A 72,089-nucleotide genomic window follows, 5' to 3' on the forward strand; every position below is an offset into this window, starting at 1 on the left:
TGCGGATCGGTACGGAGACATCTGTACTTATCTTCGAGAGCCTACAGGAGTGTTAGGAGCACTTCCCTTCTTGATTACTCATCGTGCAATTTGATTCCTTTGAGGCTTATGCCTTCATTTCTTTCCCATTCACTTTTATGCGATGTGAAGTGCTGGTTGTAAATCAGGAATTGAGGAATTGTAAATGGTACTACAAATGTGGTGCGGGATGTTTCTCCCTACATAGTTGATTGGGCTATTGTCGTCACCTTGTGGAAGGATATTCTGTCATTTCAGCTCAATAGCTATACTTCTGAGAGCTTTGGGGCTATGCACAGGTTGCTATGATGCTCATGAGTTGTTATCGCATAGTATATATGTGATGGTAGGATGCTTGCCTATGTCTCGGGGTAGTGAATGGCTTGAAAGGAGGTTTACTCAGTGTATAATTCAGAGGTTCGGTATTTTACTTCCAACAAAGGAAAGGCAATCGAACTAAGAATGTTCAGACTTGGGTTGATGGAGTAGTGGGATTCGATATTTTCGAGTGTGGTAAAATAGTCGCCTGTGATGTGGCGTCATTGTCCTTGATTAGTTATGATGTGTTAAGTTCGCCGGTGTTATGGTTTCCTTCAATTCGCCTTGGGGTAGAGTATTATAAATGGTGCCGAGAAAGCGGTTGTCAGAGGTCGTAGTGTGCAGTGGTTCAGGATCGAATCGACATTCCCAGTATTTATGGCTAGAGAAAGATGATTTCCGGAAGGGTTTGAAGTTGGTAGCAATCAATCGGTTCAAGTGCTACAGAGGTAGGTTTTGATTTAAGGCAACTACTGGGCAGCGAAGGATGAGGAAGGACATGTGGGAGGTGTCTTGTGGTGGTTGCGTTCCTAGAAGGACAAGTGTGAGAAACAGAAGTCGAGTAGTTGCTTAAAGGAGAGGGTTTGACAAAAGTAGAAGAGTGGAAGAGTAGCATGTGGGTTCTGTGATTGGATAGCTACACGCCTTGAGGAAAGTTTAGAGTGATTTGGGATTCATGGTGGTCAGTGACTAAAGCTGCGGACTTAATTTGAAATATTGGCTATTATGCGGCGGGAGATTTTATACAACATAAATGAGTTGCATGATATGAAGAAGGATACCACATGACTTTGGATTGGAATGTATTGTCGCACCTTTAGTTGACGTCCATGAGGAGTGAACGGACTGGTGCAGCTGGTGAATGAGCTCGGACTCAGAATGATCTATTGATTTCGTAGTAATTATAACCAGTGCAGCGATGTTGGAATATGTCGGCATGTAATTTTCACTTGTGGGTTATCTTCTGTGAGAATGTTAGCGGTCGCGTGGTGTTGGCTAAGCTTCTGCGAAGAATTCTACTAGCTACCCGGGAAGAGATTTAATAGGTAAATGTGACTAGTGGTTCGGAGTGTTTATTAAAGGTTAATAGAATAATTTCGAGGATTTTGGCGGGTTGATGGTGCTAGATCATGTCGATGAAGGAAGAATCTTGGTGGGTTTCAGGTTTATACAATTGTAGCTTCAAGCTAAGTGGGAGAGTCCCACCACCCACAGTTGGATTGCATGGTTGTCTGTTTGTAAGATTTCTGGTTATCGGCATATTGATGGGTTATTACAACTAAGGAAATAGAACATCAGTGGTAATTCGAGCAAGCGATTTTGGGAAGACTCGAGATTTATGCTTCGTGCAGAGGCTAGTTACAAGGAAGATGATTCGTCCAGGTTCTTCTTTGAGAGGGTGCTCATATGCTAGCAGAGACTTGGAGTTGATTATATTCGGGACCAAGTCAGAGTGGGTGACTCCCAATAACGGTCCTAGTAGATTCAAAAGTTAAGGTGTGATATCTAAGGATTTCGAGTCCATAGTATGGTTGAATTGGCATGATGATGGCAATGATCAGCTCCTTCAGCATGTTGAGTTGTGCATGTGATTTGTGGCAGTACGTGCGAGGTTTGATGGTCGCCGTAATTGATTTTATTTGGGGGCATTCGAGCGTTATGGCATGTTATGTGTAGATGGATCCCGGAAGGATTATAGTGGTTTAAACCATTACTCGAGGTTTGTATTTTCTATGGTCATGGGAATTTGGCTGCGTGTTGCAATGGTTCTCTTGAAATGAGCTAAGTAAAATATTTCTATATGATAAAGTGTTTACCCTATTAGTGATTCCGGAGTTATGATGAAATATTTGGTGCTCTTGCGCATTGGCACGATTAAGTGCGGTGATTAGCATGGGATTTAGAAGTTGAGGATCAAGGTCGCGATTCGGTGTTGACAAGAATGTCACGAGCTCAGACGAGCGAGAAATGACTCAAATGGTTAGAGTCAGCTGGCATTATTTTTGGCGTCACCTGAGATCGGTGCCTAGTGTGAAGAGGCTTTGCATACTAAATGCGGATTCTTGAATTGCTTTACAACGTTGGTGTGGCCGGTAGTATGAATGTATAGACTTGTTACCTGGTACGGAAGGTCATGGAAGCATATCCCACGGGAAGATTGTATAAGTGTGACGTGTAGTTACTTGATTGATTGAAGAATGGAAACCAAGTATGAAGATTGTGGTAATATCGCTAATTGGGAATTCATGCCTGGAGGACACTCGGTTCGTCTGGTGGTGGACTGTGGAATCTTGTTCTGGTTATGATGGTTGTTCTTATGTGTTATGGGAAAAAGGTGTTATTATGGACCCTTGAACGGTTATTAGACTAGTATGCTGCGATCTGAATCGTCTTGAGGTCCGTGGGTGGATCTAGATATGAATGTGGGATCTATGTCGGTTCGGAGGTGTTCATTTCAGCATAACGCTCCTTGTAGAGGAGTATTCGGATGTTGGATGTTAATTCATCGCCGGATATTTCATGTAATACTATATTGTGTCATGTGAGTTGTGAAATGGCTTGATGATTTCATATGTGTTGAGGTTCCGCGTAAACGATGGGGTCATGTGAGCAGAATGGCTCTCGAGAGTTATATCATATATCGCACCTTAGTTGTGCTTGAGTTTTGTAGTGTATGGCGCTATCTGTCTCCCCGTGGATGGTATTATGCACTTGGCGTGGTTGTGGCCGATATTCGGGTATTTCACAAGTATGAGCATTTTAGCTCGGTAACTAATTCCTTACAGGTTATTTGTGTGTGAATCAGGTGGCATGCTGCCACGGGTGTGTTGTTTGGATCGGGTTACACGCCGCAACAGTGTGATGTTGAGTACAGTTCCCTATATCCATTTTTGTGTGTTTTGTTTCTCATTTTCGGAGGAAGGTTCATAACACTTTTTCGGTTATTTAATTAGTTACATGGGTTGAGTAGTTCTTTTCAAAGTTTGTTTTCCTCATGTATCACATTCAAGTTTGTAGCTTATTAGCACATTGTGGCATCACATGAGATTTTTGGCAGAGTCTGAGGTGGTTTATTGCCTGGGCAGCTTATATTGGGAGAGACAGGATTATTGGACCTAGGGTCAGTGTGATCAGATCGGTATGAGGGCTAGTTAAAGAGTAAATATCGGTATTCAGTCCAGAATGAGGTAATGGTTCTTCTCAAGGGAAGAAACTCAATGAATGGTTGACTCGGTAGTTGGTTGTAAATTTCTACGCATCGTTTCCGCTACGGCAGCATTACAAGAGTTGGAGCAGGACATGTGTGTGGCATGAGGTGTGTTGTGGACATCAGGTTCGTGGAATTTCGGCTATTGTTATCAAAGTATGTTATTATGGTCATGTGAATTATGCGGTGCCTGGTGTGAATTCAGCAAAGGTAGGCAGTCATGTTTTGGTACGTCGTGTGGTGATTGATACGGTTTGTATGTTGGAAACATGCCTGATAGAAGATTCTGTATGTTGGAATTTGGCTCTAAGGCTAATTGGACTAAACAAAAGGAGTAACTCTCAACTGAGTTGTGGTAGCACAGGTAGGTGCACGAGGTGATAAACAGTGATTTCGGACAACTCCAGCACAGTTCTTAGCACGTTGAGGACAAACGTATGTTTAAGTGGGAGAGTTAGCATTTTGGAAGAATTTCGGCATCTATTGTGGAAGTTAGCATTTTGGAAGAATTTTCATAAATTTAAGTTGAAGTATATTTTATTATTATCGATGTCCGTTTGGAATTCCGAGTCTGAGAATAGCTCTGTATGGTGATTCCAGAATTAGGAGCGCGTCCGGAATGGATTTGGAGGTCCGTAGGTCATTTTGGAGTCGTTTGGCGAAAGTCAGAAATTTAAAGGTTTTTGAGAAGTTTGACCGAAAGTGGACTTTTTGATATCAGGGTCGGATTCCGATTCTGGGAGTTGGAGTAGGCCCGTAATGTCAAATATGACTTGTGTGCAAAATTTGAGGTCAATCGGACGTGATTTGATAGGTTTCGGCATCGAATGTAGAAGTTTGAAATTTTAAAGTTCACTAAGCTTAGAATGGGGTGTGATTCATGAATTCGACGTTGTTTGGTGATTTGAAGGCTCGACTAAGTTCGTAATGTGTTTTGGGACGTGTTGGTATAATTAATTAAGGTCCCGAGGGCCCCGGGTGGATTCCAGGTGGTTAACGGATCGAGTTTGGACTTGGAAGAAAAGATGAGGAAGCTGATATCTGGTGTGATCACACCTGCGCAAAAAAGGGCCGCATATGCGAGGCCGCAGGTGCGAGCCAGTGGTCGCAGGTGCGGTTTGGGCGAAGCTGGGCAGTGACCGCAGGTGCGAAGGGTTGTCCGCACCTGCGAGGTCGCAGATGTGGAGGTGCGTCGCGGGTGCGTGAATGAGAGAAGAATCTGGGAGCGCAGGTGCGAGGGTATGTTCGCACCTGCGAAGGCACATATGTGGAAGGAAAGGCGCAGGTGCGGAGTCGACCTAGGCAGAGGGAATGTGCTGGTGCGAGGTTTTGGCCGCACCTGCGAGACCGCAGATGAGACGAAGAGTCCACAGGTGCGGAAGTCGGGGCTGGTCAGTGTCTCCTTTAAAGCGAGGGTTTGGCTCTATCTCATTTCATTTTCGCCCATGGGAGCCGATTTTGGAGCACATTGGAGTGCCATCTTCAACAATCATAATAGGGTAACTGTTTTCCTCACAATTTTGAGTTAAATACATGAGTTTATAAGGAATTGAACATGGAAATTAGTATGCCTACGTCCGTACGTAGCTACTAGCTATGCCTATGTCCGGGTAGGATTAGGCTCACATCATGCCTTGTTGATATTGTTATTGATTTATGTTTATTGTTTGAGAGGGAGAGGGATTGAGTCTGCTTATTAAATGTTTGAAAGGAGTTGAAATTGAAGAACTTAAGATTGAAAAGGTTTCATTTGAACTTCGTAATTTCGAAAAGAATTGAGGAATAATATAATAGCTGAAGAAATCTATGTGTAACCGCGTCGCATGTATGTTTTGCGAGCGGTGTAATTTCCTTACAAAGCTACAAGCTGAATTTCCCTTATTTTGAAAAGAATCCATAGAGAGATATAATTTTAAATGTTAAATTTATATTTGACCGCGTCGTAAGTATGATCCGCGAGCAGGGTGATTCTTAAATTTATGTTTGACCGCGTCGCATGTATGATTCGCCAGCGGAGTATTTCCCACTACTCTCATGGGAGCGGGCCGTTCTCCTCGGCAGATTAAATAGATGCATCTATGGTTCGAGCCATTCGACCCTCTAGCAGTGCATAGTTTAAATATTTGTTAGATCAGGTCGTACGACCTCGACATGATTTGGGCATGCTCTTATTGCTTGCCTTGAAATTTATAAATAATGATATTGCCTCCCTGGTCTGAGATAAATTGATAAATGATGAAATGTGAATTTGGAAACCCCTTATTAATAAAGGAATTGTTTACTTGATTCATGATTTTCTTGAGTTTACTGCCGTTTTTAATAAATCTATGACTAATTATATTATTGATGGCCACAGTAAGTGTCAAAGTTGACCCCTTGTCACTACTTCTTCGAGGTTAGACGGGATACTTACTGGGTACGCGTTGATTTACGTACTCATACTACTTGCTGCATGTTTTGTGCAGGTACATATATTACTAGCGGCCTTGTGGGCGCAGAGGCACGGTTATTACGGGAACTTAGGTGAGTTACATCTTATGTACGACCCGCAGCCAGCAGAGTTTCCTTCAGAGTATTGTACTTTCCTTCCTGTCCAAATTTGTATTCTGGACAGTTATTGTATTTTATTTTAAACTCCTAGTAAATGCTCATGCACTTGTGACACCAGGTTCTGGGATGATTATGGGATGTTCAGTATTGAAATTGGAAAATATTATTATTATTCGATAAATTCATCTTTTACTAGATAAATTGAAGTAAATTTACGATTTCAAAAATATTAAAATGAAAATTTAATTAACTATTTAGTGTTGGCTTGCCTGACAGTGGTGTCCGGCGCTATCACGACCTTTAACGGATTTTGGGTCGTGACAAATGGGCTGAGTGCCCGGCAACAAGTCAATACCAAAATCGATATCTCTGTCGGGCGGCATGCCCGGAAGATTTGCTAGAAATATATCTGGAAAGTCTCTCACTACCATAACTGACTCAACGGTATGAGTATCAGCACTAACATCCCGCACAAAGGCTAGATAAGCATTGCACCCCTTCTCAATCATCCGCTGATCTTTTAGAAATGATATAACCCTTATAGGCACATAATCTAATGCACCCCTCCACTCTAACCACGGTACTGGCATAGCCAACATCACAGTCTAGGCGTGACAATCAAGAATAGCATGATAAGGCGACAACTAGTCCATGCACAAGATAACATCAAAGTCTACCATACTAAGTAACAACAGATCAACTCTGGTCTCAAAACCACCAAGAACAACTAAACATGACTGATATACACGGTCAACAACAATAGAATCTCCCACATATGTAGACACATAAACAGGAGAACTCAAGGAATCATGCGATATACCTAAATATGGATCAAAGTAAGATAATACATAGGAATAAGTGGAGCATAGATCAAATAAGACTAATGCATCTCTATGACAGACTAGAACAATACATGTAATGACTGAGTCTGAAGCAACTGCCTCTGTCCTAGCAGGAAGAGCATAATATTTGGCCTGGCCTCAGCCTCTAGAGCCACCTCTACCTGCTCGACCTCTACCTCTAGCTGGCTGAGCGGGTGGAGCGGAAACTGGGGCAGCAATAATGGCCTGAGAAGTCTGCAGACCCGACTGAATCCGAGTAGCCTGAGTAGTCTAGGAAGGTGCACCCCTACTAAGTCTGGGTAATCTATGACCATGTGGCGGGTATCACCACACTCAAAACAAGCTCTCAGAGGACGCGGTGGCTGGGTCTCGGGCTTGGTCAGCTGGACTGACTACCAAAGGCACCCCGTGCAGGAGGTGCACAAGAAAGTGGCTGAGCAAAGTGTACAACCTGGGACCTCGATACAACTGGAGAATTACTAGTAGCTGGAAGTGCTGAATGAACTGGGCGGCTCACATATCCCCTACCGTGACGTGCTGAATCTACAGCGTGTCCACCACTAAATCCCCATGTGCCACGAGGCCTCTTGGCCTCCCTATCTTCTCTATCACAGTCTCGCGTACCATCCAACCTCTGTGCAATATCGACCACCTGCTGATACGGAGTGTCTGGCTCCAACTCCCTGGCCATGCTGTATCTAATACTCTAGTTGAGCCCCTTGATAAATCGACGGACTCGCTCCCTGACTGTGGCAACCAAGGTAGGTGCATGCCTGGACAAATCATTGAATCGAACAGCATACTCTGACACTGACATAGTACTCTGGCACAGTCACTCGAACTCCGCGCTCCAAGAATCCCAAAGGGTCAGAGAAACAACTCTCTCAAGAAAAACTCTAAAAATAGATCTCATGTAAGTGAAGCTGCCTCGACTAGGCTACCTACCTCGTGTGCCTGCCACCACTGATATGCCGCTCCCTTCAGCTGGAATATAGTAAAGGCAACCCCACTCGTCTCCATAATGCCCATAGTACGGAGAATGCGGTGACACTCCTCAAGTAACCCATGCACATCCTCTGAAGCCGAACCACTGAAAGTAGGAGGTGGTACTTCTTGAACCTCTCGAGCCTAAGTTGCTCCTCCTCAGATGTTGATGCCCTAACCATGAGCTGAACTGGAGCAATAGGTTGTACTGGTATGATCTCTGGAACCTGATCAACCTGGACCCACTGCTTTGGGGTACGGGTCACGGGAGTCTATGATCCTCCCCCGCCCTGAGATATGGCTGGTGCAAGTGGGATTAACCCTGAGGGTCTCCTGAAGTACTGGGGTGGCAATAGGCGCCTCAGGCGTCTGACCCCCGACTGGAGCTACTGGTGGCTCCTCTATCGTAGCTCGGGCAGGTGCTCTGGTTTCACCCCATGCCCATCCTCGGCCTCTGCCCTGGCCCCGACCTCTCGCGGCTCTAGCAGGGGGCGTAAGTGTTTGATCGTCGGATACTACGGTGCATTTCCTCACTATCTGTGAGAGAATAGAAAGACAAAGATTTAGTTTTCAAAATCAACCAATTTACGCGATCAAGAATCAAAGAAGTGAAGTTTTCTTAACAGTTCCATAGCCTCTCGAAGATAAGTACAAACGTCTCCGTACCGATATGCAAGACTCTACTAAACCTACTTATAACTCGTAACACCTATGAACCTAGAACTCTGATACCAACTTATCACGAACCCAAATTCCCTCCGAAAGATGTCGTGATGGCACCTAGTCTCTATGACTAGGTAAGCCTAACAAATAGCAACCACTGAATAGATATATAAATGCAAGATATTGAAAGCGTCTAAGTAATAGATAATACCGTCTGTAAATAGGATCCCACAATTTCACACCCCAAACCTGATGGAACTGAATCATAAGCTATATAGAATGCTACTAGAGTGCTACTACATCACTGTATGAAAAGGAAATACAACAGTAATAAAAAAAAGGGAAGGTGACTCCGAGGCCTGTGGACGCCGAGCAGGCATACCTTGAAGTCTCCAGTAAAAGCAGCTAGCAAGACTCTCTATCTACCGACACGAGCAGGCATACCTGGATCTTCACAAAAAGATGTGCAGAAGCATAGTATGAGTACACCACAACGGTACCCAACAAGTATCAAGCCTAACCTCAGTAGAGTAGTGACGAGGCCAGGCCGAGACACCTACTAGGATATGAAATAGATAGTATAAAATAAAATACGGATATAAAATGGGAAGTAAGAAAGCAACCAATACAAAACAAGATGATAGCATGATCTAAAAGCGGAAAAACTCAACAGTAGAAATAGCATGAAAGAAACAACTAAAGTGATACAAAGATCATGTACGGGCTACAACTACTAGAATGATAACAAATGGAGCAACAAGAAATATTCCTTCCACTACACTTTGCAAAATTAAATAACATCAAGAAACACAACAAGGTACCGTCTCGTGTATAATGAAATCAAACCAAGGTACCACCTCGTATAATCAAGAATAATAACTGAGGTACTGCCTCGTATTCACATTTCTCAATTTTAATCACAATCCTTCCTTATGCCGCCGCGTGAGCCTTACATTTGAAATTAGATTTTGAAAATAGTTTTTCCGAAATAGCTATACGCACTTTAGCACACCTTATGATGCCGCATGGCTTCACGTAGTTTCCCTACAAGAAACACGCATATAAGTCCCATCTTATACCGCCGCATGCACATCAACCCAAGCCTTACACCGCCGCATGCGCATCAACATCATATCACAATAACAACATCACACCACAAGTGCCCACATATCACCACTTACCAACAACAACAATAGCCCATGGCTCCAACACAACGTATGCGATAATATCAACAACAATAATGGATGGAAATGCTCAATCGGATAGATATTTCAACAATAACCAACATCGCCTCAACGTATTAACAACTTTCACAACCTCAACATCAAATAACTCAACAATGGAAAAACAATGTGTAACCACAATATTACATAAGACTAACTCACGATAAAATAAAACAAATCTTCAACAATGAGCATCAAATAACGGAAGTCAACAAATTAAAGGGCAACGTAAACAATTAATTCAACAATGATAATTAACAATGAAGAGCTAACATGTGACAATAAAGGGGCAACAAGTTCAACTAATTCATGGGAGCAATTTAGCAAGTAAGATGTAGGACAATTACTAAACAATTCAACTAAAGCATTTAAGGTTAGTGTAATACAATTAAGGATGATTTAACTATGAGAATCTAGAACATAATATGGCATTTTAATTAAAGCACGGAAATAGTCTATGTAGCCTAAACCGGTCAAATACTAGGTACAACCTGTGTACCCACTCGTCACCTTGCATACACGGATTTCACTTAGCACAATTGAATCAAACAATACCAATCCTAAGGGATAGTTCCCCCACACGAAGTTAGGCAAGACACTTACCTCAATTAGGTCAACTCAATAATCAAAAATAGCATTTCCCTTACAATGCGCCTCCACACGGCTCGAATCTAACCAAAATCGACTCAATAACATCAAACAATGCTAGGGAATTCAATTGCAATATTTAAAATTAAAATTTTTGCACTTTTTCCAAAAGTCAACAAAAGCCCATTCGGGGCCCGCCCGATTAAAACCTGGGTCCAATAGTTAGATTTTGTCTACCCATGACCCCACGAGTTCATATATGTGATTAGTTTCAAAATCCGAGTCCAAATCGACTCTCAAAACTCAATTTCTTATTTTTCAAAAACTTGACAAAGTTTCATAAATTTCTACTTTGATTCTCATGATTTTGATGTTAAAATCTAAGATAAGTTGATGGAATGTGATTAGAAATAGATTAGGATACCCAAGGTTTGTAGGTGAAATCCTCTCTCCAAGTCGTCTCCTACCAAGTCTAGGGTTCAAAAATGAGAGAATGAACTCAAAAATCTCGACCCTCGGCTATTTGTCCAGTCGCAGATGTCGCATTGGCGACCTATGGTTCGCAATTGCGAACCCCACAAATGCGAAGAATCTCTCGCAAATGCAAAGACCTTCCCATATCTGCTATCATCGCAATTGCGATAAATAGTTAGCAATTGCGAACTTTGGACTTTGGCAATTGCGACAAAATGGATCGCAAATGCGAACTGACCCCTTCTCAGTCTTTTTCGCAAATGCAAACAATGTGTTCGCAAATGCGAACACAACAGGCTTGGCCTGACTTCGCAAATGCGAGATCAGAGGCCTGCAAAAAAAAAAATAACCCATCAAACTTCAATCCTACCAACACTCCGCTAAGCGTCCGAAACTCACCATAGCTCTCGGGGCTCCAAACCAAACATTCACACAAGTCTAAAAACATCATACAAACTCGCTCGCGTGATCAAAACAAAAAAATAACATCTAAAACTAGGAATTGAACTCTAAAACGCATGATTTTCAAAGAGAATCTTAATAACTTCTAAAATTACAACTACGCGTCCGATACGTATCAATTCAACTCCGAATGATGCCAAATTTGTAGACAAATTCTAATTGCCATAAAGGACCTATTCTGAATCCCAAAATCAATTTCCGAGCTCAATAGCTAAAAGTCAACCTACAGTCAAAATTTTCAACTTAAAATTGACAAATTTCGGCAAATCGACACAAATCAACCTACGGACTTCAAAAATTAATTCCAGGTATACGCCCAAGTCTGAAATCACGCTACAAAGCTATCGGAGTCATAAAAACACAGCTCCGGGATCATTTTCACAAATTTCAAAGTTTGGTCAACATTTTCAAATTAAAGCTTCTAAGTCTAGAATCAAGGGTCCAAATCAACCCAAAAGCCTCCCGGAACGAAACTGATCAAGCTCGGAAGTCATAAAAGCATAAACTCACATATGTAAAGCAATAAAATGGTAGTAACAGGCGCAATTACATAAAACAACTGATCGGTTCATTACAACCGCCCCCAACATATAATTCACATAGCATATAGTCTCGATTCTACCTTACTTCCTCAAATCAAGGTTAATCAAGATACTTACCTCCTTCGAGAATACAATCAACAATCCAACACGTCTTTTCATTTAGAACAAGCCTCCAAATTAATTGAATCTAGACAAATATCGATTAAACAATTTAAAAAAAGCTTTACAAACTACCCATGAATGAAAAAGGTTCAATCTTTAACATAATTAAAAGTCAACAAAAAGTCAACCCATGCTCACGTGGTCGAAATTGAAATTAGGATCAAATCTCGATCACTCATTCACCCCCAAGCCCGAATATGTGATTTGTTTTAAAATCCGACCTCAATTGAGGTATAAATCTCAATTTTATAAAATTCCTAAATTCCACCCAAAACCCCTAATTTCTACCTTGAAATTCTTAAATTTGACGATGAAATTCATGAAAAAAGTAATGGAAATTGATTAAAAACAAGTTAAAGTTTCTAATCAATGAATTTGGGAAGAAATTGCTCTTCAAAAATCGGCTCTATGGAGTCTAGGGTTAAAAAATAGCGTAAAATGAGCTAAGTCCCGAAATCCTAACATTTTACTCAGTTGTAGATGTCGCAATTGCAAACTCTTGTTTATAATTGCGACGTTCGCAAAGTAGTGCCTCAGTTATCGCAAAAGCGACTAATCCATCGCATTTGCAAAGGTCCCTATCTTTGCAAATGCAAACCAAACTTCGCAAAAATGAAGTTGTACCCAGCCTTCTGAAGCGACACTCAGATCGCAAATGCGACACACATATTGCATTTGCGACTTCCCTCCAGTCTGCAGACGCAATATTTTCTTCGCAAAAGCGAAGCCTCGCAATTGCTATGTTAGGCTTGCAATTGCGAGACTTGCGAGTTCACAACACCAGATGTTCTTAGCAGTCCAAAAATATCCCAAAACACATCTAAAACTCATCCGAGTCTCTCGTGCTCCAATATGAACATTCACACAAATGTAATAATATCATACAATTTTGCTCGCTAGCTTAAATCATCAAAATAACATCAAAATTCATGAATCAATCATTAAAACTCAAGATTTTCAACTTCAAAACTCAATTTTTGAACTTTTCACATAATGCGTCGAAATGGACTCGGGTCACCCAGGACCCCAACCAAACATGTTTACAAGTTTAAAAATATCATACAAACCTAACGGAATTGTCAAAACACTTATCCGAGATCGTTTACCAAAAATATGACCGCGGTCAATTCTAGCCATTTTTACAGTTGGAAATTACATTTTCTTTAAAATTTCACATATCATATTTTCAGAAATTGACACGGACTACACATACAAGTAATATATCATTAAATTGAGATATGAGAAGTCTCGAAATACAGAAAAGTGAGATAGTACTCAAAATGACCTATCGGGTCATTACATTCTCTACCTCTAAAAGAAACGTCTGTCCTCGAACGGACATTGAAATGAACATGGACTAGTAAAAAGGTGTGATTATCTACTCCTTATATCAGACTCGGAATCCCATATAGCCTCCTCAATCGGCTGACCTCTCCAATGCACTTAGATCTCAACTTTCAAACCTGCCAGTCTATAATAGCCACTGGCTCTTCCTCATAGGTGAAATTCTCAACAAGCTACACAGTGTTGAAGTCCAAAACATACGACCTATCTTCATGGTGCTTCCCAATCACGGAGAGATGAAATATCAGATGTACCCCTACTAGGCTACGAGGAAATGCAAGTCCGCAAGCAACCTCACCGGCCAACTCTCTCCAAGATCTAGAATGGGACAATAAATCTCGGGCTCAACTTGTCCTTCTTCCCAAATCGCACCATGTCCTTCATAGGCGAAACTCGGAGAAGAACATTCTCACCCTCCATATAAGCCACATTTCGAACCTTCTGGTCTGCATAACTCTTTTGCCTGCACTGAGCTATACAAACCCGCTCCTGAATCACTTTAACCTTCTCCAAAGAATCACAAACCAAATCTGTGCCCAATAATCTAGCCTCACCGGGCTTAAACCAACCAATCGGAAAACAACACTGCCTCCCATATAAGGCCTCGTACGGAACCATCTAGATGCTCAACTGATAGTTGTTATTGTAGACGAAATCTGGTAGAGGTAGAAACTGGTACCATTGACCGCAGAAATTCGTAGAACATGCCTGCAACATGTCTTCCAAAATCTGAAAAGTACGCTCAAACTATTTGTCCGTGTGAGGATGAAATGCGGTACTCAGCTCGACCCGCATGCCTAACTCATGCTGCACAACTCTCCAAAAGTGTGAAGTTAACTGCGTGCCCGGATCTGAAATAATAGAAATGGGCACACCGTGCAGGCGAATAATCTCACGGGTTTAAATCTAAGCCAACTGCTCTAAAGAATAGGATGTCATCACCGGAATGAAATGTGCAGACTTAGTCAACCGGTCCATAATAACCCAAACAACATCATACTTTCTCAAGGTCCATGGTAAGCCTACCACAAAGTCCATAGTGATGCGCTCCTACTTTCACTCCGATATAAACAATCTCTAAGTCAACCCACCCGGTTTTTTATGTTCATACTTCACCTGCTGATAATTTAAGCACCAAGAGACGTGCCCAACTCATGCTGCACAGCTCTCCAAAAGTGTGAAGTTAACTGCGTGCCCGGATCTGAAATAATAGAAATGGGCACACCGTGCAGGCGAATAATCTCACGGGTTTAAATCTAAGCCAACTGCTCTAAAGAATAGGATGTCATCACCGGAATGAAATGTGCAGACTTAGTCAACCGGTCCATAATAACCCAAACAGCATCATACTTCCTCAAGGTCCATGGTAAGCCTACCACAAAGTCCATAGTGATGCGCTCCTACTTCCACTCCAGTATAAACAATCTCTAAGTCAACCCACCCGGTTTTTTATGTTCATACTTCACCTGCTGATAATTCAAGAACCAAGAGACATGTCCAACAATGTCTTTCTTCATCTTCCGCCACCAATAGTGTTGCTTCAAGTCACGGTACATCTTCATGACACATGGGTGAATGAAATACCGTAAACTTTGAGCCTCCTCAAGGATCAACTCCCTCAACCCATTAACGTTAGGAACAAAAATCCGGTATTGAAGCCGCATAACTCCACCATCCCCAATCTCAACCTCATTGGTACCACCCCGCTGCACCTTGTCCTTCAACACCAATAAGTGAGGAACATCAAACTAGCGAGCCTTGATATGCTCCAACAATGATGACTGTGACACAACACAAGCAAGAACCTTGATAGGCTCCTAAACATTCAACACCACGAATCGATTGGCCAAAGCCTGAACATCCATGGCTAATGGCCTCTCCACTACCGCTAAAAATGCCAAACTGCCCATGCTCTCCGCCTTCCTACTCAAGGCATCAACCACCATATTGACCTTCCCCAAATGATATAATATGGTGATATATTAGTTCTTTAGTAACTCTAACCATCTCCGCTGCCTCAAATTAAGGTCCTTCTATTTGAATAGATGTTGGAGACTCCGATGATCGGTATAGACCTCACATGGAACACTGCATAGATAGTGCCACCAAAACTTGAGCGCGTGAACAATGGCTGCCAACTCCAAATTATGAACAAGGTAATTCTTCTCATGAAGCTTCAACTGACGAGACACATAGGCAATCAACCTATCGTCCTGCATAAGTCCAATACGCGATGCGCCACAATATAAATCCCAAACCTGTGGGCAATACCAATACTAGGTTATAGTTAAGGCAGTCTTTAGCTTCTAAAATCTCCCCACACTCGTCGGACCATCTGAAAAGAGCACCCTTTTGGGTCAGCTTAGTCAATGGGGCTAAGATAGATGAAAACCCCTCCACGAATCGGCGATAATAACCCAACAAACCCAAGAAGCTCTGAATCTCTGTAGCTGAAGTAGGTCTAGCCCAATTCTAAACTGCCTCAATCATCTTAAGATCCACCTTAATAACCTCGGAAGACACAACATGACCTAAAAAAGCAGCCGAGTCTAACCAAAACTCACACTTCGAAAACTTGACATATAATTGACGATCCTTTAAAGTCTAAAGTACAATCCATAGGTACTGCTCATGCTCCTTTCTACTGCGAGAATAAACCAGAATATCAACAAAGAAGACAATCACGAAGGAATCCAAATAAGGCTTGAACACTCGGTTCATCAAATCCATGAAGGCTACTGGAGCATTAGTGTCACGACCCAAACTAACCTCTGTCGTGATGGCACCTATCGTGGAACTAGGCAAGCCGACTCATTTCCAAAACAATCGATATTTTCATTTCAAAGATAATTTCAAGGTTATTTAACATAAAACCTCCATTTTTAAGAGTTCAAATCAAAGAAAAATAGAAGTGCAGAAAAGAAAAGCCCGACATCGGGGTGTCACTAGTCATGAGCATCTTCTACAATCTGTCTAACAATATCAAGGCTAACTCAGCCTGAAAAATAGCTAAATACAACTAGAGGAAGATAAGAGGGAGAAAGGCAGGGGCTGCGATCGCCAAACAGCTACCTTGCTATCTCCAAGAAAAATCTGCAACCAGAACACTCAATAACCGCTACCGTATCCAGCTACACCTGAATCTGCACACAAGGTGCAGGGAGTAACGTGAGTACGCCAACTCAGTAAGAAATAACAATAAATTAAGACTGAGCAGTAGTGACGAGAAATAAAGCATATAACGTTCATATCAGGAAATCTCAGTAAAATACCACATGTTTTTAAAATCAGGACTTGAATCAAACATCTCGTTTAAACCTAGTTCCAGTAAAAAAAAATCATTTAAAGATATTTTTCCAATAGTTTTTCCAACAAAAGCTCAATGCAAAGGTGAGCAAAAATGATGAAATCATAAACAACCCCTCGGGCAAAACATCACTCATATACAGCCCCTCGGGCAAACCTCACAGTCCCTCGTGCCACTCGGGCATACCTCATAATCACTCTTGCCACTCGGGCATACCTCACAATCACTCATGTCTCCCAGTCACTCAGCACTCGGCACTCGCACTCAGTAGGTACCTGCGCTCACTGGGGGTGTGTACAGACTCCGGAGGGGCTCCTTCAGTCCAAGCGCTATAATCTGCACGAATAACTCACGTGCGATAATAATAAAGTATGCTACAGGCGGGCAGCCCCGATCCACACTTATCCTCATAAATCAGGCCCTCGGCCTCACTCAGTCATAAAGTATGATGCAGGCGGGCAGCCCCGATCCACACTCATCCTCACAAATCAGGCCACTCGGGCATTTCAGTAAAACAGGGCATTCGGCCCAAAATATTTATATGCATCAAAATAGAGTCATAAAACTGAGTTATGCGGTAAACAAATATAAACATAACTGAGTATAGATTTTCAATCGAAAACAGTGAGAGGATGGTAAGAAACAGCCCCTAAGGGTCCAAACAGCATTGGCACAAGGCCCAAACATGGCATTCCGCCCAATTTACAGAAAATCTTTCTAAAACATATAAGTATCAATGGTTTCAACAAAGTATGCAACTTTACAGTTGCTATGGGGCAGGCCAAGTCACAAATCCCCAACAGTGCATGCCCACACGCCCGTCACCTAGCATGTGCGTCACTAAAAATAGTAAAATGATACAAAATTCGGGGTTTCATACCCTCAGGACTAGATTTACAATCGTTACTTACCTCAAACCGATCAAATCTCTAACCCGCAATGATCTTGCCTCTGGACTCGACCTCTAAATGCTCCAAATCTATTCAGTATAATACCATCAATATACGTTAATGGAATGAATTCCACAAGAAAAGCTTCAAAATTAGACCAAACCCGAAATTGGCTCAAAAATTGCCTGTGGGGCCCATGTATCGGAACCCGACAAAAGTTACAAAATCCGAAAGCCCATTCAACCACGAGTCTACCCATACCAATTTTACCAAATTCCGACCTCAACTCGACCCTCAAATCTACAAATCTTATTTCTAAATTTCTAAGCTCCAATCTCCGATTTACACCTCAAAATCATGTAATCTAGTCGGATTATTCGATGATAATTCAATATTATGGAGTAGAAATGATCGCAAGGGACTTACCTCAAGTTTTCCTTGAAAATATATCAAAAATCGCCTCTCCTCATGCCCCAATTTGTCAAAAATGGCAAATGGGACGAAGTCCCTGTTTTTATAATTCTGCCCAGACATCCTCGGTTCTGCCTCGATCTTGGCCTTCTATCGAGGTCCTCGATCCTGCCCCTCGATCCTGGTTCTCGATCCTGGCCCTCGATTATGTCTTCGACCCGGCCTACGACCGTGACCCTCGACCCTGGGCTCGATCATGCCTTGGATCGTGGCCCTCGACTCCGGGATCGATCATGGCTTCGATCGTGGCCCTCGATCCTGAGCTCGATCTGTACTTCGATCGTGGCCCACGACCCTGAGCTCGATATGGGCTCGATTTCTGGGCAAAAGCAATTTCCAACATAAGGAAATTGCAGCAGCTGTTCTAGTTCAATTGTTTTGATCCGTTAACCATCCGAAACTCACCCGAGGCCCTCGGGACCTCAACCAAATATACCAAAAAGTCCTAAAACATCATACGAACTTAGTCGAATCCTCAAATCACCTCAAACAACACTAAAACCATGAATTACACCCCAATTCAAGCCTAATGAACTTCGAAATTTCTAATTTCTACAAATAACTCCGGAACCTAGCAAATCACGTCCGATTGACCTCAAATTTTGCACGCAAGTCCTAAATGACATAACAGAGGTATTCCAATTTTCAGAATCAGATTCCGACCCCGATATCAAAAAGTCAACCCCCGGTCAAACTTCCCAAAAATAAAACTTTCGGCATTTCAAGCCTAATTCCTCTACGGACTTCCAAATAATATTCCGGACACGCTCCTAAGCCCAAAATTACCATACGGAGTTATTGGAATCATCAAAATTCAAATCCGAGGTCGTTTACACATAAGTCCATATCCGGTCCACTTTTCTAACTTAAATATTTTAATTATGAGACTAAGTGTCTCATTTCACTCCGAGTTCCTTCCGGACTTGAACCAACTAACCTGATATAATATAATATAGCTGAATAACACAAAAAGAAGTAGGAATGGGAAAAACGGGGTTATAACTCTCGAAACGACTGGCCGGGTCGTTACAATTAGTCAAGCTGAACGATATCACCAAGAACTAGTAATGAACATAATGAGTCCTAAAAGTTGTCTTAGGGACATCCGGTGCCCTAATCTTCACCTGATGGTATCCAAATCTCAAATCAATCATGAAAAACACCTTGGAACCCTGAATCTAGTCAAATAAATCATCAATCCTAGGCAACGAATACTTGTTCTTAATATTGGCCTTGTTCAATTACTGATAATCTATGCACATCATCATCGATCCGTCCTTTTTCTTAATAAAAACACTGGCGCACCCATGGCGAGACACTGGTTTAATGAATCCATTGTCAAGCAAATCTTGCAACTGGTCCTTCAATCTTTTCAACTCAACTGGAGCCATACAGTACGGTGGAATAAAAATAGGCCAAGTGCTCGAAACCAAATCAATGCAAAAGTCGATATCCCTATCGGGTAGCATACCCGGCATATCTTTAGGAAACACCTCAGGAAACTCACTCACAACTGGTACAGAATCCATTGAAGGAACTTCTGCACTAGAATCATGTATATAAGCCAAATACGCCAAACACCCCTTTCTCGTCCATACGCCGGGCCTTCAATTATGAAACCACCCTGCTATTGAAGTGACCGTGGGTCCCTCTCCACTTTAATCTAGGAAACCCTAACATGGCTAAAGTCACAGTCTTGGTATGACAATCCAAGATAGCATGATACGGGGACAACCAATCCATACCAAGAATGACCTCGAAATCTACCATGTTTGGTAATAAAGGATCGACTACAGTATCAAACCATTAATAGTGACAACACAAGACCGATATACCCGATGCACTACTATAGAATCTCCAAGCGGTGTATGTACAAAAATAGGATCTTTAAGAGAATCATGAGGAATACTCAAATGCAAAGCAAAATATGAAGATACATAGAAATATGTAGAACCCGGATCAAACAACATAGAAGAATCTCTATGACAGATTGAGATAATACCTGTAATAATTGTATCAAACGACTATGCCTCAAGTCTAGCTGGAAATGCATAACAACATGGTCGAGCCCCACCAACCTATCCTCCACCTCCGGGACGACCTCTCACTGACTAACATCCACCTCTAACTTACTGGCCCCCACCTCAGGCTGCCTGATGCCCTCCCCCCCTCTAGCTAGTTGTGCGGGTGGTGGAGTCACCGGTACCAGAATCATGGCACGAGTACCCTATTGTGTCATACTTCTCTGAAACCTGGGGAAAAACTTCGTGATATGCCTTAGATCCCCACATGTATAACATGCCCTCGACTAACATGACTGTTGATCCTTGAACTGTCCTTATCGACCTGAATAACCACCCTAGTAACTCTGTATTGGAGGAGCACTCACCGGAGCTGAAGATGCATTGTATGCTAGTTTCTCAGAACGAGGTCCGTAAGCATTGTGGTTGCCTGAAGTACCCTGGGAGACCTGTAGAGGTGGCTGAACTGGCCTAATAGGATGGCCTCTACCAAAAGAACCCCTGCCTCTAGACGAGGCACCACTGAATCCTCCAAAATGATGGGGCCTCTTGTGAGAAGGGGATAAAACTTGGTGAACATGTCCAACATCTTTAGCTCGTCGGCTGACATATCGGATCTCTCCCCGGGATGTGTAAAAATAACGGGCTAAACTGCCTCAACTAGTAGAACTGCTAGGTTCTAATAATCGTGAGCATCTACTCTATCGTGTGAGTAGCGTGAGTCTGGGCTCCTCCCTCGGCCTAAGAAACGGCTGGTGCCACATGAAACACACGGCCTGAGCCATACTCTCCATCAAGCCAACCATGAAAACTAAGGCGTCCTGAAACACTAGGGTAGCCCTGAACCTCTCTAGGACCTGAGTTGGTCCTACTAACTCTATTGGTATAGGGATATCATCATCCGGCTCTATCCGAAGCTTGACAATGGGTGTCGCTGTGCTTGCTCTAGGTTGAGCTCTACCTCTACCTCTGGCTCTACCTTGGCCCGGCCCCTACCCCTGGTAGTGGCTGCAATCTGGGGCTCTGGCTCTTAATTCGTTGCGGATGATGTATGTGTCTTCACCATCTGTGAGAGAATAAGAGAATAGAGATTCAGAACTCATGGTAGAACTAAGTCGCACGATAAAGAAAGAAAGAGTGTGAAGTTTCATAAAGCCTTATAGCCTCTAGAAGATAAGTACAGATATCTCGTTACCGATCCTCAAGACTCTACTAAGCTTACTCATAATTCGTGAGACCTATGCAACCTAGTACTCTGATACCTACTTGTCACGGCCCAAAATTCCAACCAATCAGGGTAATGATGGCGTCTAACCCCACTTTGTAGGCAAGACAACACACAACTGATAAATATGAAGAACTGTGATACATGACTGATAATAGAATAATAACATAACGTAAAACCAACTTTGAGATAAACATAATAAGTTATATAACCAATATCTAATGCAAACCATCCCAAGATGTGGAGTCATAAGTACATGAGCTTTTAGATTATACTAAATATAATATTTTGAAGAAATTGTCTGGGAAATGGAAATAGTACAATAGAAATAGGAAAGTGACTCTAAGTCATGCGAACAGAATGCAGCTCTACCTTGAATCACCGTCTGGTATCCGCTACGTACCTCTCGGGATTTCCGCTGGTACCAATATCTAAATCTGCACAAGAAGTTCAGAAGTGTAGTATGAGTACAACCGAGCAAATGTACTCAGTAAGTGTCGAGCCTAACCCGGATGAGGTAGTGACGAAGCTAAGATAAGACACTTACAATAAGCCTGTGTAGTTAAATATATTAAGAAGTAACGAAATAACAAGTAAAGTATCAAGTATAAAGGCGGGATAACAACAAGTTGAGGGATAATAAGTACATAAGTAAAGGGCTGAAAGCGAAAACATAAAGTAAAATGACAATAACTCTGAACAACCTTTCAAAAGCAAATAACGAAGCCATAAAGTCAAGACCATGTTTAAATGTCAAAGAAAAGAGAAATGAATAAAAAACATTGCACAACATCACCCCCCGTGCTTTTACAATCATTCTCTGGTTATAGTATAAAACCAAGTGCAAGGCATAACCCTTCGTACTTTTACTCTCATCCTTACATAATAATATAAAAGCAAGTGCACGGCATCATCCTTCGTGCTTTTGCTCTCATCTTCACATAATAATATAGAGTAATTGCACGACATCACCCTTCGTGTTTTATCCTCACGTTCACTCAAACAATAATATCAATATATAAATAAAGCACGACAACACCCTTTGTGCATTTTACCCTTCCTCACCCAGCAATCACAACAACACAATACCAAGCAAGGTGGGAAGCAAATTCAACATCAACAAAAGTATTTGAACACAACTCGTAATATGAGAATCTTTCAATAATTAGTGCCAACAACAAATCAACAAATTCCACGATCTCAACACCCAATATCACAATAATCTCAACATAAGAAATAACATGAAAACGAGTAATCAAAGAAATAAATAATCTATCTAAAGCATTGAAGACATAATACATAAAATAACATCGTACAAGTAAGGCTATTTCTACCCGCATGCTTATCCCATGGCCAACGCATATACACTCGCCACCTTACATATATGCCGCCCCCAACACATAATTCACATAGCATATATACTCGATTCTACCTTACTTCCCTCAAACCAAGGTTAATCAAGATACTTAACTCTTTTCGGAATAAAATAAAATAATCCAATATGCAAGGGAAATCATGATTTTTTATGCTTGTGTGTGTTGTGAGTCTTTAAATAGAGAAGAAATATTAGATGAAGGGCATCATGAGGGGTAAGATTTACAGTGTTTTATGAGTTATGGAGCATACCATTAAGCGACTTCATTGTATTGGTGGTTTAAACTTGGGTTCATCTAGTGCTAGCACATTATCTCTACAGTTGCAACAAGAGTTGGCAATTATAAAGTCACAAATACAAGCATTGTAAGATGTCTTTTTTCCTACTCCTCCGCAGGTATAACAGTTGACTATCTTTAGTTATCTTAATTTGTATTTGGTCTCTTTTGGGTTATTGTCTTATGTCTATATGACAATATTTCTTTGCATTTGCGCAATTTGGTCATGAAGAATAAGTTGTTCGGAAGTTAAATAAGTTGTGTGGTGTGGGCAACAATACTTGTTGTTCTTTTCTGCAATCTGTAAATTCTGATTGTGCTTCAACTGTTCAACATGAACTCTTCAGTGACATTGTATCCTTGTGCTGTCCCTCTATATCTCGTAGCAAATTAATAATTACCTTATATATTTCATTCATTCATTATGGATTTATGCATCTACCACCTAGGGTTATTAACACATGTACAGAAAGCAACATATTAACAGGTGATATTTATTTGCTAAGGTGATGATGTGGTAAGCTATAGGACATGCTATTTACAGTGATGCTCAGTTAGAATCATTGAAAGCAAAGCAGGATTTTAAGGATAAGAAAATTCTAGCAGAAATTCTTCCTACAGAGAGATTACATTAAAACTATCCTGTAGGTATTTTCTCTACTTTTGGACTACCTGCATATTGTCACATTTGTTCTGAAAATGGTAGTGAATTATGTTGGATTTTAAGAAAGGTGTGAATGCGAAAATGGAGGGGTAAAATGGAGGGAAATGAAATTTTGAATTTTCAACACTGAAAATCTGAAAAAACTCTCCCCTCTCTCTTCTGCAAATTGTATAGTTTTTAAAGCAAAAACATAAGTCTATTAGTGTGGTTTGGTGCCGTTTGTTGAGTTCGACGAAGTTCTGTAATTTTCATTGTCAGTATTACAGAATAGTTATTCTGTTTTATCCTCGGAAAAATTAATCTAATAACCTTGGGCAATAGTAGGAGGATTAAATTTCTTAAGGAAATACAATTTTATATTGGGTACGAAACACTTTAATTCTCCTACTTCTATTTCTTTTTTAATTTTGCAGAATTTATTTTCGAACACAATCTTCTAACAAATTACACCTTGTTATAAAATAAAGACTATAAAGTAAATAAACTGAAGACAAGTATAGAGAGAGATTGATATATTATTCAACTTCAAACTGATTTACATAATGAACTGAAAACTCCTCTATTTATAGAAGAAAGGAAGCAATTGCGAGGCTTTTCTTGAGCTGCTTGTAAGATGCCTGCATGAGCTGCTTGCAACCTGCCTGTTTAATAAGAAGCTGCTGCAAATCATTTCATTGAGTTGCTTGCAACCTGCCTACATCAGCTGCTTGTAGATAAACTTCAATAGAGTATCAAATGGATAATCTTCTTCTGGAAGATTATCTATAGCGGAGTAATAAATAGACATCCACAATATAATTATTTTCATAACACTCCCCCTTGGATGTTCATTAAAAAATATTATCTCGTTAAAACCTTACTAGGAAAAATATAGTACAAAAATCCTAGTGAAGAAAAAAGAATACATATATTTAGTAATACACATTTCTAGATGCCTCATTAAAAACCTTATAAGAAAAACCCCACGGGAAAAATCTTAGTAAGGGAAAAAGAGTACAGCGTGCATTTCACTCCCCCTGATGAAAATCTTATTTCAAATATTTGAGTCTCCGCAGTTCAATTTTGTATTCCATCTCAAATTTTTTTTTAAGATATTCAATTGCCTTTTGGAGCTCTTCTGGAGTTCCAACAAGATTTATGTTATCAACATAAACAGCAAGTATAACAAATTCTGATGTCATTTTCTTTATAAAAATACATGGACAAATAACATCATTTATGTAACCTTCTTTCAGCAAATATTCACGGAGGCGATTATATCACATACGCCCAGATTGATTTTAAACCGTACAAAGATCTTTGTAATTTGATCGAGTGCATTTCTCAAGACTTTAAATTATATGCTTCAAGAATTTTAAATCCTTCAGGGATCTTCATATAGATTTAATCAAATGAGTTATATATGTTATGACTTGCACTTAAATGGCATGATATTTTCAGGTGTTTGGACTACAGGTCCGGCCCTCACAACCTTTTATAATATTGTGCACCATATTGTATCAAATATATCGTCGATGATCATTTTGTATCGGTTCGCAAGCGACATAACGTGTTGAGATCTCATCACTTTCTTTATTTTCAGGTACCTGAACTTCTTCTGGAGTTTCATGAAATATTACGTCATGGGCTCTTCTAGAGCTTATTTCCTCCTTTTATGATCATTTTAATCATTTGCTCCTATCATTTTCAAGGATTGTTACCTTTAGAACCGATTGGTCTACCACGCTTCATGCGTATAGTAAACTCTATCTTTCAGGGACCTTAATTTTAATAGGAGTATTTGAAGCTGAAATATGATATTTTATTTTGGATCGCAAATGCTTCTGCCATTTGACTTGAATTATCTTCTAAGTGAGGATCATATTAATGATAATTCGATTCATATATTATATTTCTGTTTATTCCATACCCCAAATGTTAGAAAAATTAACATATATCCCCAATCTTCTTTGGAAAATCTATCTTTGTGCAATGTGGTAGAGAAATTAATCATATACCACATATCAAAAGTTATTAGATAGTAAAAATATTTGATTTCTGATCCTAAACCAATTGTGAGAGGAGGATTTATTATATATTATTGGTCTTATGCATACAATTGTTGCTATATGCAATTTGAAAAATCTTAGACCAACACGTGAAGCTTTGTTCTCATAAGAAATGATTTAGTCATTAACAGAAGACATTTAATGCTAAACCAGCTTGAATATACCATCGTTATCAAGATGAATTATCTTGATTACATATTCTGATAATTATACTCTTAATTAAGAAAAGCAATTTCAAATGCCAAACTGCAGGTTGACAATAAACACACATGTAACCATCTCATATATGCATCTATAAGTGGTTCACATGATAGGTGAATAGGCCCATTTCACCTTTTATATATTCCAGAATTCAGGGGTCTTAGTCCCAACTTTAGCTGGTATAATCAATTTATTATGAGAACAAGCAACACAAGAGATTTTTTGAAGAATCTTCTAGTTATTCAATTTATGTTTATCATAATTCTCAATTAGCTCATCATATTTAAACCAGATAAAAAATGCAAACTTCAAGTTTATCATGGCATGTGCTTTCTTTTAGTAAACTTCTAGTTTACTATGACATAAACTTTTGCATTAGTAAACTTCTAATTTATTGTGGCTACCTTTGTATCAGTAAATTTCTATTTTACTGTAGCTATTTTTGTCACAGTAAAACTTCTGATTTACTGTAACTGCTTTTGCATTAGTAAACTTCTGGTTTACTTTGATACATGGTATAGTACAAAATTAAAGAATAAGGTGGGTAACTTCTCACATACATATTATTACCCCCTATGATTGTGGAAACATGAAGATTTTCAATCTTTTAGTCATTTGTAGTATCAAGATGATGGCCATTTGTATTAGTAAACTTCAGGTTTACTACAACATATGTTTTGATCGAAATCATATAATATGAATGACATATTTGTATATAAGCTCTTCGAGAGCCTTCATTTATTATCCACAATCTAATATTTATTAGACACTACTGGTATCTTGTGTCTTCTAGACAAACAATTAGCTCTTCACGAGCTTTTGATAAATTTTGTACTACAAAATATTGCTCAGACACTTCTGGTATCATGATAGAAAATCATAATCAAATAAACAATATAAAGACAATTCTAAATGTATAAATGACAAAAATTAAGAATTTTAATATCTTTACCACTACATAATATTTTCCTGCTTCAGGAGAAAATTTTAATTATTTACTACTTCAGGAGAAATATAAAATATTGAGAATATATTCTCTCAACCGTATTACCTCTTCTGGAGGTGAATCATAATATATTTACATCAGGAGCGCATTCATATTTAATATTGACACATTTACTTCAGGAAATGGATTAATATTATCAAAAGTTCACTTCCTTCAGGAGATAGAACATAATTATCTGAACATGCATAATCACATTAAATTGTGATGCTTCGAACTTCTTTTAAGATATTTGCTACTTTAGAAGCAAATCAAGGTATGCATATAATATAGAGAATTTTCTCTAACTTATCTTCATTGTAACCATAGCAAGCCTAAATTATCATTTCTGGTGGTCATAGGCATATAACATTTCTAGTGGTTAACAAATTTTAGTTACAATGAGATATATGAAACATAGCCGCTTCTGATGGCCGTACTCTGCTGGAGTTCAAGTGAACCATGAAGTTAAGTCATAGCGAGACTTAGAAAATATTGCCATTGTTGGTAATTATATATTTCTCATAAACTCTGCTGGAGTTTAGATGGATCTGACATTGTTATTCACCTTTTAATCCTTCACTAATCGATCAAGGAGGAAAATAAGTACAGAAATAGCAATTGTATAAGTATACATAATCCCCAACCGTTTGCCACATAAACTACTGGTGTAGACTCGTGACCATATAATAGCTTAAGTAAAATCAATTTTTCTTTCCAATTTTGCGAGACGCGAGACCACATCCAAGTAAAATGACATCTGCATCATTAGTTGGCTAGAAAGACGTGATGAACATGCATGATAAACATATATTTAGAAAAAGAAACTTCGTACCTTGGAGTATTTGCTCGAGATGGCAGAGTCTTGTGCTGATAATGTATTATAAAATAAAGATTATAAAGTAATAAACTAAAGACAAGTATAGAGAGAGATTGATATATTATTCAACTTCAAAATAATATACATAATGAACTGAAAACTCCTCTATTTGTAGAAGAAAGGAAGCAGTTGCAAGGCTTTTCTTGAGCTGCTTGTAAGCTGCCTGCATGAGCTGCTTGGAACATGCATGTTTAATAAGAAGCCGTTGCAAATCATTTTATTGAGTTGCTTGCAACCTGCCTGCATCAGCTGCTTGTAGATAAATTTCAATAGAGTAACAAATGGATAATCTTCTTCGGGAAGATTATCAATAACGGAGTAATAAATAGACATCCACAATATAATTATTTTCATAGCACACCTAAATTAGTTGAAGTCTTGATTGAGGCAGCTTTGGATGAAAGCATACTAGAGTAGAATTGGTTTTTTTATCCTTGGTTGTCTAGTAGGAATAAGAAAAGAAAAGAATATGCATCCAAGGGTGTAATCTAGCCGTCTATGAAGTGCATAAAAATCATGGGAGATTAATTATAGTTCAAACTAAAAAAAATGGTAGGTGATTTTGTGGTCCACTGTTATTAAAAGAATAGGAGTAAGAAAAGTATGTGCCCATCTACCAAGCTTTATTTTGCAGAAAAATGTATATTTGCAAAAAGAATAGTTATCCTCTGCAGTGACTAAGTAGTAACTGTTTATTGAATCAAACTCTGAAGTTTGGACAACTAGGTAATTTGACACAAGGAAACTAAATTGGTCATATGTTGTTGACATGTTTATGAGTACATGCCCACAATTTGAAGAGAAGAGACATTTCATCAAACATTAAAGGACATTCTCTGAGCAAAGTAAATGTATTTCTAGAGTTCATCCTTATATGTTGTTGCAGGAGACCCTGTAGGGTTGCTTGAAGTCTTGATTGGGTAGGAGGGTTCCATTGCTATACCACACAATCCTTCTTTTGCATCAATTCCACGCTGCATTCTAATGTATCCTTTTTCTCCCCATTCAGCTCCCCAGGAGTTCTTCACAGTCCAGTATTTGGTTCCATCAACAGTCGTACCATAGCCCACAACTGCCACTCCGTGGTCTAGCTCAGTCCCACAATCTCCCGTGTACACCCCCTGTAAAACAAAAACACTATTAGTGACTTAAAAAATAACTGTCGTACCTACTACAACAGGTTAAAATATACTAATAGCGTAAATTTATTTTTTACATCTAAATATGTATAAATAAGCATATAATAATATTAGTTTCTTGAACTTAAGTAATGGTGATATACTTTACCTCAGAATAGAACTGGAAATCAGAGCCTGAAGCGTCTATTGCTACAGCAATAGGCTGGTTGGCAGCTGCTTTAAGCAATGCATCCTCATTATTAGGGGGAACATCCTCATGTCCGTCGATTGATACAGCAGGAGAATTCTCCTGTCAATTCAATAATTATTTTTCGATAAAGGCCAATTCAATAAAATTTCTAATCTGAGTTAATTATCCTATGTGAAAGTGCTTTACTTTTTGGATGTTACACTTTCCATCTGCAGCTCTGTAAGGATAGTTATCCTCTGTAGTGATGCCTCCCTTTTTCTTGATGAAGTCAAATGCCAAGTCCATCAATCCTCCATTGCATCCTTGGTTTTGTCTAGTGTCACAGTCGACAAGCTCTTGCTCTGATAGAGAAATTAATTTATTCGTTTTGATTTGGTTTATTCCCTCCACTGCTACCACAGTTGAAAATGCCCAGCAACTTCCTACAATGTGTAGAAGAGTTTCCATGAACAATCATATCATAAAACACATTATGTTGATCTCCTACTTTCTATTATAGCAACATGGTGTGAATGGTGACATGAATCCTAGTAGAGAAAAAAAAATATTAGGCGATTTCTGATGGACAGAGCTACTCGGAATCTGTGCAAGTGAAAAATAGCTAATACCTGCAGGTGGACTGGCCCCAAGCTACAATTTCTTTTTTTTTGTTTAAAAAAAAGTGATATCATGTCATATTAATTCTTACCACACTGGCCTTGGTCTTTGACAGGAGTTACGGCGCCTTTCTTCCTCCAATCAACAGAGGGAGGGACGTTGTTCACATTAGCATACATGAAACTTCCATTCCCACTTGGAGTTCCTTGGAGTGACCTGTAATGTTTAACCTTGGAACCAGCATAATGACTTGTGAATTCATGGTTAGTCATGTCTGCAAATTTGTTAAGTTTTAACTTATAAGGCTTGTCCTTGTTGTTGAAGTCGTTAACATAGTGAACATTGGCCTTGAACACATTGAACCTCTTGTGCTTCTCATCAAGGCTCCTTGACACTGTGTGATGGCTTCTCCACCTCTCGTACAACTCCCACAAACTTTCCTCCGTCTCCAACTCCTTCTCTTGGAAATCGAAAGCCTCCCCGAGCCTAAGAACCAGAGCTAAACAGAAAAGAACAAGAAAGAACTTCTTCATTTCCACAATATGAGAATTTGGAGATCGAGTATGAACTATGAAGTAGCCTTTTATAGAAGAGTGTCGAAAGAGATAGATGTCAAGTTGTAAGAATAGTACAAGTGATGGATTCCCTAAGTGATGGATTTCTTATGGGCATAAAACAACATTCAACAATAATGCAGGGACAAGTCAAGATAGGGTATAAGAATTAGCTAAGGAGCAGTTTCCTGTTTGGTTATTACAAATATAGAAGGGGGAAAAGGGTTTTTCGAATTAGGCAGTAAGCAGTTTCCTGTTTGGGTTTTAACAAAAAGAAATTGTTTGCAAGCCAAACAAGTTATTGATGTGTGATATTAAAGAGAATGACGAACGTTAGTTATATTGTTAGAGACTTTGTGGTATCATGGCACGAGCTGTCAGGAGTGGGCAAATAACTGAAACTAAGATATTTTTTAATTTTCCATTTTATCTTTGAAATAAAAATAAGGGGATTGTCATTTTATTGCTGCGAAATGTGTGTATATGTCATTTGCACTACTTGAGTTTAACTTCTAAACTGAAATTTTTTTATTGATCGCGTTACACATGCCTATAATAAGTTAATGTAATAACTTAAAAAATAATATCCAGTATGTATAATATAACTTAAACCCTGAGCAGCTAAGAATCATGCAGCTTGCCTATATATATATCACAAACTTTTTTCCTTTTCATTCTATCACCCCCACACCCCAACTCCCCTATTGCCTTAAACAAAAAGCGATGCGATTTTCAGTCTGAAATATAAAATAGTACTCGTATTATTTTGTCTTTTTTTTTTTCCCCTCTTCTGAATTCAGAAGGAAATAATATTGTTCAACATGTAGATGGACATAGTCCAATTTGAGGAGAGGCTGCACAGTTAGAAGTAATTGAAAGCTTGATTGAAATAATCGCATGATTCTCCGAATTGGTAATTCATATAAGTTAAGTTAAGCCATGCTTAAGTTAAGCAAATGTCCTTAGATATAATTTGTGCTCGCCGTTAATTTTGTTGAGAATTTGATTTTTAGTTTCTTTTTATATGGGCTTTTAATTATCTAAATTTGTTTGTGAGATACTACAAAATTGGTGAGCTTCGAGGTGGCAAATGATATCACACGGAAACTATTGGCAGAAATAGAAAAGGAGAGGAAAATTTTGCTTGCGTGCTACTATTGCGTAACACAATCCAAGACTAACCTAATCAAGGTTCAAGAATCAAGGCCATGAAATAAAAATTAAAATATAATAAAACGAGAAATAAATTTTTTTATATCGTTCAAATAATATGTCACTGTTCGCTTTTGAAACATGTTAAAACATACTTATCTTTTTTTTTGTCATTTTGATATGCAGAACATTGTAGAGTACTTTTTCTTCTTGTTTCAAGAATCTACCATTTAAGTTTAAAAAATTTAATAAATTTAGTACTATTTAATTCAGAAAAGGGAAATTAAACCTTCCTTAAGGTCTCTCCTGTGATTTTTTAATTCATAAAAGGGAAACCTTCCTTGCCCGTATGTGTTATTTTGATGTTCTTTTTCTATTGATTTGTGTAATAAAACTAACTCATTTTATCTTAATCTTTATCATTAGATGCATTTGATAAAAACCAAACTTTCTTTCAAGTTTTACGTAATAAAAGTAGGAAAAAGTAGGAGTACAATTTTAATTCATATAAGTTAAGTTAAGCCATGCTTAAGTTAAGCAAATGTCCTTAGATATAATTTGTGCTCGCCGTTAATTTTGTTGAGAATTTGATTTTTAGTTTCTTTTTATATGGGCTTTTAATTATCTAAATTTGTTTGTGAGATACTACAAAATTGGTGAGCTTCGAGGTGGCAAATGATATCACACGGAAACTATTGGCAGAAATAGAAAAGGAGAGGAAAATTTTGCTTGCGTGCTACTATTGCGTAACACAATCCAAGACTAACCTAATCAAGGTTCAAAGAATCAAGGCCATGAAATAAAAATTAAAATATAATAAAACGAGAAATAAATTTTTTTATATCGTTCAAATAATATGTCACTGTTCGCTTTTGAAACATGTTAAAACATACTTATCTTTTTTTTTGTCATTTTGATATGCAGAACATTGTAGAGTACTTTTTCTTCTTGTTTCAAGAATCTACCATTTAAGTTTAAAAAATTTAATAAATTTAGTACTATTTAATTCAGAAAAGGGAAATTAAACCTTCCTTAAGGTCTCTCCTGTGATTTTTTAATTCATAAAAGGGAAACCTTCCTTGCCCGTATGTGTTATTTTGATGTTCTTTTTCTATTGATTTGTGTAATAAAACTAACTCATTTTATCTTAATCTTTATCATTAGATGCATTTGATAAAAACCAAACTTTCTTTCAAGTTTTACGTAATAAAAGTAGGAAAAAGTAGGAGTACAATTTTACTTAATTTTCAAGTGGCAAATTGTCTGTTATACTTCAATTTGATTCTTTTAAAAGAAAACATTATATTCCCATATTTTATTAGATTACGGATCTAATATTCCTATCATATGCTCGTATTTTATTGGATTATTCTTTTATACGAGAAAATAACACCTAAAAAATTACTCTAACTGTAAAAGAAATAAGCTGGTAATATATACTTTTTTCATTCTTTATTTTATCAATTTTTGTTTTCTTCGTCATTGTTTTTCCATGGATATAATCTAAAGTTGAGTGGTATGGACAAATTAAATGCACGTTTCCAATGATTAAAAATTACACTAAAATAAGTTAGCACAGAACAAACTCTTTTATTTGTAGGTTACGGAATAGTTTTCGCCACACTCGATTCATTAGATGATCCAAAAGTGCTAATTAAATAATTGAGTTGGGACAGAGTATCATCAGAAAGTTAATCCAAGTAACTTGCGATTCCTTGTCTGATACATAACTGGGTTGGAATTTAAAATAGTGATATCCGTTCCTAGGTTATTTCCAGTCTATAATAATAAAAATGCTTAAATACTTAAGTAGGCAATGTGAAGTAGGATAATAATAAAACAAATTGCCCCCACGCAGGATCGAACTGCGGACCTTCAGTTTACAAGACTGACGCTCTACCACTGAGCTATAGGGGCCTACGATTTTGTATTTTATAAACTATTTCGTGACTTTTCCCCTATTTGTCCATCTCAGCACCATTAGCATCTTCCATATTTATAAACTAATTCACTTTTATATTGCTGGTAGCCGAAAAAGTATATAAAACTTGTATAATTTTTGTATATAATATACAGAATGTATATATATATATACAAAAAATATACAAATTTTATACATTTTTCGGCTATTATTTTTAGTGAAAAAGGCCAAAATTGTCCCTATACTATCGAAAATTTGTCACGTTTATACCCGTTTCTACTTTCGGTCCAAATATACGCATATCGTTAGTAAAGTATACAAAATAGTCCCAAACCCTAACTGATTTCCAATGTGGCAGTAAACCCCTCACTTAATGTGCCAACTGGGCAAATACCAACCCGAATTGTAGACCCATGCTCATTTTTTTTTAACCCATGCCCATTTCTTTGACCCCTCCCTTCCCGTTTACCATCTTCTTGTGAAGAGTTGAAGATCAGAAAAATGAATAAACAGAAGAAAAGAAATGAAAGCCTAAAAGTATCTCAAATCTGTAAACATGAACCTAAAGAACTTGAGGTTTTATATATCTAATGATTGAACATGTAAAAGGTTGTAGCCACAACCTACCCAACCCCCTGTCGGCCGCCATCGCCGCCTGCACCTTCATCAAAACAGCCGCCGCTTCACCAGTCCACCACCTTCTTTCACCAAAGCCACCACAACTTTTATAGTTGATCATCACCTCACTTCATCCCACCATAAAAAAGTTCTATTGCCCACTGCTCTTATTCACCATCTCCACCGGAGACCCATCATGAAATTCAATCAAAAACTACCACTTTCACCACTATTATAGTTGCTATCAAAACCCACTATAATCTACGAAACAAAAGGACTGCGGTAGACTGTAAATTGCAGATAGATTTTCAATAGATGTTGGAACAGAAAAGAGGGGTGAGGTCATGTTGAAACAGAAAATAAAAAGAATGGTAAAAATAACATGAATGGGGATGGGGTCATCCGAGTTTTTTCACTGTCTAGAGAGATTTTTTGGTGGTCGGCCTTCTCAGATATTTTCTCAACTAGAAGCTAACACTATCGCCAAGATCCTGCAACCAAGAATCACAAGAGAAAAAGCTAAATATTCCCACTGAACTTTTTGTACATAAGATAAGAAACCAAAAACCATGATTATCTTATCATCAGACATAATTTCCCAGCTCCAAAATGAAAGAGGAAAAAAAGAAGAAAAAATAAGGAAGAACAAGAACTGGAAAAGAAGAACTGAGGAAGAAGAAGAAAAGTTGTCGGTTGAATTAAGAGAGAGAGGTGGGACCCATAAAGTATTTGAATAGTTGGGTCAAAAAAATGAGATTCGGGTAGGTATTTGCCTAGTTGGCACATTAAGTGAAGGGTCCTACTGCCACGTTGGAAATCTGTTAGGGTTCGGGACAATTTTGTATACTTTAATAACGGTAGCCATATATCTAGACCGGAAGTAGAAACGGATAAAAACGTGACTAATTTTTGATAGTGTAGGGACAATTTTGACCTATTTCCCTTATTTTTACATCGACTATACAATATTATTTTTTCATCGAATTTCTGTGTTACTATTCGACTATCTGTAATGGGATCTGTACAACGTGCTATGGGCTGAGCCTAACCATATCACCCCTCTTTATTTGGGGGGCTTTTTCCCATAGATACAAAATTATAAGAATTTTATGAGGGGATTTTTACTTTCCTACACTATTACATAACAAATTTCGTACAAATTTAATGTAAATTTGAATATTCACAGCAACATACATAGTAAAAATAAATTTCATACAATAAATTATATAGTATACAACTTACTTACAACTTATCTACAACTTTCGTATATTATTTCTACCCAGTTAAATACAACTACAACATCATACAACTTAAATGTAATTTTCATACAAATTTTATACGATATTTTTTTTGTATGTATTTTGTATATGATTTGTATATATTTTGTAAGTGGTGTGTTCTTGTTCCTCTCTTAAATTTCAATCAAAACTTCTTCTCTTAAAATAATTTTGATACATATCAACAACTTTATGTAAAAAGATAGTATTTATAACTTAAATACAAATTTCATACAACGGCTTATACATATACAACTATTTTTTAACTTTCATACAACATTCAAATAAAAGTATATATAATTACAACAGAATACAACTTAAATACAATTTACATACAATATTAATACAATTTAGTAAGTATATTGTATGCCATATGTTCTTCTTCTTCTTCTTCGAGTTTCAATCTGAAATTCAACTAAAATCAAGTCTAATCTTCATCAAACACCCTCAAAATTGAGATATAAACTCTACAGAATATTCCTAATTATTTGCAACAATATCCAATCCAAACAAACAATAGTTTTTGAAAACCCAAATTCAAATTCAAAGCTTTGAAACTTTTTAATGGTTGTCAATGGTGGAGAATCAAATATCTTCAAAATTATTTGATTGACAATTTCAATTGCAACACCAATTGTGCAACATGAAAGAAAATTACTAAGTTAAAACTCTATATTAAAACAATTAAAATTTATTGATAAAAAGAGAGGAGGAAAAATAGAGAAAAACAAAGGAAGAAAAATTGGGGAAAGAATAGAGAAGGAGACGGAGAGAGAGAGAGAGAGAGACGGAAAGAGAGAAAGAGAGAAAGAGATACGGAGAGAGAGGAAATAACTGATTCCCTATTCAATTCTTAATATAAAGGGATATTCATTAATACTAATTTGTATATAATTGGTAAATTGTATATGCCCATATAATTAAGTTAAGACTTGATTAGAGAGGATAAATAAGTTTCATATTTAGTATAAGAAGGTAAAAATCCCTAAATACTACTCTAGCCTGCTCTATAGGTTTTGAAATTTGAAAGCCATAAATGCTTACACTTTATGGATTTTAGCAATGCACATTAAATACTACTCTAGCTTGCTCTATAGGAATTCAACATTTTAACCTATATTTATGTTTGCATGATGCGTCACATTGACGGACTAAATGAGACTGAAAGTTTTCTCTGTGAAATACCATTATAAGCTGATGTCTTTTTCAAGGTAAAGCTACGTGCTTCCCACAGATTTTGTGGTGACATTGGCCTAGCAATTAAAACTGGCAGCAGCAGATATTAGTGAAATGGAACTACGTGAAGTTAGAACTTAACTCTTATGGTCAAAAATCTTGTAACGACTCGACCGGTTATTTTGAGTATTAGTATTCCGTTCAGTGGTTTGAGGTCTTGAATAGCTCTATATGATGTAATATGACTTGTGTGTATGGTCGATTTTGATTTTCGAGTGGTTCAGGTTTGATTTGGAAGAATGATTCTCAATTTAGAAGCTTTAAGTTGAAAGAGTTGATCAAGTTTGACTTTTGTGTATTTGACCTCGGATCGGAGTTTTGATGGTTCCGTTAGGTCCGGATGGTAATTTTGGACTTGGGGTATGCCCCGATTTGAGTTTCAGTGTTCCTAGATAATTTTGAGGCTAATTGCCAAAAGTTAGAAATTTGAAGGTTTGGTGTCACGACCCAAAACTAACCCCTGTCGTGATGGCGCCTATCGTGGAACTAGGCAAACCGACTCATTTCCAAAACAAACCGATATCTTCGTTTTAAAGATAATTTCAAGGTTATTTAGCATAAACCTTTATTTAAAGAGTTCAAATCAAAGAAAAGAGAAGTCCGGAAAAGAAAAGCCCGACATCGGGGTGTCACTAGTCATGAGCATCTATTATAATCTGTCTGACAATATCAAGGCTAACTCAGCCTGGAAAAATAGCTAAATACTACTAGAGGAAGATAAGAGGGAGAAGAGCAGGGGCTGCGATCGCCAAACAGCTACCTTGCTATCTCCAAGAAAATCTGTAACCAGAACACTCAATAATCGCTACCGTGTCCAGCCACACCTGGATCTGCACACAAGGTGCATGGAGTAACGTGAGTACGCCAACTCAGTAAGTAACAACAATAAATAAAGACTGAGCAGTAGTGACGAGCAATAAAGCATATAACGTTCATATCATGAAATCTCAGTAAAGTACAACATGCTTAAAAATCAGTGTTTGAATCAAATCGTCTCGTTTAAACCCGGTTCCAGTGAAAATCATTTAAAGATATTTGTCCAATAGTTTTTCAAACAAAGGCTCAGCAAATGTGAGTAAAAATAATTAAATTATAAACAGCCCCTCGGGCAAACCTCACAGTCACTCTTGCCACTCGGGCATACCTCACAATCACTCTTGCCACTCGGGCATTCCTCACAATCACTCTTATCACTCGGGCATACCTCATAATCACTCTTGCCACTCGGGCATACCTCACAATCACTCAGCACTAGGCACTCGCACTCAGTAGGTACCTGCGCTCACTGGGGGTGTATACAGACTCCGGAGGGAATCCTTCATCCCAAGCGCTATAATCTACACGGACAACTCACGTGTGATAATAATAAAGTATGCTGCAGGCGAGCAGCCCCGATCCATACTCATCCTCACCAATCAGGCCCTCGGCCTCACTCAGTCACAAGTATGCTGCAGGCGGGCAGCCCCGATCCACACTCATCCTCACCAATCAAGCCACTCGGGTATTTCAGTAAAACAGGGCATTCGGCCCAAAACATTTATATGCATCAAAATAGAGTCATAAGACTGAGTTATGCAGTAAACAAGTATAACCATGACTGAGTATAGATTTTCAATCGAAAACAGTGAGAGGATGATACAAAACAGCCCCTAAGGGTCCAAACAGCATTGGCGCAAGGCCCAAACATGGCATTCAGCCCAATTTACAGAAATTCTTTCTAAATCATATAAGTATCAACGGTTTCAACAAAGTATGCTACTTTATAGTTGCTACGGGACGGACCAAGTCACAAATCTCCAACAGTGCACGCCCACACGCCCGTCACCTAGCATGTGCGTCACCTCAAAATAATAGAATGATACGAAATCCGGGGTTTCATACCCTCAGGACTAGATTTACAATCGTTACTTACCTCAAACCGGTCAAATCTCTACCCCGCAATGCTCTTGCCTCTGGACTCGGCCTCCAAATGCTCCAAATCTATTCACAATCAGTATAATACCATCAATATACGCTAATGGAATGAATTCCACAAGAAAAGCTTCAAAATTAGACCAAAACCCGAAATTGGCTCAAAATTCGCATGTGGAGCCCACGTCTCGGAACCCGACAAAAGTTATAAAATCCGAAAGTTCATTCAACCACGAGTCTACCCATACCAATTTTACCAAAATCTGACCTCAACTCGACCCTCAAATCTAAAAATCTTATTTCCAAATTTCTAATTTTCAATCTCTGATTTACACCTCAAAATCATGAAATCTAGTCGGATTACTCGATGATAATTCAATATTATGGAGTAGAAATTATCACAAGGGACTTACCTCAAGTTTTTCCTTGAAAATATAACAAAAATCGCCTCTCCCCAAGTTCCAATTTGTCAAAAATGGCAAATGGGACGAAGCCCCCATTTTTATAACTCTGCCCAGACATCCTCGGTTCTGCCTCGATCTTGGCCCTCGATCTTGGCCTTCGATCGAGGTCCTCGATCCTGGTTCTCGGTCCTGGCCCTCGATTATGACTTCTTCCCAGCCTTCGACCGTGACCCTCGACCCTGGGCTCGATCATGCCTTCGATCGTGACCCTCGACCCTGGGCTCGATCATGCCTTCGATCGTGACCCCCGACCCTGGGCTCGATAGTGCCTTCGATCGTGACCCTCGACCTTGAACTCTATCTGGGCTTTGATCGTGGCCATCGACCCTGAGCTCGATCTGGGCTCGATTCTGGGCAGAAGCAATTTCCAACAGAAGGAAATTGCAGCAGCTGTTCTAGTTCAATTACTGATCCGTTAACCATCCGAAACTCACCCGAGGCCCTCGGGATCTCAACCAAATATACCAACAAGTCCTAAAACATCATACGAACTTAGTCGAATCCTCAAATCACCTCAAACAACGCTAAAACTATGAATTACACCCCAATTCAAGCCTAATAAACTTTGAAATTTCTAATTTCTATAAACAACTCCGGAACTTATCAAATCACGTCCGATTGACCTCAAATTTTGCACACAAGTCCTAAATGACATAACAGAGGTATTCCAATTTTTAGAATCAGATTCCGACCCCGATATCAAAAAGTCAACCCCCTGGTCAAACTTCTCAAAAATAAAACTTTCGGCATTTCAAACCTAATTCCTCTACGGACTTCCAAATAATATTCCAAACACGCTCCTAAGACCGAAATCGCCGTATGGAGCTATTGGAATCATCAAAATTCAAATCCGAGGTCGTTTATATATAGGTCCATATCCGGTCCATTTTTCTAACTTAAAATTTTCAATTATGAGACTAAGTATCTTATTTCACCCCGAGTTCCTTCCGGACTCGAACCAACTAACCCGATATAACATAATATAGCTGAATAACACAAAAAGAAGTAGGAATGGGGAAAACAGGGTTATAACTCTCGAAACGACCGGCCGGGTCGTTACATCCTCCTCCTATTAAACATCCATTCGTCCTCGAACGGGTCTAGAAACATACCTGGAGTCTCGAATAGGCGTGGATATCTGCTCCGTATCTCCCGCTCGATCTCCCAAGTGGCCTCCTCCACAGGCTGACCTCTCCATTGCACCTTCACTGAAGTTATATCCTTTGACCTCAACCTTCGAACCTGCCGATCCAAAATAGCCACCGGCTCCACATCATAAGTCATATCATCCTTTAACTGAACCGTGCTGAAATCCAAAACATGGGACGGATCTCCAATATACTTCCGGAGCATGGAAACATGAAACACTGGATGCACACTCGACAAGCTGGGTGGCAAGGCAAGCTTATAAGCCACATCTCCTATCCTCTAAAGCACCTCAAAAGGCCCAATGAACCGGGGGCTCAACTTGCCCCTCTTCCCAAACCTCATAACACCCTTCATGGGTGATACCTTCAGCAAAACCTTCTCCCCAACAATTAAAGAAACATCACGGACCTTCCTATCCGCGTATCTCTTCTGCCTAGACTGCGCCGTGCGAAGCCGCTCCTGAATCAATTTCACCTTATCTAATGTGTCCTGGACCAAGTCTGTACCTAAGAGCCTAGCCTCACCCGGCTCAAAGCATCCAACCGGAGATCTACACCTCCTCCCATACAAAGCCTCGTATGGAGCCATCTGAATACTCGACTGATAACTGTTGTTATATGCAAACTCCGCGAGTGGCAGAAACTGGTCCCATGAACTCCCAAAATCAATGACACAAGCATGCAACATGTCCTCCAATATCTGAATAGTGCGCTCTGACTGTCCGTCCGTCTGAGGGTGAAAAGCTGTGCTTAACTCAACCTGAGTACCCAACTCTTGCTGCACGGCCCTCCAGAACTGTGATGTAAACTGAGTACCCTATCTAAAATGATGGAAACTGGGATACCATGCAGGCGAACGATCTCTCGGATGTAAATTTCAGCCAACCGCTCTGAAGAGTAAGTAGTACCAATTGGAATGAAGTGCGCAGACTTGGTCAGCTAATCCATAATAACCCAAATAGCGTCGAACTTCCTCGAAGTCCGTGGGAGCCCAACTACAAAGTCCATAGTGATCCGCTCCCACTTCCACTCTGGGATCTCTAACCTCTGAAGCAAGCCACCTGGTCTCTGATGCTCATACTTAACCTGCTGACAGTTTAGACACCGAGCCACAAACCCAACTATATCCTTCTTTATTTGCCTCCACCAATAGTGCTGCCTCAAATCCTAGTACATCTTCGCGACACCCGGATGGATGGAATACCGCGAGCTGTGGGCCTCTTCAAGAATCAGCTCTCGAAGCCCATCTACATTAGGCACACATATCCGGCCCTGCATTCTCAGCACCCCGTCATCACCAATAGTCACATCCCTAGCATCACCTCTTCGAACCCTGTCCTGAAGAACGAGCAAGTGAGGGTCATCATACTGACGCTCCCTGATATGGTCATAAAGAGAAAACCTGGAGACCACACAAGCCAATACCCGACTAGGCTCCGAAATATCCAATCTGACAAGCTGGCCTGCCAAGGTCTGAACATCTAATGCCAAAGGTCTCTCTGCTGCTGGAAGATAGGCTAAACTCCCCAAACTCTCTGCCCGGCGACTCAAAGCATCGGCCACCACATTGGCCTTTCCCGGATGGTACAAAATAGTGATATCATAGTCCTTAAGAAGCTCCAACCATCTCCGCTGACGCAAATTAAGATCCTTCTGCTTTAACAGATACTGCAGACTCCGGTGATCAGTATAGATCTCACAATGAACCCCATACAAATAATGACGCCAAATCTTCAAGGCGTGAACAATGGCTGCTAACTCAAGATCATGGATAGGATAGTTCTTCTCATGGGTCTTCAATTGGCGCGAGGCATAGGCAATCACCCTACCCTCCTGCATCAAAACACAACCAATGCCTATCCTCGAGGCATCACAATACACGGTGTAAGAACCTGAAGCTGATGGCAAAACTAACACTCGAGCTGTGGTCAAAGCAGTCTTGAGCTTCTGAAAGCTCTCCTCACATTCATCTGACCACCTGAACGGAGCACCCTTTTGTGTCAATTTGGTCAAGGGCGATGCAATAGATGAAAATCCCTCCACAAAGCAGCGGTAGTAACCCGCCAAACCAAGAAAGCTCCTAATCTCTGTGGCTGAGGACGGTCTGGGCCAACTCTGCACTGCCTCTATCTTCTTCGGATCCACCTGAATACCCTCACTGGACACCACGTGCCCCAAGAATGCTACTGAACTGAGCCAAAACTCACATTTAGAGAACTTTACATAAAGCTTCTCCTCCTTCAACCTCTGCAATACAGCCCTCAAATACTGAGAGTGCTCTTCCTGGCTACGAGAGTACACCAGGATGTCGTCAATGAATACAATGACGAATGAGTCCAAATAGGGCTGGAATACACTGTTCATCAGATGCATGAACGCTGATGGGGCATTGGTCAGCCCAAAAGACATCACCAGAAACTCATAATGGCCATATCGGGTTCTGAAAGCTGTCTTGAGAATATCTGAATCCCGAATATTCAGCTGGTGATAACCGGACCTCAAATCAATCTTGGAGAACACCCTCGCACCTTGAAGCTGGTCGAATAAATCATCAATACGAGGCAAATGATACTTGTTCTTGACTGTGACCTTGTTCAACTGCCTGTAATCAATACACATTCTCATAGAACCATCCTTCTTTTTCACAAATAGAACCGGTGCACCCCAAGGTGACACACTAGGTCGAATAAACCCCTTATCAAGGAGTTCCTGAAGTTGTTCTTTCAATTCCTTCAACTCCGTCGGTGCCATATGATACGGTGAAATAGAAATGGGCTGAGTGCTCGGCACCAAATCAATACCAAAGTCAATATCCCTGTCAGGCGGCATGCCCGGTAGGTATGCAGGAAACACATCCGGAAAATCACGTACCACCGGAACAGAATATATGACAAGAGTCTCTGCACTAACATCCCTCACAAAAGCCAAATAAGATAGGCAACCCTTCTCAACCATGCGCTGAGCCTTCAAATATGAAATTACCCTACTTGGTACATAATCTATAGAACCGCTCCACTCAACCCTCGGAATTCCAGGCATAGCCAACGTCACCATCTTAGCGTGACAATCTAGAACAGCATGACATGGAGATAACCAATCCATACCCAATATCACATCAAAGTCAACCATACTGAGCAACAATAGATCTACTCGGGTCTACAGACCCCCAATAATCACCACACATGACCGATATACGCGGTCCACAATAATAGTATCGCCCACAGGAGTAGATACATGTACAGATGAAACTAAGGACTCACAGGGCATATCCAGAAAATGGGCAAAATACGAGGAAACATAAGAATACGTGGAACCAGGGTCAAATAATACTGAGCCATCTCTGTGGCAAACTGAGACAATACCTGTAATCACAGTATCTGAAGCAATAGCATATGGTATGGCAGGGAGAGCATAGAAACGGGCCTGACCAACCCCTGATCTGCCTCCCCCTCTAGGGCGACCCCTAGCTGACTGACCTCCACCCCAAGCTAACTGGGCGGATGGTGAGGTAGTTGGGACTGTAGTCGGAGGCTGACTCCTCTGCTGAGATAGACCTCCATGATGACGAGGACACTGCCTCCACATATGCCCAAGCTCTCCACACTCAAAATAACTCCCTAGTGCTGGCGGCGGAAACTGAAGGGAACCCCTAGCACCGAGATGACTGGTAGAAGAACCTGGCATGGAAGAGCCCTAAACAGGTGGAGCACGGGACGAACTATGAACTGGAAGGGCAGTAAGTGATGAGTGGCTCTGATGAGAACTATGAGAACCATGGCCAGATGATGCACCCCGATGAAATGGCCGAGCTGACTGAGCCTGTCTGAAATGACGACCTCTACCGTGCTAGAATTGACCCCCAAAAGGAGCACCGCTGAATCCACCCTGACCACGAGGCCTCTTGGCCTCCCGCTCAACCCTCTCCTGACCGCGAACCATCTCAATCTGCCGAGCAATGTCGACAACCTCATCAAAGGTAGCACCCGAAACTCGATCCCTGGTCATGAGCAACTGTAGCTGATAAGTGAGGCCATCAATAAACCTCATGATCCACTCTCTATCTGTGGGAACCAACCAGATAGCATGACGGGTCAACTCGGAGAACCGCATCTCATACTGCGTCACAGACATATCACCCTGGCGTAGCCGCTCAAACTGTTTACGCACCTCCTCTCTACGGGATCGAGGCAGGAACTTCTCCAAAAAGACCACGGAGAACTGCTGCCAAGTAAGGGGTGTTGCGCCGACAGGCCTACGCCTCTCGTAAGTCTCCCACCATCTGAGTGCAGCCCCAGAAAACTGAAAGGTAGTGAACGAGACCCCGCAAGTCTCCAAAATACCAGCAGTATGGAGTATCCTCTGACACCTGTCCAAAAAGTCCTGAACGTCCTCTCTCTCTGTGCCACTGAAAGGTCGTGGCTGAAGTCTCCCAAACCTCTCCAACCTATGCTGATCATTCTCAGGCATAGAAGGAGACACATAATCCTGAGCAATAACAAGCGGATGGGCTGGTGGTGCCTCTGGTGTCTGAAGTCCCTGAATAACCTGCTCGGGTGTGCGAGCGATGGGAGTCTGAGTGCCTCCCCTAGCCTGAGAAGTGGTTGCGGCCGTCGAAATAGAGACCGCCTGAGCAAGGCCAGTACACGCTGTCAGAATCTGAGCTAAGGCCTCCTGAAGGCCTGGAATCACAATAGGCACATGTGGTGCCTGAGCTGGTGCATCAACAACTGGAACTTGGTCCTGATCTGGGACAACCGGTGGATCTGTAGGTACTGCCCCAACTGCTGTACGGGCTGCACCTCTGCCCCTACCACGGCCTCTACCGTGGCCTCGGCCTCTCGCGGCCCTGGCTGGTGGTACTGGTAGCTGGCCCTCCTGACCGGTAGCACGAGTCCTCACCATCTGTTAGAGAATGAAACAACATATGTTTAGTTACTAGAATCAACAGATTTGCACGACAAGAATTCAAGAATATGGAGTTTCCTAAAAGATCTACAGCCTCCTGAAGATAAGTACAGACGTCTCCGTACCGATCCGCAAGACTCTACTAAACCCGCTCATGACTCGTGAGACCTATGAAACCTAGGCTCTAATACCAATCTGTCATGACCCAAAACTAACCCCTGTCATGATGGCGCCTATCGTGGAACTAGGCAAGCCGACTCATTTCCAAAACAAACCGATATCTTCGTTTTAAAGATAATTTCAAGGTTATTTAGCATAAACCTTTATTTAAAGAGTTCAAATCAAAGAAAAGAGAAGTCCGGAAAAGAAAAGCCCGACATCGGGGTGTCACTAGTCATGAGCATCTATTATAATCTGTCTGACAATATCAAGGCTAACTCAGCCTGGAAAAATAGCTAAATACTACTAGAGGAAGATAAGAGGGAGAAGAGCAGGGGCTGCGATCGCCAAACAGCTACCTTGCTATTTCCAAGAAAATCTGTAACCAGAACACTCAATAATCGCTACCGTGTCCAGCCACACCTGGATCTGCACACAAGGTGCATGGAGTAACGTGAGTACGCCAACTCAGTAAGTAACAACAATAAATAAAGACTGAGCAGTAGTGACGAGCAATAAAGCATATAACGTTCATATCATGAAATCTCAGTAAAGTACAACATGCTTAAAAATCAGTGTTTGAATCAAATCGTCTCGTTTAAACCCGGTTCCAGTGAAAATCATTTAAAGATATTTGTCCAACAGTTTTTCAAACAAAGGCTCAGCAAATGTGAGTAAAAATGATTAAATCATAAACAGCCCCTCGGGCAAACCTCACAGTCACTCTTGCCACTCGGGCATACCTCACAATCACTCTTGCCACTCGGGCATACCTCACAATCACTCAGCACTCGGCACTCGCACTCAGTAGGTACCTGCGCTCACTGGGGATGTGTACAGACTCCGGAGGGGATCCTTCATCCTAAGTGCTATAATCTGTATGGACAACTCACGTGCGATGATAATAAAGTATGCTGCAGGCGGGCAGCCCCGATCCATACTCATCCTCACCAATCAGGCCCTCGGCCTCACTCAGTCACAAGTATGCTGCAGGCGGGCAGCCCCGATCCACACTCATCCTCACCAATCAAGCCACTCGGGTATTTCAGTAAAATAGGGCATTCGGCCCAAAATATTTATATGCATCAAAATAGAGTCATAAGACTGAGTTATGCAGTAAACAAGTATAACCATAACTGAGTATAGATTTTCAATCAAAAACAATGAGAGGATGATACAAAATAGTCCCTAAGGGTCCAAACAGCATTGGCGCGAGGCCCAAATATGGCATTCAACTCAATTTACAGAAATTCTTTCTAAATCATATAAGTATCAACGGTTTCAACAAAGTATGCAACTTTCGTTACTTAGCATGTACGTTACCCACACGCCCGTCACCTAGCATGTACGTCACCTCAAAATAATAGAATGATACGAAATCCGGGGTTTCATACCCTCAGGACTAGATTTACAATCGTTACTTACCTCAAACCGGTCAAATCTCTACCCCGCAATGCTCTTGCCTCTGGACTCAGCCTCCAAATGCTCCAAATCTATTCACAATCAGTATAATACCATCAATATACGCTAATGGGGTGAATTCCACAAGAAAAGCTTCAAAATTAGACCAAAACTCGAAATTGGCTCAAAATTCGCCTGTGGGGTCCACATCTTGGAACCCGACAAAAGTTACAAAATCCGAAAGCCCATCCAACCATGAGTCTACCCATACCAATTTTACCAAAATCCGACCTCAACTCGACCCTCAAATCTATAAATCTTATTTCCAAATTTCTAAGTTTCAATCTCTGATTTGCACCTCAAAATCATGAAATCTAGTCGGATTACTCGATGATAATTCAATATTATGGAGTAGAAATGATCACCAGGGACTTACCTCAAGTTTTTCCTTGAAAATATAACAAAAATCGCCTCTCCCCAAGCTCAAATTTGTCAAAAAGGGCAAATGGGACGAAGCCCCCATTTTTATAACTCTGCCCAGACATCCTCGGTTCTGCCTCGATCTTGGCCTTCGATCGAGGTCCTCGATCCTGGTTCTCGGTCCTGGCCCTCGATTATGACTTCTTCCCAGCCTTCGACCGTGACCCTCGACCCGGGGCTCGATCATGCCTTCGATCGTGACCCTCGACCCTGGGCTCGATCATGCCTTCGATCGTGACCCTCGACCCTGGGCTCGATAGTGCCTTCGATCGTGGCCCTCGACCTTGAGCTCGATCTGGGCTTCGATCGTGGCCATCGACCCTGAGCTCGATCAGGGCTCAATTCTGGGCAGAAGCAATTTCCAACAGAAGGAAATTGCAGCAGTTGTTCTAGTTCAATTACTGATCCGTTAACCATCCGAAACTCACCCGAGGCCCTCGGGACCTCAACCAAATATACCAACAAGTCCTAAAATATCATACGAACTTAGTAAAATCCTCAAATCACCTCAAACAACGCTAAAACCATGAATTACACCCCAATTCAAACCTAATGAACTTTGAAATTTCTAATTTCTACAAATAACTCCGGAACCTATCAAATCACGTCCGATTGACCTCAAATTTTGCACACAAATCCTAAATGACATAACAGAGGTATTACAATTTTTAGAATCAGATTCTGACCCTGATATCAAAAAGTCAACCCCCCGGTCAAACTTCTCAAAAATAAAACTTTCGGCATTTCAAACCTAATTTCTCTACGGACTTCCAAATAATATTCCGGACACGCTCCTAAGCCCAAAATCACCGTACGGAGCTATTGGAATCATCAAAATTCAAATCCGAGGTCGTTTACATATAGGTCCATATCCGGTCCTTTTTTCTAACTTAAAATTTTCAATTATGAGACTAAGTGTCTCATTTCACCCCGAGTTCCTTCCGGACTCGAACCAACTAACCCGATATAACATAATATAGCTGAATAACACAAAAAGAAGTAGGAATAGGAAAAACAGGGTTATAACTCTCGAAATGACCGGACGGGTCGTTACATTTGGAGAGTTGATAAGTTTGACTCATACTTGACTTTGTGGTTATTGATATTTGTTCGGTATTCCGAGCCTTAGAATAGGTTCGTATGGTGATTTATAACTTGTGTGCAAAATTTGGGGTCATTCCAAGTTGTTTAGAGGTGCTTAGCGTAAGTTTAGAATTTTGAAATTTAAAGTAGATCATTAAGCTTGAATTGATGAGCAATTCATGAATTTGATGTTATTTTATGGGATTTGATGTGTAGGGAGTTAGTCAAATTTGGGGTTGTTAGTGTGTGGTATGACAACTGAGTTGCATAAGATGCTAATAACATATTTTGACCCTCATTCGAGGACGAATAATCCTAAGTGGGGGAGAATGTAAGGCCCCGTAAAATTTTGCAAAAGAAAATAATGTTTCATGGTGATGAATTGGTTTTTTGTGTTGAGCATTATAGAAATTCTTCGCGATGAGCTTGCGAGCCGCGACTCGAACTTTTTGGATTGAACAATGCACTGGGGGATAAAGAAAAATTTTTTGGCAGAAAAATACATTTCTGCGGTCTATTATGCAATCGCAGAATCACTCTACGGACAGCATAATGGCCACACAGTGAGGCAGGAGAGGGACAATTTTGGATGCCATTCTGCGGTTCATTATGCGACCCCAGAAAAGGTTTGCGGTTCATTATATGACCCCAGAAAAGGTTTGCGGGCCGCATAGTGACCACATACCCAGGCAGATTTTTGGCCAGCTTTGGACACCAATTATGCGGCCGATATGCGGTCCGCATATCAATTATGTGATCGCAGACCTTGTTCCGGAGATTCATTTTGGGTTTTTAAAAACCGACCCTACTTCGTTAAATACACGCTTTGGGCCATTTTTGAGCTAAAATCTGACATTTTAGAGTGAGAGAGAGTGCTCTAGAGTGAGAAGGTGTTCCTCAATAATTGTTCTTCAATTCTTGCTCAAATTTTGGAAGATTAATAAGGGAAACTCACTAGGTCTTCATCCTAGAGGTAAGATTTTACACCCTAACCCTCATTTTCGAATTTTGTCTAGAAATGGGTAATTAGCAAGATAATTTTTGGGCATGAGAGTTGTTTATTTTACATGCATGTGTTATCAAAGGATGTAGGAAAATTGTTGAGCTAAAAATGGTAAAGATTGAGTAGTGGGATGATGGAATCCTCCATAAAAGGACATTGAAACCTTAATATACACCTAGTGTTTGATAAAATGCTCAAATGAGCTAGAAACATGAGCATCTTCCTAATTTTGGTTCAATTTGTTATATTTCTAAAATAGATTGAAGTTGCTAAGAATTCTGAAATATTTTAGAGTTTAAGGAAGCTCCATTGAGGTATGTTGGCTAAACTGTTCTTTAAGAATTGGAACCCCAATATCCTTGTAGGTTTCAAGATATTTATTACAAGTTGAGTATTCCGAATAAGTTTTGTGACAAAGACATATGTTTAATTTGCATTTCAAATGCTCTCATGATATTGTATTATACATTGAGGATGTGTTCCAAACTATGGATAGTGCATCTACGTGTTATGATTCCAAGTCGTGATTTATGTAGAAAACTATTATGCCAAATTGTGTAGAGAATGTGATTGGGGTTACACCTCCACCCGCATATATTGGGGTGAGGCGGCAGGGCCGCTTTGTGTATGATTTTGGTATTGTTGTTGCACCACCACCCACATATATATATTGGGGTAAGGCGGCATGGACACTTTGTGTTATTGGGGTGAGGCGACAGGACCGCTTTGTGTAGGTATTGGTATCGTTGATGCATTTTCACCCGCACATATATTGGGGTGAGGTGGCAGGGCCGCTTTGTGTGAAAATGGGTATTGTTTTTACACCTCTACCCGTATACATTGGGGTGAGGCGGCAGGTCCGCTTTAGTAGAGTTTTGGTATTGTGCTTACACCTCCACCCGCATACATTGGGGTGAGGCGGCGGGGCCATTTTATGAGGGAATGGTTACAGAGGATCTCATCTTAAATTCTATAAATGTTAATGACAGCTCTTGATAAGCTTTCTTTGGTTTAAACGGTTAACTATGCTATTCTATTGTCGCCCTGGTTCATCATATTTATATTGTATTTCCGAATTCTTTAATTGGTGTTTGGTTTTCATACTAATACTATTTGACATGTACTAACGTCCCTTTTTCCGGGGGCGCTGCATCTTTAATGGATACAGGTGGTTCCACAACGGAGGATTTTGACCAGTGATAGCAGTGCTCATTCTTCCCAGCTGACTTGGTGAGCCCCATCTCATTCCGGGGTTATGCATCCTTTGTTTCGTATGTGTTATCGTATTTTGAGGTATAGCCAGAGCCTTGTTGCCGGCACTATCATTGTACTCTTTGGTATTTTAGAGGTTCCGTAGACATAGTGTGGGTTGTGTATTGGTGCTGGGAAAGACAAACTATGTTATGTTGTGGTTGTATTACTTGTTCTATTTAAGACGTTAAAAATGATGGAACTATTGGTAATGAATTGGTATTATGGACATGAACACCTTTTTGTCTAATTAATGAAAATATGTATTATCTCTATTCATGGATGAGTTGGGTAGAAGGAAATCTAACAGACTTTCTCGGCTGGGTTCACTCGGTTGAGCGCCGGTAGTGCTCCTCGGTTTTGGGGCGTGACATGATGCCTCAAGTAGGTCCGTCTTATATTTTGGGACTTGTTGGTATATTTGGACGGGGTACCGAGAGCCTCAGGTGTGTTTTGGATAGGCCTCAGACCATTTAGGAGTGTTTTGGCAGGTCTGTTTCTGCTATTGCACACCTGCGAGGAAGGCTGGAGGTTGGGTAGTCCACAGATGCGGAGTTCTGGGTGCATTTGCACGTCTGCAGGAGCGGTTCCTTATGCGTAGAAGCGCACTATTAGTCGCAGAAGCGACTGGGCTAAGGTGAGGCATCTCGCAGAAGCGAGGTCTTGGCCACATATACGGTTCTGTAGAAACAAATATTTTAGTTGCAGATGCGACATCCCTGGGCAGAAACTTATATTTTGGGGGGTTTGCTCATTTTATCATATTTTGAGATTGAGAGCTCGGATTGAGGCGATTTTCCCCACTTGGATTAGGGTAATTGTTCTTGACTCGGTTTTGATTATTATTCATGATTCTATCTTTGGTTTTGGCATTTGATTGATGAATCTAAAAGAGAAATTGGGTCTCTTGGTAAAGATTTTCTAAAGTGAATAATTAGGTTTTGAACATCGATTCAGAGTCGGATTTGGATGAAACTTATATGGTTGGACTCGTATTCGAATGGGTTGTTGAAATTTGTGGGTTTTGTCAGGTTTCGAGGTGCGGGCACTGGTTGAAGTTTTGGTTGACTTTGAGTATTTGATTAAAGATTCAATCTTTATCGGTTGGGTTTGATTCCTATGTAATTATTTGATGTTTTTAAATTACTTTTGACTAGATTCGAGCCGTTCGGTGATTGATTCGCATGAGAAGGCATTTTAGTGTATTGATTTGGCTTGTCTGAGGTAAGTATCTTATCTAAACTTGGTTGAGGCACTAGTTTCCTGGATTATTAGTGATAACTAAATGCTTTGGGTGGCGCACATGTGAGGGGTTGAGGCCATGTGCATGCATTGGGGAATTATTTATGCTCGGGTAGTTCTTAAGCTACGATATGCCTTGAATTGATTGCTAAGCCCCATGCTATTATGTTCCTTATGTTTTTACCCCTTTGTGAGTAATTGGATCCTATTAGAGGTTACATATGGGTTAATTCCTTGATTGAACATGAAAACTATAATTTTTGTGATGAAATTGCCTAATTTGGGCTATGGTAGTACACTTCACAGGCATACACCTTAGCATGTATATCAGTCCATGTGTAATGACCCGATAGGTCATTTTGAGTTTTAGCCTTTCATTTTCATGTTTCGTGACCTTGATTAGCTCCGTTTAGAGTTCTTTGATTTGCGAGCGCAGTCCGTGTCTTGTTCCGAAAAGTCTTTATGTGAAAAATTAAAGAAAATGTGAATTTTTGCCTTTAAAATAATTTGAGTTGACTACGGTCAATATTTTGTGTAAACAGACCCGGATCGGTATTTTGACGGTCCCAGTGGATCCGTATCGTGATTTGGGAGTTGGGCTTATGTCCAAAATTGAATTTGGAAGTCTTTAACTTGATTTAACGTGAATTGTTAAAAACTAGTAATTTGAAATTTTAAAGAATTCTGAATTTTAATCGTAAGTTGACTTTATAGCTACCGGGTTCGGATTTCGATTCCGAAACTTGGTATAGGTTCATTTTACTATTATTGACTTGTCTGCAAAATTTGGTTCAAAACGGAGTTGATTTGACATGATTCGGACGCTCGGTTGTAAATTTGAAAGTTTTTAAGTTTCTTTGAAAATTTCATACATTTTGATGTCTTATTCGTAGTTCTAGGTATTATTTTGGTGTTTTGATCGTGCGAGCGATTTCGTATGATATTATTACACTTGTTTTCATATTTGGTTTGGAACTCGAGGGCCTCGGGTGAGTTTCGGATAGGCTACATGTCATTTTTGGACTTAGAGGATCTGCTGGTTTCTTGTTATCTGGTGTCTGTCATTTTGTGCTTTGCGATCGCGAAGCTACTCTCGCGATCGTGAAGGGGAAGTTGGGCTTGGGGCTGATTCCTTCATCGCGAACGTGAAGCACTAGAGGGGCGGTTACCCTTCGCGAACACGACCAGCCTCTCGCGAACGCGTAGGGTAATGAGCCAGGGAAGGGAACTGTATGGTGTTCTACGCGAACGCGATCCTAGGACTATGAACGCAAAGGCCAGGAGGGAGAGTCCATCGCGAACGTGAAGAGCATCTCACGAACACGTAGGCCAGCTGGGTCGCAGTTCTTCGCGAACGCGTCAGGTCCTTCGCAAACACGAAGAAGTCCTCACGACAGTGATTAAAACAGACCAAAAGTTGGGATTATCCCATTTTTCACCATTTTCAAGTTTGAGCTCGGCCTAAAGGTGATTTTGAAGAGAATTTTCATCCCCACTTTATAAGTTTGTAGATTTTAACTGGTTTTCATCCATTTGCAAAACACCCATTGATTTTGACTTTTAATCTGTACTTTTTATGGTAAAAATTAGAGATTTAGGTAGAAATTGGGGACTTTGAGAATTTGAGATTTGGAACCCAAATTGAGGTCGGATTTCAAAATAAATCACATAGTCGGGCTCGGGGGTGAATGGGTAATCGGGTTATAGTTTGAATCTCGGGTTTTGACCAAGCGGGCCCGGGGTTGACTTTTGTTGACTTTTTCCAAAATCATTAAAGATTGAATCTTCACTTGTGGGTAGTTTCTAAAGCTTGAATTGTTTGAACTATATTTGGTTAGATTCGATTGTTTTGGAGGCGAATTTTAGAGGAAAGGCCTCGGTTAAACTTTGATTTGAATGCAGAGTGAGGTAACTGTTGGATCTAACCTTGACTTAAGGGAATTAGGAATTATTGAACTATGTGTTGTGTGAATTATATGAGAAAACGGCGTATATGCGAGATGACGAGTGTATATACGCCGTCAAGATATTTGTTTTCATGTTTTCTCGTTATTTCATGAATTATCTTATTATTTGCCTTAATTGTTACATGCTTTGTTTGACTTCTATGTCGTAATTGTTATTTGTCATTTAATTATTCTTGTATTGAACTGTTCGTCCCTTCCATGACTCCGTGCTTATTTTCTACTTGCGTTAACTATTTTACTTGCACACCTTAATTGTCACATACTTTACTTGTCCTACTATTTTTGGAATATTTGTTGCATTCTAAGATGTGGTTTCATTTGCGTGAGTCGTTGAGTGTGTTAGACACCGATAAACTTGCAAAGTAGAAACTTCGAATTTGGAGGATTCTTGATTATTACGTGGTCCTTTATTGCCTTGCACTTTTACTCTTTGATGTAGAAATTCTTGTAATTGAGTTATTGGATTGTTTATGTTAATTGAAATTGTTTGGGAATCGGGTTGCACATTGTAATGAAAATTGAAAGATAATATATTGAAACGGTGGAATAAGGGCAGATACTTAATGTTGATAAATGATGATATGGTATGATCGGATTGCGCGCTGCAACGGATTGTACACGGATACTCGCTGTTGATAAATGATGATATAGTGAGATCGGGTTGTGCGCCACAACGGATTGTATATGTGGTACTAGATATTGATAAAGGATGATATGGTGGGATCGGGTTGCGTGCCAAAATGGATTGTGTGTGTTGTACTTGTTGTTATTGTTGTATTGGTTTCAGCATTTTTATATGAGATAACGAGACTTGTTATTCTAAGCTTTTTTAAAGTGAGGTTCGAGTTCATTTTCACAAATTAATTGCTTTATTTCCATTTTCTGCTTTTCTTTTCCTGTTATTATTATTATTATTATTACTGCATACAGATTATTGTAAGTGGCTCGGTTTAGCCTCGTCACTACTTCGTCGAGGTTAGAATTGGCACTTATAGAGTACATGGGGTCGGTTGTACTCATACTACACTATGTACTTCTTATGCAGATACATGAGTCGATCCTAGTGGCGTTCAGTAGCTTTTTCTCGAATTCAGTCACTGACGGAGACTTGAGGTACAGTTACATGGCGTTCGCAGCCCTGAAGTTCCCTTCCTCCCTTTCTTTACTGTTTTATTGAGTTGCAAAACAATGTACTTTGTTCAGACTATATTTGTAGCACTCTAGATGTTCATCTACTCGTGACACCAGCTTCTAGGTTATGTTTAAACTTTGTTGTTCGGTATCATTTTACTATACTTCAGACTTATATCGTTTTCATTGTTAATATCTTGTTATAGATTAATAAAATCAGTTAATTTTCTGTTCCACGCCGGCTTGCCTAGCAAGTAGATGTTAGGCGCCATCATGACCCCGAGATTAGAATTCCAGGTTGTGATAAGTTGTTATCAGAGCACTAGGTTGCCTAGCTCTCACGAGTCACGAGCAAGCTTAGTAGAGTCTGGAGGATTGGTAGAAAGACGTCTGTACTTATCTTCTAGAGGCTATGGAGTTTTAGGAAAACTTTCACTTCTTTCTTCCCCTATCATGCGATTTTGTTATATCATTGATGTTTGAATCATTCCATTCTTGCTCTCTCGCATATAGTGAGAACACGCACATCATCTACAGTCGGGCAGGAGCCGGAGCCCCCTGTTGCAGCTACTACGAGGGGCAGAGGCAGAGGCCAAGGTCGAGCTATGGTTGAGCCAGAGTCCGAGCGGCAGAACTAAGCCTAGAGTTAGCAGCACCCACAGTGGATCCTCAGATTGATCATGAGGAGGAGATCCCAACTCAGACTGTACCCGTCAGACCAGCTCAGGTACCGGAGGGAATCATAGCCACTCTAGTGCTTCAGAACACTCTAGTCCACTTGGTGGACCTTATGGAGAGTGTGGCCCAAACCGGTTAATTTCTGGTGGCACCAGCCATCTCTCAGGCAAGGGGAGGATCGCAAACTCCTTCTAATCACACTCCGGAGCAGATGGCTCCCCTATATCAGACTCCTTCAACCTATCCAGTTGGGGTAGTTCAGTCGGTTGTTGCGGCACAGGCCGGAAATAGGCCCACTATGTCTTATGAGGCCTTGCTGAGGCTGGATAAGTTTACCAAGCTCTTTCATGTTCATTTTAGTGGTGCATCTTCTAAGGACCCACAGGATTACTTGGACCGTTTACCACGAGGTGTTGTGCAACATGGGTATTGTTGAGACCAATGGGGTTGACTTTGCAGTGTTCCAGATGACCGATTCTGCCAAGAGATGGTGGAGAGATTATGTGTTAGCCAGACCAGCTCGTTTGCCCTCACTTACCTGGGATCAGTTTTCATAGCTATTTCTAGAGAAGTTCATTCCTTTCACTTTGAGAGAGGAGTATCGCAGGCAGTTTGAGCGCCTTCAGCATGGTGGTATGACCGTTACCCAGTATGGGACTCGATTTGTGGACCTAGATCGCCATGCCATTGTCTTGCTCTCTACTGAGAAGGAGAGAGTGAGGAGATTCATTGATGGGCTCACTTTCAGTATCAGACTATAGATGGCCAAGGAGACTGGAGATGATATTTCTTTTCAGAGGGCTGTAGAGATTGCTAGACGGGTCAAGATGGTTCTTGGTTAGGAGAGAGGGCCGGTATCAGAAAGAGGCCTCGTCATTTTGGAGGTTTCAGCGGTGCCTCATCTTGAGGCAGGGGTACTTTGGGTAGAGGCCATCCTCTCAGGACATTTCAGTCTGCACTTCAAGCATCCCACAGTGCTTCGGGTAGTCGTGGTCCTTATGTATCTTGTCCTGGGCAGCTAGCCTATAGTGCACCATCAGCTCCTATTAGTGCACCTCCGATCCAGAGCTACCACAATGGTTATCTGGCATGTTCGGGTCAGTCTCAACTTTAGTAGCCACAGCAGCCGGGAGGGTGTTTTGAGTGTGGGGGTACAGGTCACATCAGGAGGTAATGTTCTAGATTGTTGAGAAACATGCCAAAACAGAGTTCTCGTGACATGGTTCTGGCACCGGTTTCTTCACCGCCCGCTCTACCAGCTAGAGGCGGGGGTCAGGCTGCCAGAAGTGGAGGTCAGGCCGTTAGAGGTGGATGACAGCTAGCTAGAGGCCGTCTGAGAGGCGGAGGTCAGGGTGGTGGGGCCCACCCCATTTTTATGCATTCCCAGCTAGACCCAAGGCCAAGTCATCTGACGCCATTATCACAGGTATTGTTACAGTTTGCCATAAAGATTCTTCGGTTCTATTTGATCCGGGCTCTACTTATTCCTACGTGTCATCCTATTTTGCTTCATATCTAGTTGTGCCTCGTGATTCTTTGAGTGCACCTGTGTATGTTGATAGTAGGCTATAATCTCATATTTTATTTGCTTATTGCACTCTAATTTAATGCACTTTTATTTTGTTTGAGCTTTAATCGCTACTGTTTTGCACTAATTGTATGTTTATGCCTTGTAGGAGTGATTCTGAGCTATGTAGATGTTACCGAATGAATTCGAGCTATTTAAAACTTTAAAGTCAGAGTAAAAGCCCAAGGGATTAAGTCGAGATCGCGTTCGGGAGTCGATAACCGCATTTGGATATCAAAAAGCATGAAAAACTCTGTACTTTGAGAAAACCCCACAGCCGCGGTGCGTGGGGCACCGAGTGCATTTTCCCGGTGCCTGTCAGAAATAACTCTCTAGATTTTTCCACTAATGCCCCGCATGGCGCATCGCCCCATGCGGCACGCATGTGAAAAGTTTACAGAGTAATTGTCCTATTTCACGTAAGAAAAGGTGATTTCGTTTGGGCCCGACCCTACTTGGTATAAATACATGGGAAAATATTATTTTCTAAACTTTTTGACATATTGGAGACCGGATCGTTTTATGTTTTCCTTTACTTTAAACATATTTGTGATGAATTGCTCCATGTCTATGGAGTAGTTCCCTTTAGGGTTTGATAGATTTGGTGTATTGATATTTGTTTATGGATTATAAATCTAGCTTTATGTATTGAATCGTTTGGGATGATTTAATCGTTGCATATATATTCACTTGTTCATGTAATCGAGAGAGGCATAACTTGTGATATCTTTGCATTATATTGTTGGTTATGTTCATTAATTCTTCTTAGTAATCGAAAGAGGCTAGTTGAATCATTGAATAAACCTAGTTAGAAGGATAATCGAGAGAGGTTCTCCTAAAGACCAATCTATTACGTATTCTTGCATATCTTCACAGAGCTTAAACTGGTTCATATTGAGAGGTTGAGACTTAATCAAGAGAGAAGTTTCTACTAAACAATTGTATTGATGAAAGTGAATTCGAGAGACTCACTTGAACATTAAAAGTGAATTATCTAGAGTTAAATCCCAGATAATTATCTTGCACCTATCCTATCAAAACTCTATTTTCTCCCATTGATATCTTCATTTGCTTAGTCCTTGCTTCGATTGTCATTAGTCAATTAGCTCTTGATTCTTAGTTAATTTTATTATTAATCACATAAATCTAAATTGTTAATCATCTTGGATAGCAATCTAGCTACAAACTACGATAATACTGTTTAACTCCAATCCCAGTGGATACGATATTATATTATACTATATTCGACTAGTGAGCATATTTAAGTGTGTGTTTTGCGCTTGTTATATGTGTCCGCGCCTGTGGGAGATTCTGTTGTTATAGACCGTGTCTATCGCTCGTTGTTGACGGCCAATTTTGACCCTCCCTTTTAAAATTAATTTATTTATACTTAAATATTTAAAATGAATGTTTTGAAAGTATTTTCTATCAATAAATACCTATTTTACAAAATTGATTACGTATTAGTTTTGAAATTAATAACCTAGTATTAACATTATGTAATTATAAATATACTTACTATTTTAATATCATTAAAGAAATTTCTAAAATACACCACCTAGGCTTTATAATTAATTTAATGGATTATTTCTCAAATTCTGATTAGTTATATTGTTATGTTCAAAATTAGTATTATAATTTAGAAGACAAAGTATTTTATAAATAATTAATTATAATAATTTCTAGTATATTTGATGATTATAATTTCTACTACATTTTATTGAAAAATAATTAAGTTTATTTAAAATAATTTCAAAAGGGATTAAAAGGCAAAAAGGCTACAATTGCAAATCTCTAATTAAACACAAGATGGCCATCTTTTAAATTCATTTTGGCCCAAATGACAAGCCCAATCCGGAAAAAACACCCAGTCCAAATGACCCTCTAATCCACTATAGCGATCCGCGTCCCTCTCCCTATACCAGTCAGCGCTCGCCACGTCACTCGTCGCCCTCACTCACAAAGAAAGCACAATCGATCTGGATCGTTGATCCATCTCATCACCGGTTCGTGTTTAATCCTCATTTTTCATTTTTCTTTAATCTTATAAGACTTAATCTCCACCGTCAGATCAGAGAGATCCAATGGTCGTCAATTTTAGCATTTTTTGAATTTTATAAAATCTTTATCTCCCTAAAAATCAGGGCCGTTGATCAAATGATCCAACTGCCCGAATCCAATCTCGCATTTTTAACCCCAAGAGAACCCCTAACCCTAAATCATTTCATCAGAGACCAAGCCGCCCCGTTTCCCTTTTTGCTCTCTACTCTCCCGCCTGTTCTCGCCTCATCAGTCACGAGACCTTGCACAAATCCATGCAAGATAAACAAATCAACAACCAAATCATTCCTTTTGTCTTCCCTAGCCGTGAATCCTGCTAATTTCTTCCCCGTTTTGTCATTTAATTTCAAAATGCCTAAAATTTGGAACCCTAGTTTAAGGATGCAACTTCAAATCGTTCAAATCCTCTTATGCTCCGTCAAATCATAGCATGCATAGAGCTTCTTCAGAGATTCATCATGAGAATTCTACACCAAGAGGTCAAATGCAGTGACCTCTGGGTTTTAGGATTTGTCCGTTAGTTCTTTGCCTTCAACAGTCGATTCCTCATCTTAGGTAAACTTCTTCATCATTTTTCCCTCTGTTTTCAGTCTAATTTTACCCTACTTTCTATCATCATCGTCTTTCGTCATCTTCTACTAACGATTTGAATCTGCTGAAACCCTAATGGATCGATGGCCACTATAAATAAGGTCTTCAATGGTCTCACCAAAAACAACAAGATATACCTACCAACTACACTTAGCATCTGAGAATTTTAATAGTCGTTTGGGAAATCTCGATAAAAGTCTATGTTTTGATCAATTTCTGCTTTTTCATCTCTTTCTGATTCTGAGTGTGATACTGATTGAGAGCTTGAGCTCTTGGCTTTCCTAAAGGCTAATTTGAACACTCGTTTGGTTTGCTGCCCCCAGAAAGGTTAGTAAAACCTCGACCTTATTCTTCTTTTACTAGTTCAAATTCCTGAATATGAACTGCTTTACTATTTTTGCTGAATGATTTTATCAAGTAATGTGTTCTTGTTTTTTAACTGTTTTGTATTTGTATGAATGTTAAGTAGATTCTGCTATCATGAACTTTCTTAAGTTGCTGAAATTAGAATTATATGTTGATATTGATGTGTATTCAATGACTCATGTCTGCTGTTAACTTTGAAAGTACCTAAAGAGCTTCTCAGTGTTCCTAACACCTAGCTTCAGACCTCTTTAATGATTCTATTAGCACTACTCTAACTGTTATGTAAATCTGCTTCGAATGTTACTTTGTAGTTCACTTAATGGTCCATATTTAAACAAAGTACGAATCATTTGAATGAGAACCATTTTGCTACCTTAGTTTAGAAATACCAAATCAAGACCTTGAACATGTTCTAATTTCCTTAATATGCCTCTATAATCTTGTTAATCACTTGATTAAACTCACGACTATTTATATAGACATGACCTAAGCTAGCTGGATCTTTGTATCACTTTTTTGTATGTTCTGAGATTACTTTATACTTAGTTTAATCCATGAAGTAAGGATGAAATGTATTGACACATTTGTTTCGCTAAAGTGTTATTGCTAAGTTCCAGTATACCGAAGTTCCTATCCCAGATATGCTTAACATGTTTCCCCAATATAATGATATCTTTATCCCTTTCTTGGAGCTCATCTGATGACATTGTTAGTAATACTTGCATAATATGAACTCTGCTAAGTTTCCTTTTGTGTATGCTCTGGTAATCTTGTACTTATTTTTGTTCTTCAGTGCCTCTGTTTGTCCTGATCGCATACATGTCTGCATTGTCTTTGAACCTCTATTAATACTCTTGAATGTTCAAATTGAAGTCATCAACCTGTGCTTCTTAATTAAGGTTATTGAAATACATCTCTATTTGAAGTTGCTGACCTGTATCTGTATTGGCACTCTTTAGAGAGTGTCAACTATAGTAATTAATCTGTAGTATTGTTAACAATCTTCAGGAGTCTTAGCGGTAATTGTTAATCTGCCTTCTCCTAATCCCCCTTATAAGTTAATCGAAGTTGGTGGTCTATATCTTTGTGAATACTTTTAAGAGGTTCAATTGGGGCTGTTAACCTATGTGTGAGCAAGACCTAAGTTAAAACCAATCTTTAACTGGTCTAATTAAAGGTTGTTAGGGCATATGTGTTTGTGTTCGTAATTGTTACAGACTGGGGATATATGCTTTCCTATTCTTAAGATCTATGATCTCAGATTTTTTAATTCTTTAATAGTAGTAATATGATAATATTCCTGCCTCTATTTGTGTTTGGAGCTGATTTCTTTGAACCTGCTTAGCACGTTACTCATAGTGAATCATCCATTTAGCTTTGTAATATGGTTATAACAATATGAATAGGGTGTTTTGTGGTATTCTATATATGTGCTTCTATGGCATGGTATCACTGTGGTGTTGGGATTCATATTGAAAGTGCCTCATTGGCACTTAAACCTGTGAGGAAGAATGAGTGTGAGTGGTTAGGGATATTTGGGAGTAGAGTTTAGCTCTTGATTGGGCTACTCTCCCTGGCACAAGCACTGCCCTGGGCCTTGAGACCCTTAGGAACTTTGAAGTATGAGGGATCCAAAGAGAGCCTTGGCCTTGAACGGAACTCTACCCTTAGCCTCTAATCTATTGACATTCATTACTCCCTTTAGGTTTAGTGTTTAATGACAACGAAAGGTCTTCAATGTGACTCACTTCGCCATAGGTGATTCCACATTAATATAAACTCTTATAATTCAAATTACTATTAGTTGTTATATTTTGTTTAAGTCATTTACCTATATATATTTCATGTATGATTGTATGTATAGAGTATTATATCTAATGACTTTCTCTCTTTCTTTTGAACATGTATAACAATTGGGCCTGTCGAGTTCTCAAAAGAACTCAGGCCCAAATCTGCACCTGCGCACTTGGGAGTCTGGAGCTCACTGCTGTCCGTTTTTGCTCTTTGCTGAGCCTAAATTTTTTAGGCCCAAACGAGAGTCCTTCCTTACTCCTCACTGCTTTATTATATTATGTTATTCATATTTTTTTATATGTATATGACACTACACTTATCATATCTGATCAAAATATTTTACCTCATCCTTTGAATCATGTAAGTAACTTAGGCAAGCCCTAAAGAATATAGGATTAAAAATAACAGTAGGCTTAATAGTAATTATTTTTTTATTTATTTGTTAACTATATTTCTCATGTCATTAATCCCGTATGCTTTACTAACAATTCATGGAATTTTGAAGCCAAAATAGCTTAGCAAATGATGACAATACCTCTTTTCAAACCCAAAAAGATGGAATCCAGAACCGGTCTTTCAAAAGCAAATCTTTTGAAACAAAGTGTTGCCGCCCAGTGAAAAATTTTCAAACGACTTCTTCAAGTGTAGGAATTGAGATTTTGAAAGCAAGGTACATCTTATGCTCATTTTCATACAATATCTTTATTTTATTAGAATGATATAAAACAACCATATTCTTAAAAATACAAATTATATATATAACTATTATCTTCAAAGTCTCTTTTCATAAACTCATCTCCTCTTAAAACTACACATCATCTTTTCAAGTTAGCAAGTCTTAATTTAGATATGTATAGTAAGTCATACCCTTTTAACACTAATTAAGTATAATACAAACAATTAGTTCTAAATTTAGTCTAATTCCTATGGAGCTACCTTAGGTAGATTTTAAGGGGTGCCTAACACCTTCCCCTTAGAAGAACAAGAACCCTTACCCATAATCTCACCGGTTAGCAGACTTGTAAAGAATATAACCTTTAGTAATTAAATAGGTACCCTAGTATACCTTTAAATATTAGGTGGCAATTCTTTTTCATCAACAACAGAAAAATCACAAGTTGAATCTTATCTTGACTAGTGCAAAATAGGGTGCAACACTCATGTGTGCTTACTATTGGGAGTCTTGAGACTAGTGTAGATATCCTACTTCTTGATATGGTAGACTTTGATGTTATTTTGGGCATGGATTGGCTATCACCTTATCATACTATATTGGATTGTCATGCCAAGACGATGACCTTAGCTATGTCGGGGTTGCCTCGATTAGAGTGGAGAGGGACTCATGGCCATTCTTCCAGCAGGGTTATTTCTTATGTGAAGTCTTGGCGTATGGCCGAGAAGGGATGTATAACTTATTTGGCCTATATTAGCCATTCTAGTGTGAAGGATCCTTCCATGGATTCGGTACCTGTTGTGTGTGAGCTTCCATAGGTGTTTCCTGCAAATCTACCGGGGATGCCACCCGCTAAAGATATTGACTTTTGTATTGATTTGGCTCCGGGCACTCAGCCCATTTCTATTCCACCATACCGTATGGTGCCACCTGAGTTGAAGGAATTGAAGGAGGAGTTGAAAGATTTAATTGATAAGGGATTAATTAGACCTAGTGTATCGCCTTGGGGTGCGCCCGTGTTGTTCATGAAGAAGAAGGATGGTTCAATGAGGATGTGTATACACTATCGACAGTTGAAAAAAGTCACTATCAAGAACAAGTATCCGTTGCCGAGGATTGATGACTTATTTGATCAACTTCAGGGTGCCAAAGTATTTTTGAAGATTGATTTGAGGTCTAGCTACCATCAGTTGAAGATTAGGCATCAGATGTCCCTAAGACAGCTTTTCAGACTCGGTATGGGCATTATGAGTTCCTAGTGATGTCATTTGGGTTGACAAATGTCCCAGCAACATTTATGGATTTGATGAACCGGATATTTAAGTCCTACTTAGATTCTTTTGTAATCGTATTCATTGATGATATCTTGATCTACTCCCGCAGTCGAGAGGAGCATGAGTAGAATCTTCGAGTTGTACTTCAGACTCTGAGAGATAATCAGTTATATGCCAAGTTTTCAAAGTGTGAGTTTTTGTTGGACTCGGTCGCCTTTATGTGGCATGTTGTATCAGCCGAGGGCATAAAAGTGGATCCTAAAAATATTTAGGCTGTTTAGAATTGTCCTAGACCTACTTCAGCTATAGAGATTCGGATTTTTCTGGGTTTGGCGGGTTATTATCATCAGTTCATAGAGGGGTTTTTATCTATAGCAGCCTCATTGACTAGATTGACCCAAAAGGGTGCTCCATTCAGGTGGTCTGATGAGTGTGAGTTGAGATTTCAGAAGCTTAAGATAACCTTGACTATAGCCCAGTGTTGGTGTTGCCCACAGGTTCAGAATCCTACACGGTGTATTGTGATGCATCGCGTGTTAGGCTCGGTGCAGTATTGATGTAGGATGGCAGGGTGATTGCATACGCGTCGCGGTAGCTAAAGGTTCATGTGACGAATTACCATGTTCATGACTAAGAGTTGGCAGGCATTGTGCATGCACAGAAGATTTGGAGGCATTACCTCTACAGCGTGTCGTGTGAGGTATTCAGTCTACAGTATTTGCTCAAGCAAAAGGATCTCAACTTGAGGCAGTGGAGGTGGTTGGAGCTGTTGAAAGACTATGATATCACCATTTTATATCATCCTGGGAAGGCCAATGTAGTGGCCGATGCCTTGAGTAGAAAGGTTGTGAGTATGGGTAGCCTTGCGTATATTCCAGTTGGTGAGAGGCTGCTAGAATCAGATGTTCAGGCTTTGGCCAATCAGTTCGTGAGGTTAGATATTTCGGAGCCTAGTTGGGTTCTAGCTTGCACGGTCTCTCGGTCTTCTTTGTATGAGCGCATCAGAGAGCGTCAGTATGACGACCCTTATTTGCTTGTCCTTAAGGACACGGTGCGGCATAGTGGTGCCAAGCAGGTTACTATTGGAGATGATGGGGTGTTATGGATGCAGGGTCGGATTTGTGTGCCCAATGTTGATGGGCTTCGTGAGTTGATTCGTGAGGAGGCCCACAGTTCGCGGTATTTCATTCATCCGGATGCCGCCAAGATGTATTAGGATTTGAGGCAGTATTATTGGTAGAGAAGAATAAAGAAGGATGTAGTTGCATATGTGGCTCGGTGTTCAAACTATCAACAAGTAAAGTACGAGCATTAGACGCCTGGTGGTTTGCTTCAGAAGCTTGAGATTCCCGAGTGGAAGTGGGAGCGTATTACCATGGATTTTGTTGTTGCGCCCCCACGGACATTGAAGAAATTCGACGCAGTATGGGTCATTGTGGACATGATGACCAAGTCAGAACATTTCGTTCCAGTAGCAGTTACCTATTCTTCAGAGCGGTTAGCTGAGATCTCTATTCGCGAGATCGTTCGTCTTCACGGTGTGCCGGTGTCCATCATTTCTGATTGGGGTACGCAGTTCACATCGCACTTCTAGAGGGCCGTACAACGTGAGTTAGGCACACAGGTTGAGTTGAGTATATCATTTCACCCCCAAACGGACGGACAGTCCGAGCGCACCATTCAGATATTGGAGGATATGCTTCGTGCCTGCGTTATGAATTTTGGGGGTTCTTGCGGTCAGTTCTTGCCACTTGCGGAGTTTGCCTACAACAACAACTACCAATCTAGTATTCACATGGCTCCCTATGAGGCATTGTATGGGAGGCGGTGCCGTTTTCCAGTTGGTTGGTTTGAGCCTAGAGAGGCTCAGTTGTTAGGTACCGATTTAGTTCAGGATGCCTTGGAAAAGGTCAAGATGATTGAGGATCAACCTCGCACAATTCAGTCTAGGTAGAAGAGTTAAGCTGGTCTTAGAGTTTGTGATGTTGAATTCATGGTTGGAGAGAGGGTTTTGCTTCGAGTTTCACCCATGAAGGGTGTGTTGAGGATCGGAAAGAAGGGCAAGTTGAGACCTAGGTATATCGGACCCTTTGAGATTCTTGTGAGGGTTGGTGAGGTGGCCTACAAGATTGCACTGCCACCTAGCTTATCAGCAGTTCACCCGGTGTTCCATGTCTCCATGCTTCGGAAGTATCACAGTGATCCATCCCATGTATTAGATTTCAGCTCAGTCCAATTGGATAAGGATTTGACTTACAAGAAGGAGCCGGTGGCAATTCTAGCACGGCAGGTCCAAAAGTTGAGGTCTAAGAGTTATCCTTCTGTTAGAGTTTAGTTGAGAGGTCAGCCAATCGAGGCAGCCACGTGGAAGTCTGAGTCCGACATGCGGAGTAGATACCCACACCTTTTCACTAGTCCAGGTACCTTTCTATGTCCATACGAGGATGAACGTTTGTTTTAGAGGTGGAGAATGTGATGACCCGATAGGTCATTTTGAGTTTTAGCCTTTATTTTTGTGTTCCAAAACCTCGATTAGCTCCATTTAGCGTTCCTCAATTTTTGAGCACAGTCTGTGTCTTGTTCCGGAAAGTCATTATGTGAAAAATTGAAGAAAATGTGAATTTTTGCCTTAAAAATGATTTGAGTTGACTACGGTCAACATTTTCTATAAACGAACCCAGATCAGTATTTTGACGATTTCGGTGGGTATGTATAGTGATTTTGGAATTGGGTATGCCCAGAATTGAATCGGAAGTCCCTAACTTGATTTAACGTGATTTGTTAAAAACTAATAATTTGAAGGTTTAAGGAATTTTGAATTTTGACCATAGGTTGACTTTATAGCTATCGGGTTCAGATTTTGGTTCTAAGACTTAGTATAGGTTCATTTTACTATTATTAACTTGTCTGTAAAATTTGGTTCAAAATGGAGTTGATTTGACATGATTCAGACGCTCGGTTGTAAATTTGAAAGTTCTTAAGTTTCTTTGAAAATTTCATACATTTTGATGTTCAATCCTTAGTTCTAGGTGTTATTTTGGTGATTTGATCGCGCGAGCGAGTTCATATGATTTTATTACACTTGTGTGCATGTTTGATTTGGAGCTCGAGGGGCTCGGGTGAGTTTCGGATAGGCTACGTGTCATTTTTGGACTTAGAGGATCTACTGGTTTGCTATTATCTGGTGTTTGTCATTTTGTGCTTTGCGATCGCGAAGCTACTCTCGCGATCGTGAAGGGGAAGTTGGGCTGGGGACAGATTCCTTCATCATGAATGCAATGGCTTGGTCGCAAACGCGAAGCACTGGGGGGTTTACCCTTCGCTAACGCAACCAGCCTCTCGCGAACGATTAGGGTAATGAGCCTGGGAAGGGAACTGTGTGGTGTTCTACGCGAACGCGATCCTAGGACCGCGAACGCGAAGGCCAGGGGGAGAGGCCATTGTGAACGCGAAGATCATCTTGCGAACGCGTAGGCCAGTTGGACCGCAGTGCTTCATGAACACGTCAGGTCTTTCGCGAACGCAAAAAATGACCTGACGCCAGTGACTAAAACAGACCAAAAGTCGGGATTCATCCGATTTTTCACCATTTTCAAGTTTGAGCTCGGCCTAGAGGTGATTTTGAAGAGAATTTTCATCCTCACTTCATAGGTTAGAAGATTTTAACTGGTTTTCTTCCATTTCCATAAACACCTATTGATTTTAACCTTTAATCTATGATTATTTATGGTAGAAATTAGGAATTTAGGTAGAAATTGGGGACTTTGAGAATTTGAGATTTAGACATCAAATTGAGGTCAGATTTCAAAACTAATCACATAATCGGGCTCGGGGGTGAATGGGTAATCGAGTTTTGGTCCGAATCTTGGATTTTGACCAAGCGGGCCCGAAGTTGACTTTTGTTAATTTATTCCAAAATCATTTAAGAGTGAATCTTTTTCACTCGTGGGTAGTTTCTAAATCTTATTTTGAATTGTTTAAACTATATTTGGTTAGATTCGATTGGTTTGGAGGCGAATTTTAGAGAAAAGGCCCCGGTTGAGCTTTGATTTGATTGCGGAGTGAGGTAAGTGTTGGATCTAACCTTGACATGAGGGAATTAGGAATTTTTGAACTATGTGTTGTGTGGATTATGTGAGAAACGGTGTATATGCGAGGTGACGAATGTATATATGCCATCAAGATATTTATTTCCATGTTTTCTCGTTATTTCATGAATTATCTTATTCAATGCCTTAATTATTACATGCTTTGTTTCACTTTTATGCCGTAATTGTTATTTGTCATTTAATTATTCTTGTATTAAATTGTTCGTCTGTTCCATAACTCTGTGCTTATTTGCTACTTGCCTTAACTGTTTTACTTGAACACCTTAATTGTCACATGCTTTACTTGTCCTACTATTTTTGTAATATTTGTTACATTCTAAGATGTAGTTTCATTTGCCTGAGTCGTTGAGTGTGTTAGACACCGATAAACTTACAAAGTAGAAACTTCGAATTTTAAGGATTCTTGATTATTACATGGTCCTTTATTGCCTTGCAGTTTTACTCTTTGATGTAGAAATTCTTGTAAATTGAGTTATTGGATCGTTTATGTTAATTAAAATTGTTTGGGGATTGAGTTGCACGCTGCCACGGAAATTGAAAGATAATGAATTAAAACGGTGGAATAAGGGTGGATACTTGATGTTGATAAATGATGATATGGTGGGATCGGGTTGCATGTCGCAACGGATTGTACGTGGATACTCGATATTGATAAATGATGATATGGTGGGATTGGGTTGCGCGATGAAATGGATTGTATACGTGGTACCTGATATTGATAAAGGATGATATGGTGGGATTGGGTTGCGCCGCAACGGATTGTGTGTGTTGTGCTTGTTTATGTTGTTGTGTTAGTTTCAGCATTTTTATATGAGATTACAAGACTTGTTATTCTTGGCTTTCTAATAGTGAGGTTTGAGTTCATTTTCACAAATTAATTGTTTTACTTCTATTCCCTGCTTTTCCTATTACTATTATTATTATTATTATTATTATTATTATTATTATTACTATTATTATTATTATTATTATTATTATTATTATTATTATTATTATTATTATTATTATTATTATTATTATTATTATTATTACTATTATTATTATTATTATTATTATTATTATTATTATTATTATTATTATTATTATTATTATTATTATTATTATTATTATTATTATTACTATTACTATTATTATTATTATTATTTTGTGAATATTAGTATTATTATTATTATTACTATTATTACTATTATTATTATTATTATTATTATTATTATTATTATTATTATTATTATTATTATTATTATTACTATTATTATTATTATTATTATTATTATTATTATTATTATTATTATTATTATTATTATTATTATTATTATTACTATTATTATTATTATTATTATTATTATTATTATTATTATTATTATTTCGCATTTTCCTTCCCTGTTATTATTATTATTATTACTGCGTACATGTTATTGTAAGTGGCCCGCTTTAGCCTCGTCACTACTTCGTCGAGGTTAGGCTCGGCACTTATAGAGTGAGTACATGGGGTCGGTTGTACTCATACTACACTACGCACTTCTTATGCAGATACCAGATTCAGTTCTAACTACGTTCAATAGCTTTTGCTCGGATTCAGTCGCTGACGGAGACTTAAGGTACAACTGCAGCGTTCGCAACCTTGAAGTCCCATTCCTCCCTTTCTTTACTGTTTTATTGAGTTTCAAAATAGTGTACTTTGTTCACACCATGTTTGTAACATTCTAGATGTTCATGTACTAGTGACACCAACTTCTGGGTTATGTTTAGACTTTGTTGTTCGATATTATTTTACTATACTTCAAACTTATATCGTTTTCATTGTTAATATCTTGTTATAGATTGTTAAAATTAGTTAATTTTCTGTTCCACATCGGCTTGCCTAGTAAGTAGATGTTAGGCTCTATCATGACCCCGATATTGGAATTTCGGGTCGTGACACCATGAGTATGTAATTTGATATCCATTGTTCATGTATATATATTCTTGTATATATATGTTTTTTGTGTGATATGGACTGGACTGATAGCACGTGAGTGATCCGTGCGTATCCGAGTTATTGGCACGTGAGTTGTCCGTGCGGTTACTATTATTGGCACGCGAGTTATCATGTGGTTATTATTATTGGCACGTGAGTTGTCCGTACAACGTGTGGATAAGTATCCACCCCCCTAGGGTCACCCTCTCATGTTTCTCTCTTGATGGTGTACAAGCAGGTTGTGAGAGACTGACGGGTTTCTTGTTGATATGGATTTTGGTAAAGTTAATTATTGGTTGGACTTTGCAGCTCTTCTCTATTTGCAAATTCCTTGGATGTATACATGATTTTATTGCATCTCTTTTCTATTTGCTAGATTCGGAGTGTATACATGCCTTTATGCATATCTTCTCAATATGCTACCTTACTTGATGAGATGAGAAACGGTACATATCTTCTCTATATGTGAATCTGTGTGACTTGACTTGTTTAATCATGCATATCTTCTCTATATGCAATTGTTGAAGGATTACATGGTATTTCACGCATATCTTCTCTATATGCATGTTTGATGATTTAATGATATTGGTCGCATATCTTCTCTATATGTTGGATTGTTAACTAACTCAGGACTTAGCACATTATCTCTTTGTGCACCGATGTGGTCTTATATGTGTTATATGATTAGATGGCACCATTGTTGTGTACTTGTGAATCAGGAATGGAACAAGTTATTAGCGAGTATCATTAATAATTCTTGCTACTATTACCTCGCCGAAGTTAGTTATGATACTTGCTGAGTATATAGGGTCGGTTGTACTCATACTACACTTCTGCATCTTGCATACGTATTTTGGAGTTGGAGTTGTTGTGAATGACGAAAGCTGACATTGAAGATATACCTGCTTTTCGGATATAACTACCACTTGTTCTAGTTGGTAGTTTTGGAATCGTATTATATTTATGTATATTCTAACAGACGTTGTATTTATTTTTGTACCAGTTTTGTAAATCTAAATCTTAGTGACTCGTGACTTGTACTACCAATCCTTGGGATATTGTATGGAAATTCAGTTATTTCATTTATTGATTAGTTATGATCTTCATTAGAATTGTGTAATTGTTGTTTGGCTTACCTAGCGGGCTGGATTAGATGTTATCACGACTAGGTAGAATTTGGATCATCACAAATGTGGACGTGTGTGTCCTTGGAAGAAGTCATCAAAGCCCAAGGGAAAACTGAATCTCCATTCTGTTCGATCCGGGTGATTCCTTCTTCATGTTAACACCCTTGTAGGCAAGAGTGACCTTTATCCGCGGTGGGGTGGGGTGGGGTGGGGTGGGGGTATTGATACAATATTTCAGTGTGCTGGGAATATTATATGGCATAAGCTGGTAGAATATACTAATTAGAGCATAAGTATTTTGAAGCAAATTCAGTTTGGCAAAAATACTAATATCTGGGACAGAATAAACTAAGTAGACCAGCCTTGTCATTGCTATGACACACTCAAGTGCATTCAAGAGCTCCCAGAAAAGTGAGCATTAGAATTTCAGAGAGTACATACAATAATTCAATGAAATAAGACAGTAAGGAAAATGATGGTATAAGAAGCACCATTTATTTTTGGGACTAGATGATGAAAATCCTGAACTTGGGAACAGAAAGTAATCAAGTAGAATGCATATCTAGCAACTATTGATAGTTCCCTCAATCGGTGCAGCAACGATACATGAAGAACTTATCCATTTGTCTCCCACATTCAGCACAAGTTATCATTTCCGGAATGTCCACATCAAGTCCCGGAAGAATTAGGCGATTGCAGTGCTGAGGAGTGTGCAGATGGAGAAAGTAATCAATTAGAGCTAACACAAATCCCTTTTCTCTAGCATCTTCTTCCCAAACATGAAAATCTTCCAAAGTCTTAGTTATTACTACACTTTTGGCTCTGGCCATCTCAAATGATCCTCTGCTAATGACTGCCCATCCTTGATCACTCCCATCAAAACTCAACATTGTTAACACTTCTTGCATTATCTTGTCATCTTTGATTGTTTGTCCTAACTGCATTTTTGAATAGAACATACTCTCTAGTCTTGTCCAAAAGTACCAAACTGACATCACATCATCCAAGCAATAACTTAGATTTTCTTTTCTTATAATGCTATTGATCCTTCGAACTCGGTCCTTGTTGTTGCTCTTTCCAACATAGATCATATGCAGATCAATGCCAGCTCTGTGTGCCACACTTTTAGCAGAAGTTGTAAATTTTTCTATCCATTCGACGTCTTCTCCTCCATATAGACAGATATACTTCCCAGCCGTCATCTGATCATCAAATTATAGAACACATATGTGAGACTAAGTAGAAGAAGAAACAGAGGATCAACAATTAGAATTTTGTTTAAACAAAATTACCCATTCAATAATATTTTGATCAATGCCATCAACGACTAGCTCAAGTCTCCAA

The 72,089-nt window shown here is 39.6% G+C and overlaps 2 protein-coding genes and 1 non-coding gene across 3 annotated transcripts in view; all 3 read right to left on the reverse strand.

The window, feature by feature from the left end:
- Positions 1 to 28,388: 28,388 nt before the first annotated feature.
- Positions 28,389 to 30,317, reverse strand: LOC107774954 (vignain-like). The gene is made up of 4 exons (XM_016594621.2): positions 29,737 to 30,317; positions 29,235 to 29,470; positions 29,007 to 29,147; positions 28,389 to 28,840 (listed from the first exon to the last, which is right to left on the reverse strand). The coding sequence occupies exons 1-4, from the start codon at positions 30,176 to 30,178 to the stop codon at positions 28,577 to 28,579; spliced, it is 1,083 nt and encodes a 360-aa protein (XP_016450107.1). The 5' UTR covers positions 30,179 to 30,317; the 3' UTR covers positions 28,389 to 28,576.
- A 2,879-nt stretch (positions 30,318 to 33,196) lies between these two features.
- Positions 33,197 to 33,268, reverse strand: TRNAT-UGU (transfer RNA threonine (anticodon UGU)). Its single transcript has one exon. It is a non-coding gene; the product is annotated as a tRNA-Thr (tRNA).
- Positions 33,269 to 71,089: 37,821 nt separating this feature from the next.
- The window catches only part of LOC107809602 (protein SIEVE ELEMENT OCCLUSION B-like), a 3,820-nt gene continuing 2,820 nt past the window's right edge, over positions 71,090 to 72,089 (reverse strand). The window contains exons 6-7 of the mRNA XM_016634259.2: positions 72,038 to 72,089; positions 71,090 to 71,947 (exon numbers count right to left, since the gene is read on the reverse strand). The exon at positions 72,038 to 72,089 is cut by the window's right edge and continues 434 nt beyond it. Of these exons, the coding sequence (XP_016489745.1) occupies positions 71,330 to 71,947; positions 72,038 to 72,089 (670 nt within the window). The 3' untranslated portion in view covers positions 71,090 to 71,329. The remainder of the gene's footprint in view (positions 71,948 to 72,037) is intronic.

The sequence above is a fragment of the Nicotiana tabacum genome, chromosome 24 (genome assembly GCF_000715075.1).
Source record: "Nicotiana tabacum cultivar K326 chromosome 24, ASM71507v2, whole genome shotgun sequence".
In the NCBI taxonomy this organism is placed as follows: Eukaryota; Viridiplantae; Streptophyta; class Magnoliopsida; order Solanales; family Solanaceae; genus Nicotiana; species Nicotiana tabacum.

Bases quoted from the DNA above. Each gene is read 5' to 3' on its own strand.
- LOC107774954 (XM_016594621.2), bottom strand. From the start codon at position 30,178: ATGAAGAAGTTCTTTCTTGTTCTTTTCTGTTTAGCTCTGGTTCTTAGG. The intron at 29,471-29,736 runs GTAAGAATTAAT...TACACATTGTAG, and splicing joins CAAAGACCAAGGCCAGTGTG to GAAGTTGCTGGGCATTTTCA. The intron at 28,841-29,006 runs GTAAAGTATATC...TTTGTTTTACAG, and splicing joins ATTTCCAGTTCTATTCTGAG to GGGGTGTACACGGGAGATTG.